Source organism: Lissotriton helveticus, chromosome 4_1 (assembly GCF_964261635.1).
Source record: "Lissotriton helveticus chromosome 4_1, aLisHel1.1, whole genome shotgun sequence".
Lineage (NCBI taxonomy): Eukaryota > Metazoa > Chordata > Amphibia > Caudata > Salamandridae > Lissotriton > Lissotriton helveticus.
Genome location: NC_136063.1, coordinates 606,268,015 through 606,340,103, shown reverse-complemented (window position 1 = coordinate 606,340,103; position 72,089 = coordinate 606,268,015).

Here is a 72,089-nt window from a genome sequence, read left to right as displayed (position 1 = left end):
TTTTCCAGTGCATACGAGTTTCATATGTGTACGCCGCGATTTTACATTTTTTTAAAAACAAATTTGACGACCCCCTGAGCAAGCCTACAGGGTCAGAATGTTTCCACCCTGCCCCCTTTCCTTATTCCTCAACCTTTTTTTACTGTATTCTTGTGACTCGGTTCTTGCGACGAACAAGATGGCTGCCATCACTTCCTGGTTTGGAGTGTTGACAGACAGTTGACAGCAATCAGCATGCAGCTCGTGCTCGTAATTGTGTGAATTTCCGTACGCGTGCAGAACTCCGTCTCTAGATATCGCTATGATTTTACTTCTAATTTTCTCAAATACTACTAAATGGAATTATACCATTTAACAAAAAGCACAATCTGCAAACCGAACTCTACCTCTCTGCCAAATTTGCTGTAATTCCATTCAGCCGTTCGGGCTGTACCCCTGGCTAAATGTCCCTATAGAAAATTGCATGAGGAAAACACGTTTTGGGACCCAACTTTTTTTTCGGCCCCCACTTGACGAATCAACCCCAATCTTTCAGGGAAGGAGCAGAACCGAGCAGGCAATTTTCTTGGAGAAATTCACGAAGATTCATCCATCAATGCCTAAGTTATTCCAAATAGAATGTTGTGGACTTCCTATGGAAACTAGGTCCTAACTATAACTACCTACTGGCGCCCGCCAGTAGGTAAAAAAAAAATAAAAAAAATATATATATATATATATATATATATATATATATATATATATATATATATACATTTGAGACTGCGTCTGTCGAAACGTGTCATGCTGGGGCACTGGCCAGGACTGACTGGATGCCATTAAATAAAAAGAAGCACTGAGAAACCTTATTGGAGTCCCTCGTGTGGTTCGTACCTGTATTCACTGCGCTGAAGGATGTTGGTGTACTGCAGGTTTTTGCGTTTTATATATATATATATATATAATTTTCAAAACTAAATATTTGCTGATATCAGCTCCTTGTTAAAAGTTTGGGGGTGATTCGTTAAGGGGGGGCCAAGAAAAAAGGGGGGTCCCAAAACGTGTTTCCTCCATGTTAATTTCCATAGGAAACTTTAGACAAGGCTACAGGTCGAATGGGTGAACAGAATTACCCCAAATTTGGCAGGGAGAAGGGTATTGGTCTAAAAAGCACGCTTTTGTTTATTTGGTGTAAATTTGTTCAGTAGTTTTTTGAGAAATATCTAAATTTACAGATATCGATATTTGAGAATTCTGCCATCAGATTGGCTGAGGTGTTACGAGCACCAGCTTGCTGCTGATTGGCTGCGAGCGATATGAGCAGTTGCAACTAGGAAGTGTCGGCCACCAATTTGTGATTCTGTTGAAGTGCGTGAGGAAAAAAAACTGGAAAATAGGAGGGTAGGAGCACTGTAACCTTTGTGGGGTGTTTAGGGTGTGCTGTAGAGGTGGTGCGAAGCGAAGTATTCACCCCTACCAGTGTGTAAGTGGTGAGCTTCAGAAATTAAGTGAGGTATTGCTTAGAGTCTGATGCAGGTAAGGTGAGCTGGTGCGGGACTCAGGGATTAAAGCATGAGCCCAAATTGTGAGTCTTATGCTGTGAAGTCATTTGCCGTGGCCGCTGCACTACAGTTGTGGAAGTAGTGTCAGCATGTGTTTATAACTACTAGGACAAACTAATGACCTGTACTTTTCTGAAAGTCCTTAGGTACAGAATATATGTGAGGTATTGTCCAGAGTCTCATGCTGCTAAGCTGAGCTGCTGTCGGAGTCGGGGATTAAAGCGTGAGCCCAAAGTGTGTGTCATATGCTGTAAAATCATGTGCTCTAGCCGCTGTGCCACATCTCTGCAAGTAGTGTCAGCATGGAGTTATAGCTACTTGGATAAACTTTTGTTCAGAACATTGTAGCTTGAGTATGGTGCTTAGGTAGTGTTGTATAGAGAGTGCAAAGGTAAATCAATACTGTAATTTGTTAAGCGCCAACTACTCATCCCTATGGGTGAGTAGAGCTGGGGATCAAAGCGAGAGGTCTGTGCTGCAAAATGAGATGGTCTGGCCGCTGCGCCACAGCTGTGTGGAGAATACATTTTGGCAAGGGGGCTGGAGTTGCCGTTATATGGCCCAAAATAGCAGGCCTAAGTTGTAAGTTTTAAGGTGGCTCTAAAAAGAGCCCTTGTGTTCATTAGTTGGAGCTACATATAAGTTCATTTGCACAGCTTCAAGTTATTCAGGAAAACTCGGTTTCCCTGATCTATAAAGTGTACTCCATCACTTCTGTATATATCTGCCATATCAAAACGTATGTTGTTGTTGTAGATGGAGCCCATTTTGTGGTATCTGAGGTATGCAGATACAGCTTTGTAGACTTTTTTCCGAGATTTTTCAATCTGAGGACAAAATTGTTTGGACCATTTCCACTCCTGTCTTTGGCATATATTGGAATTTACAAAGACAGTTTGAGGCAAAAGTAACATCATTTGTCCAAAGGTGCCCTTCATAAGCATTTCCAAACCTATCCAAGTCAAAGTGCCTAGGTCGTTTTCCACCACAGTGGACAATCATGAGGTCAGGGTGTTGGAGATGCAAACAGGTTTTAACCAAAGGCAACCGTTGGTGCCACTTCAATTCTCTCTGTCCAAACCATTTAATGTCCACATTTTGTAAACCTAGGTCAAAGTCAATACGTCTCTGTTCTGCATACCTCTTGCACCAGAAAATATAGCTATGTCCTACGACCCACACTAGCATTTTGAAGGTATGGCTAGAAGGTGTGGAAAGATGTCTGTAGCTCATGCAGTTCCTTTATAGAATAAGAGATATGTTTAAAGATGGGAAACAACTTTCTTTTCGCATACAAAACGGTACCTGAGATGAAAAGTATTGTTTTTAAAAGAAGGGTGCACATTTGTTTTGTAGAAAAGTATCTTGGTGATTGGTTAAGAAAAAGCAGTTTGCACGTGGAGTACATATTATAGGATAACATTTTCTCAACTCAACCACACCTGCCATTTGCATCTGGAAGGCACTTTTCAAACTTAAAACAATCGTGAACTTTTAACCTGCACGTGCCGTTAAATGTTTGAGAAAATGTTGCAAAAAATATCGTTAGGTTTAAAAAAATTGATGTACTTTTAACCTCCACATTTTGTAGAATGTTCTAGAAAGTATGTTGATGAATACGTTGCATTTCTGACTTCGATGTGTACTTGATTATTAAAAAAAACTGTTAAATGGAAAAGTTGAAAGACAGTAATAGAGAGAAGTTTTGAAAGCTAAAAGAATCAAGGAACTATTGTAATTTGTTCTTGATTACCTACTGGCGGTCGCATGGTGCTGATTTGATACGGTGCTACACTCGGGTATGAAACCAAGAGTCTACACCGTGAGGTCATTGCTGTAAACTGATGCGGTCTAGTGTTTGTAGCATACGTGTGCAAGTAGTGGTAGTAGGCGTATATGCCATAGAGGGAGTGGGAAGCGAACCACTGACCGCTACAGTGCGTTGATAGTATAACGGAAGCGGGAAGTGAAGTAGTTACGCCTACCGGTGTGAAGACTTGGGGATGAAACTGAGCTGATTGCTGGAAAGTGATGGGCTCTGGGCGCTGTAGGATACTAGCCACTGTAGTATAAGTGTGTAAGTAGTGTTAGAATGTGTTTACAATATATAGGGAGTGGGAAGCAAGCCACTCACCCCTACTGGTGTGAAGACTTGGGGATTAAATGGTTAGCCCAAATTGTGAGCTCATTGCTGTAAATTGATATGCTCTGGGCGCTGTAGCATACCTGTGGAAGAAGTGTTAGTTTACGTTTATACAATATAGGGAGTGGGAAGCGAAATACTTACCCCTATGGGTCTCATGACTCATGGATGAAACCATGAGCTCATTGCTGTAAAGTCACGTGCTCTGTGTAATATTCCAATTTAAGTCATAGTAGAATGTTAGTATGCAATTCTACTAGAATCTAAGTATGTAATGTTAGAATGTAGGGCTGTCATGAGGGGAACCTTGAGGAGTTTGTACACGGTGCTGGATTAGATGGTTGCTTTGCTGGCTGCTCCTGTTGGTGGTTATTTCAGGTGTCTTGTTTTAAATCTACTTATTGTATGCACTGCTGTCTGCCTTTTCACTACATAAATTTGGTGACGAGCGGGAGAAGGTAAAAAGAAGGCACCACTCACCAATATTTCAAAATTGCTTTTGTTATGCTGAAGACCCGTTTACTTCGTGTAGCTGTTTCTATTCATGCCAGGGTCGTCGGCTCATTGAACAATGTCATCTGACTTCTGGTAGGATTTATATTTTTAGATTTTGCGCTTCCTCTACTTCTTCACTATATTCTGGTTGCTGTACTACACGTGTGTAAGTAGTGTTAGTATGCGTTTATACTAACAAATGCATCATGGTCCTAGGGAGGGCGACCTCTCAGGCGCAGCTCATACAATGTCCCGGGGTGTGCATTCGCGGGACATTAGACGTTAGAGGGTGGTGCATGGCTTCCACCCTGTGATAGCAAATACTTGTTCGACTACTTGAAGAAAGAGGAGGATAACCTCTTATCGGTTTAATAGAGGGGATGCGGATGGTAAAAATGGTGAGAAAAGAACAAAAAAAAAGCGGGGTCTCACCTGTTCTTTTAAATGAGGCCCCTGGTGGGTAATGTTCCGTGGCCAATCCAATTATTATATTGTGGGGTCTCTGTAGGACTGGGGATCCTAATGTGACATGTAAATTAGGCGCAGAAGGGCACAGAGATGTTTTGCAGCCTAGGGGAGCACCACCTTCCCGGGTATTGTTTACTAATTGTTCGGGGGGTTCGAGGCCAACTGAAGTCCGGGGTTCGCCACACTCAAGGTCTTTGTTTAATTATGCAGGGTGGGCCTCAGCAGTCCTTGATGCCTCGGTGGTTCTAGGCAGTGCCTTATTCGTTCTGTATTCACACGGCCAATACTTATGGTGTTATAAAGTGATACACTCATAGAACTCTTGCAGTTGTACAATTACCTAGGCTTCATTTATCTAATAGTCGGTTAGATTATGTTTGGTAGGTGCACTCTAATATTAAAAAATTTTGTTCTTGATATCTCCTATAAACAGATGATTTTCACAATAAATAATAGACAAGTGTTGTCAGAAAAAGAAGACCTATACACTCAGTTATTTATTTGAAAAACAAGAGTGATGTCATCAGAGATGTCCTTTGAGATGTCATCAGTTATATCATCAGTGATGTCACCGACCATGTCATGAGTGATGTAATATGTGACAACATCAGCTGTGCATTGCGGGCGCGCGAGTTATTGTTAGCTCAACTAACTATACCAGGCAAATTTCTCTGGTTTTATATGAGTCAAATGTTCAACAAACTATAACGTCCCTGAAACCTATGTTTTTTAGGGAATTTCAAAGGTTTTTAAATGCTAATTCCTAACTATAACGTCTGTAAAACCTATGTTTTTTTCAGTGTATATAAATATATATATATATAAATATATATATATTCTCTCCAACAAACCTCCTGATAAGGACGAAACTCGGACACCCAGGGTAACTTACAAGTAAATTTATTAGGCAAATAAAAAAACGATGCATTTCGCAATTACGGCTTGCTCACGCTCACCAAACATTTAAAATCGCCATCTTAAATACACAAACATGTAGAGTCACCACAGTGCAAAAAGTAACATATTGGCGGACATATTGGCATGGACCCATGGCACTGATAGTTCTATTACAAAATACAATCGCCACATCTAAAATGCATGTAATTATATATTCATTCATAATTATCGATGCGGCTGAATTGTAGATTCACAAAAAATATCAAAACGATGTAAACCTTGAAAATTCATATTTAAATTCAAAACAACATGTTAAAATGCCAATTAGATTCCAGCCAAACTAGATTGGATGCTAAGTAACTGGTGTGTCATCATATTGGATTAACTACCTCCAAGTTACCATTTACCAGTTCCGTGTCACGTGGTAATGCACAGTTTAAGAGCTAAGCCTTCATTGGTTACACACCTAGACGCACTGGTTCCGGCTTTTTCATTTGTTACAAAGGCTCGGTTGCTAGGAGATCACATAGCATTCGACTGCTTGCCACCGCAGCCGTGATCCTACCCTCAATAACGGGAAAACACCAATAGCCCAAAACATCCTTTACTTCCATGCCCAAGTGGGCATTAGCAGACCTAATAGTGGTAAGTGTCTGTTTTGGCACACTGCTCATACATCCTCGCCCCAGTGGGCATTCATGAATTTCCGATCCAAAATTACACAACATCAAAATTGCATTGTTCGTCAGAGATACAAGTAGAAGTGCCCCCATCCACTCTTTGCATTTAAAAAGAATTGCAGCATTGCCAATCAATTGGTGAGGGCTGCCCTTCCACAAGAAAAAAACATGAACCTACGTACCATGCTACGTCTACCGCCGATTCAAGGACACCACAGATGTGGCACATGTTCTTGTTGTGATACAACAAAAGAAGGAACAGTATTTATTTACATACAAACAAGCAAGTTGGAAACCTGAGGCATTCTCAAACTGTAAATCCCGGTACGTAGTTTACGGAATCATATGCCCATGTAACCTAGTGTACATCGGAAAAACTAATCAAGAAGTGCGCCTACGGATACAACAACATAAATCCAGAATTAAAAACAATGTAGTGACAGCACCCCTTATTAATCATTGGCACAAAGACACTGACTTAGTATGGACAGTAATTTCGAAAGTGGAAAATGATGCTAGAGGTGGGGACTTGGAAGCGAAACTCACAAGAAGGGAAGCCATGTTAATAGTAAAATTTGACACAGCAATACATGGATTGAATGAGTTGACAGAAATATTCAAATTATGACACTAATGTACCGGAAGAATCCCTGAGAAACACTTCGTTGACGCTTACACACAAGCCAGCACTACAGCCACTGGCTAGACCACCATGCTACTTCCTCAGACAACATGGCACTAATTGGCTCCCACCATTTCAATGACACACACAAGAACTACACTCCCAAGTTCAGGTAGCATAGAGCGAGGGCAAGCACCTGCATCACGGAGTCAGCGACAATCGCAATGCACGCATTATAAAATTTGAAATTCAAGGCTCCACCAGTATATTATACTGACGGTGAGGACACATTTCTCGCCACCATGTAATCAACGGTGCCAAAGGGACATTTTACATGTATAAGCGTCCTACAATTAATCGCACATACAACACGGGACCCAGCCGGGTTACTTTAAGTGCATTACGCTCACTGGACCACATTTCCCGTGTTCCTTTGCGGACCCGGAAGTCAGCGCGATTCAGACGCGGCGTTATTCACTAACAAGGAGACCTGTTGATGCCCCGTGCCCCGATCCCCTAAGGTATGGACTCCCCAAGAAGTGGTACCATTAATCTTTCTTCTAAGAAACCAGAGAGGGGCTAGATTACACAAAAAAATCGATTCGTTGTTGGTTCTTGCAGGCGGAGGCGCACAAGGTGTACACATAGACGCCTGAGCCCCCTGTTTAAGGTAAGAACCTCAAGTTCATCATCTATGTGAGATCAAAAAACACCCCCATTAAGTCGTTACTTATCAGTCTCTCTCCCTTCCTCCAGTGGGATGTGAGCCAGGCAGTTGAAAGAGTAAGCAGGACACTGGCAATTTTAACGAAGTAAGTGATGCAAGCATGGTTGCTTCAGAAGTGCATTTGAGACTAAGTCTGAAGAGAAATGTGACTTTGTGATTTTCTCCCACACTAGATTTGTGTTTACGTCGGGCATAATTCACCTTCCCTTGTACTCTGATGAGAGAGAGGTAAGACAAGGAGGCTTGTAGTAATGGTGTAGGCAGCACCTGTTTGGTAGCAATTCATGTTCTAAAGAAATCTTTCTTTCTTTCTTTTATTACAGACTATGGTCCTGATGAGAACTCCCAAATAATGCGAGTTCGAAACGCATAGACTGTTTAAAAGCCCAAAATAGAGAAATGTCACAGAAATTGGAACAAACAGGCATTTTTTTCAGATTAATAATTGTTTAGGGCTTTGTTGTGAATAATTTTATTCCAGCACTCTATTTTTTTCGTTTGTAATGGTATGAGAGAGGGATGATTGACAGTTTGAATGACGAACTTTGAAATGTATTATTGTTATTGTAAATAGGAATGTTGTGGTTCTTTTTTTTGTTGTGTACATAAGGTCTTAACAAATGCAACTTTGAAAAATTGCAATATCAAATAGAAGATCATTGAACAAAACATTGAAGTAAATAAAATAATCAAAACTAAAAACACAAAACATAGCGTTTTATTCGGATGTTTTGAAAAAAGAATTCCAGGACAATTGAGTAGCGGCACGTGCACCTCCTTTTGCCTTCTATGTACGCCACCCTTGTACATAGGGGCCAGTGTCGAAATGAATGGGTGTTGCAGTGGAACGGCCACCGCAACATCCACTGCCCACCCATTTCAAACTAACCATAGCCTTAAAGGGGGCCTTATGTACAAGGCAGCATTAAACCATGTTACGTGGCTTAACACTGCCTTGTACATAAGGAGCAGCCCCTATCGCCACCACACCGTCATTATAGATGATGTTGTGGTGGTGATAGGGGCTTGTACATATGCCCCTCAGTGTCCGTTTACCTGATAAAATTCACAGTTTCTATTCAATTAAGAGCAGGCAGCGCTTCCCTCTGGAACAGTCTGGGACAGTTGTGATGTACTCCTTGGCTGGCTCGACCAAACATGTTGCAGGATGAAAGAAAAAAGACAAGACAACTTCTGTTGCTAATATAGTACAGCGTTTATATTAATACCATAGACAGTTACTTTTATATTCTTGTAACTATGAATACGTCATACATTTGAATACTAAATGAACATCTGCTAAAGCACAACATTGTTATCAAACGGTTATACTTCTGCAAAAACAGTTAATCATGTGGTCACTAAACGCGACTCAGGGGCATTTGTTAGCATTATTTATGCTTCCACACCTCCCTATCATGAACAGTGTGATTGGCTTGTCTCATACTTGAAGCTTAGCAAAGCTCTACTGCCTACCCATCTGCGGCTTGGCAAAGCCTAAACTCCCACCTATTCTGCGCCTCTGTGCTTCCTGCCCAGAAATAGTCCCGACATGAATGAGTCATTCCAGATTTGCATGCAAGAGGTTGGTGCCTGGATGGATGTATACTGCCTTATATGTTGAACTCTGCAAAAACAAAGGTTATCCTCTTTGGTAATAACACCACTTCCTTTTGGAATCAGTCCTGATAGCCGGAGGAACAGCGTTCACTTCCAATTCTTGCAAAAAGGGTGAAAAATCTGGGGATCCTGGTAGACGTCAGACTTACTTACAAAAAACAAGTTAATAAAGTAATTTCTACATGCTTCCTAATACTGCGCATTATTAGGAAAATAGCACAATTTCTTCTGACTAATTTACACAATACAGTGGTCCTCTTCCTTGTAATCTCCTGGATTTACTACTGTACTGGTCTTTTTGTCAACGTATACAAGGCCCATCTAAAAGAAAAAGCAGATTCTACAAAACACAGCAGCAAGATTGCTGATGAAAATCCCGAGGTTCCAGTCGGCCTCACAGGCTTTGGTAAGACTGCATTGGCTCCCTGTTCGTCAAAGGATTCTCTTCAAAGCGCTATGCATAACCTATAAAGTGCTTCAGGGACAAGGTCCAACCTTCTTAGAAGGTATGTGCAAAACAGGAACCTCAGGTCCAGCTCAACGATTAATGTGATGATGCATTCCTATAAGCTCTCTTCTTGGGAAGGAAGGAGCTTTCTGATCGGTACAACTCAAAACTATGAACAGGCTTCCTCTAGCAATGAAATCAGCCCCCTCTGTGTGGAATGTCAGCAAACGCTTAAAAACATGGCTTTTTGCTTAACTCCATTGTCTATGTTCCTCAACCTTTTAGAGCCAAGACACCTCTGAGTATTTGTTTGCACTCTACAAAAGTCAAATCAATTCAAATCTTACCTACCTATTTTCTCAGATACGTCTTCTTGCAATGCAAGTCTGTGACCATCCTTTTCTACTATGCTGAATTATATTTCTTCATTCTACTGAAGCTGTTTTCTCCTTCTCTCCCCCTGGGGTATCTGACTCCATCTGAGCTCTTTTTTTTATTCTGCTACCAAAGACAGCTTAGGCCTGTATTTCTCCTTTATCAAGCCTATCTGTCCACGTCTTTCTGCTGGTATTTTCATTGACATGAGTAGGCCTTCTTCCTTTTCTACATCCATTATAACATTAGTTCTCAAAGAACAAACCTGGAGTTTATTGATTCCCATATAATCTGGGACAACAAGTAAGACCCACAGTCTGGTTTTGACAGTATAGTAGTATAAACCATCAATTCCTATCCTAGTGAGAAATGTGTGCCTGGTAATAGTTAAATTCCTTTACCCTACATTGTCTGTAGTCACCGGACTGTGTTTGCACGCAAGTAAAACCTAATGCGTTATCAATTTCTTTACATGATACAAGTCCCCCAATTTGGGACTAATCCTTTTTTGATTATTATGGTCTTGAGTATTCCAATGCATGCAAATAGGTTTTTCAAAAATGTATTCTCTCCAGGGAAAAAGGCGGAAGGCGTTGACTACGCCCATGGTTACTGTAGCCCGCCCCCATGACACATGATGGCACAGCCTCACGTAAGGGGGCTGTGTCACTGTACACCACACCTGTCTGGCATTCTCTGTGTCTGACACAAGATGCAGGACATCGAGGTTGCAGTAGGTAAACTGGCAGGGCTAGCATCCTTGACGACGTAAGTGACATGCACTCATGGGGATGGATAAAAAAAACTAAACATTTTTGCTAAACGATGAAACCCTTGCTAAGAACTTGATTTGATACCACCTCCGCAGATTGTGACTACAGGGTCTACCCTCCTATATTCTGCCCCATTGGGCGCTCATGAGCCCTGTATCCAGGTACTCATTTTTCACTTAATTAACACGCTAAAATGCCAGCCTTTTACTTTGCATGAGTGTGTTATTCACCAAGTCACTATATATGTAAAGCTTAGTCTAGCCTGTGAGGCTGGCACAAATAAGTTTCTCCATGCATGTTGTCTGTTTCCACGTCTGTTCATTTACCATCACGTAACTTTGAAATGTTCATAGTGTTTTGCAGTGCTCACTACTGGTGGGATGAAAATTCGTTTCCAGGACATTATATCCAGAGAACCGCCGTTGTTACCTTACTTCAATGATTTGTTACAATGCTTTTAGTCATCCCTGCCCATACCGGGCCTTTGTACCAAGGGAATATTTAAGTTAGTAACTTGCATAAGTGAATGGATGCATTTGCATAGACTTCAATTTTCACTTTTACATCACAATTAGTGATCACTGATACACTAAGGGGCCGATTAGGATGGAGGATTTTCCGCCTCCTCCGGGCCGGCGGTGGCTTCCGCCGGCCCGGAGGAGGCAGAAAATCCTCTGCGGAGTCACCAAAGACCCACCGCCGCATTACGATGGCTGGTGGGTCTTGGTTTCTGTCCGCTGCTTTTCCGCCGCGGTCGGATTACAACCGCGGCGGAAACGCTCTCATTTGGCTGGCAGTGTCTATCAGACACCGCCAGCCAAATTAGGATGCATTAGTAAACATGCTTTTCCGCGGCAGTTTTTCCGCCGTGGAAAAGCATGTGTACTTTTGATTTTGGGGGCCCGTTGCGGGCCCCCAGGGTGTAGGTGGGTGGGGGGTGCACATGGGGGGTACCTATGGTACCCCCCAGTATTTACATGCACAAAGCGGCAGCCACCGCGCGGTGCCTGCCGCTTTGTGCATGTAAATGTAAAACATGCACTTTTAACATTTCGGCGGGTGCTGCTTGAAGCAGCACCCGCCGCAATGTTAAATATCCAGGATGTGACCGCCAGGGTGGCGGTCACATCCTAATTTGCACGGAGGGACCGCCGCAGCCCATGGGGACGGTCCCTCCACCTCTGGGATGGCGGACGGACGCAAGTCCGTCCGCCATCCTAATCGGCCCCTAAGTATGGGATATTGTCCCCATACTTAGGAGAACAGAGATCTGCCATAGATAGGTCCTGAGGAAATCCACAAGTCCCGGTTTGGGGTTAGATGGCTGAAACATGTACACTGGGATTGTTTGTAGATGTAGGGGATCATTGAATGTCCCCAGTTCACACACCTTTTTGTGTTTAACCTTACTCAAATTCCCAGAAGCAGAATACATCACTTTGGGATATTTTGGTACTTTTACATACACCACATAGATCCCACGGACAGTTTCACTTAGAAGCACTCCCTCCACATAATGATTGAGCAACTCAGTCACACTAGGGATCAAAAGTGTGGACAAGATGATAAAGCATGCCACTAGTGAATTTGAGTGGTTGAGGGTCTCTTAAAAAACCTTAAGAAACTCCTTATTAGGAAAGTTGTTATTGTGACTCCACTTCTTTTACTGTCCATCACAGTGGTCACTGACAGGCAAACCCTGGACGTGAGGGACAAACAATTTAAATAATGCTCCCCCACCAGGGAAGATGACTCCCAATTTGGGATTTTATTTAAATAAAATAAAAAATAAAACTGCTTAGTGTAGGGTTGTACCATGTGACACAACTCTGCACGCAACAGTGAGATGCACTGACAGAAATTGCTTTGACAGCGGTTCCTGTCAGTGCTTTATAAATGACTGCTGGCTTGGCCGTCATTTATGAATCTGGTGGGCAGTTCCTCTACCAGGGCAATGGAATAATATACTACATCGCCCTGGCAGAACAACATACCATCTGCCAAGATATAAATGAGGCCCTAAGTTCTTCATTTCACTGAGTCCTCTAAATCGGATGTTCATCTCACCTATAGAATATTCAATCTTTTTCAAAATATCATTGAGATATTTTTCATTTTCTTGTTGACGCCAACTGCAGTTTGCTTATACTCATGAAACATCAAAGCTAGACGTCGCCATTATCACCCCATAGAGATATAGGACTATCCACCATGATACAGTGGGTAAACAGGAAGAGGAAGGATATATTATGTCTTAATTTCTGTTCTAGAGCCTGTAGTGTACGCATGAAGATGCATGTACATCCCCAGATGAGGCACTCCGTGAAGGGTTCAAAAAATGATTCCAAGGTTAGTAGATAGTTGAAAATAAGTACATTTATTTTTCTATGGTGGTCAAGTGAAAAATTCTCAATGATATTTAAATCATATCAGTGATGATGGTCAAAACATCAATTATCAATTCACACTCCAATGCATTTCGGGCGGATTGCCCTTTATCAAGGAAAGCTGAAAGGAAAGACAAGCCCATATCAGCGAGGCAGGTAATGGATATGCATAATGTATAAAGTTTTACGTGCCGATCAATAGGTGCAAAAACTGGAAAGAAAAACGTGAACGGCGTGATAAAACGAGTAGAGCTTAAAAAAGGGGAGGAGGAGTAAGCTGCCGGGTAGGGAGTGTTGGGACTCTACCGCGGTGAGAAAAAAGTAAAAGAATAGAGGATAGTTGGACGGCTCTGTCGAGAGGCAGAGTACTTACTTAAACGCGAAGGCGGTGAAGACCGTTACTCCGAAGAGTGTGTCCGCGTCTTCTGACTAGGTGCACTCTGGTGTGTGGCGACAGGTAGAAGAACAGGGAAGTGAAGTGAGAAACATAAACGAAGGACTTACTGATGTGAAGAAAAGTGAACTAACGTGGTGGCCATTTTGGAATGGTGAAAGAAGACGGGGGGTGTGAAGAAAACCAGAGGATACGGAGGAGAAAATGGAGAGAGAAAGAACAACAATAATAAAGAGAATAACAATGATAAAGAAGGTAACAATAATAAAGAAGAATAATAAAGAAGAATAATAAAGAGCAATGCTATGTGGGATACATATAAATAGATGTCGAGTGGCATGATTACAGGTGACAACTGTACTCCACACGATCATTGAGTCCGTGAGGCTTGAGTGATTGCAAACGATATATCCATTCGAGTTCTCTTCTCAGTAATGTTTTACGAATGTCAATCCCCTCTTTAGGGGTCATAAGTTCCAAAACTACAAATTGTAGTTGAGCAATGGTATGATGCTGTTCATGAAAGTGCATGGCGACATAAGATTTCTCTTGTTTAGTGCGGATATTAGACTTATGTTCGTTCATACGAATTTTTATTTTCCTCTCAGTCTTGCCCACATACAGTTTTACCGCAAGGACATTTTAGAGCATAGATGAGGGTCATGGAATCACATGTCGCGTTTACTTGAAGTTTGATGGGGTGTCCTTTCATAGGGTGTCTGATGGTGTTTCCCTTTATTATACAGTTACAATTGTTGCAATTAAAACATGGTTGGGTACCTTTGTAAACTATGTTGGGTGATGTAGGTTTAGAAAGAATTTCTTTTAAATTCTTGCTACGCGTGTAAGTGAACAGTGGCGGAGATTTGAAAATGTCCCGAAAATCTGGTTCCATCTGTAGGATCGGCCAATGATTCAAGATGATTCTCTTATATCTGGTGCTAACTGTGGAATGTTTTGATACCAAGACCATGCGTTCTTCTATTTTTTTTTTTTTTTTTTAAAAGACTTTCTTGTCTAGTGATGTTTGCAACTCGAGTGTGTGCTTCCATGAGGATTTGTTCAGGGTAACCTATGTCAAAAAAGCGTTCTTGCATTTCTTGGATTCTGGTGTTGAAAGTTTGTGGTTCTGATACAATACGTCTGACGCGTAACATTTGGGAAAACGGAAGATGCTTCTTGAGTGATCCCAGGTAGAAACTAGTGAAATGTAATGTGTTGTTTCGGTCAGTCGGTTTTCGGTGCAAATTAGTACAGAATCCATTTTCGGTAATTTTGACATTGACATCAAGGAATGAGATCTCTTTGTCGCTGATGGACCAAGTAAGTTTAATACGTTCGTCTTTAGTGTTGAGTTCCACCAAGGCATTGGTCAAAGTGTCTTTGGTGTCGGTCCATATAAGGAACAGATCGTCCATGTATCTCACGTACATTTTGATTTTGTCATAAAGGAGGGTGTTTGCATATATATGCAACTTCACGAAATTTTCCATGTAGATATTAGCATAAGTCGGAGCTGCGCAGTTTCCCATTGCCATTCCGGATAGCTGTAGGCACCATTTATCATCTACTTGAAAATAGCTGTGATATAAGGTGTATGTCATAAGTTCCATGATGAATATTTGCATGGTCGTTTCTATATCACTGTTGAGAAGGGCTTGTTCGATGGCTTCAATACCTCCCTGATGGGGAATGGAGGTGTATAATGAATTAACGTCTGCGGTGCACAGTATGAGTGAATCACCAGAGTTAATTTGAATTTGAGCAAGTTTTTGTAAAAACTCTGTGGTGTCTTTGATGTAGCTTTTGGATTTAATGACCAACGGTTGCAGATATTTATCAATGAATTTGCCCGTAGGTTCATGTATTGATTTCCTGGTGGACACGATGGGTCTGAAAGGTGGGTTATGGAGGTTTTTGTGGATTTTCGGGCTCATGTGTATTGTCGGACTCTTGGGATGCTCTTGTAAAAGGTAATTCAAGGTGCAATCTTCAATGATGCCATCTCGATGTGCTCTCCACACGATGTTTTGTAGATTGCTCAGAAATTCCCGAGTGGGATTATTATCGAGTTGCATGTAAATGGAAGTGTCCTGTATGTGTTCAAGTAAACGTTGGTTGCACATGTTGGAATTAAGAATCACAAGGGCTCCCCCTTTGTCGGCCTTGACACATTTGATGTGTGGGTTGTTTGCCAGAGCCTTAAGAGTGTCTCGATCTTTTTGTGTGATATTTTTATGTTTTGATGCACTTTTGAAATTGATTTTGGACAAGTCACTGCGGACAAGATTTTCAAATAGGTCTATGCACTTATGGCTATTGGGGGCTTGGTAAGTGCTAGTCGGACGTAATCCTTTCAGTTGGTCACTTTTAACAGATGGTTTGGGTGGTACGATATTACCAAAAAGTGTCGTAGTTTAAGTTTTCTGGTGAATTTGAAGGTGCTTACTTCAAGTTCGAGTAGGTTGGTATGTGCTACCAGGATGAACGATGTGCCTTTCTCGAGAAGATCCATTTGATGTTGAGGGATTGTGGTATCAGAGATGTTTATGACAAGCCGGGTTTTTTGGGTTTGGGGTCCTTCTTGGTGTCCTTGCTCCGAGTGATTGGAGGACTCACGTCCTTGTCTTTTCTTTTTGCTCCGCCGGAGTCTTCGGTGGCTTCTGGGTCTAATCCTAAAAAATGAACCGCAGATGGGTCTTCTTGTGCTGATGTAGAGGTTGACGCTTGATCAGCGGTAGCGGATGGCCGAGAGGTAGTGGTTATTGTGGATTTTTGTGCCGGACGATAGGAAGAATCACTGCTAGATGATGAAGTGTCTGTTTGGGCGTTAGATGGTTTGTTTCGGCGGCGTTGGGCATACACTTCGGCCCAAGTGTATACTTCATCTAGCTTGTAATCAAGCGTGTCTCTGCGGAATTTTCTAATTTTTCGTTCATTGATTTTCTTATAATGTTTATCGAGGTTGGTTTTGATGTCATCCAATGTGGCGGTGAGCTCTTCAGATGTCAATAGATTTTTCAATTCACTGTCTACCTCTTTGATCTCTAGTTCAAGTTCTTTCAGGATACCTGAGAGTTCTTCGACGATAAGGAGGATCAGATCCAGACTACATTTATTGAGGATTCCGTTCCATTTGTCTTTAAATGTTTTAGAATTTTTACATAAAGAAGGCTTAAGGGCTATCCGTAATCCTCGTGGGATTCTGAGCGCTCGGTGGTATTTTAGTAAAGTGCTTGCGTGAAGTTTTTGGTTGATATGCCGTTTGGAAAGGTAGAGTAATTGTCTCATGCATTGCTCTTTATTGCGGGTTGTCGTTGAGGGGCTTATGTCTTCTTCAATCAGCGCGTAGATACATTGACGTTCATCCTCGTCATAGGCTAGAGTATGAGCTCTGGACTCAGTACTCTTACTGATTTCGTCAAATTACATTTTTAGTGGCGTGCTACCCTCCCACGGGGCGGATGAAGGAAAATGACACAATTCGATAAATGGATGGTGCACAACTGTTTAAACAAAGTTTTTGAGCAAAGTTTTTTTAGCAAAGTTTTTTCAGGATGGGTGCACTCGAGGGTAGCGTTTCCGTCAAACGCCTGAAATTATAGAGCCTGTAGTGTACGCATGAAGATGCATGTACATCCCCAGATGAGGCACTCCGTGAAGGGTTCAAAAAATGATTCCAAGGTTAGTAGATAGATGAAAATAAGTACATTTATTTTTCTATGGTGGTCAAGTGAAAAATTCTCAATGATATTTAAATCATATCAGTGATGATGGTCAAAACATCAATTATCAATTCACACTCCAATGCATTTCGGGCGGCTTGCCCTTTATCAAGGAAAGCTGAAAGGAAAGACAAGCCCATATCAGCGGGGCAGGTAATGGATATGCATAACGTATAAAGTTTTACGTGCCGATCAATAGGTGCAAAAACTGGAAAGAAAAACGTGAACGGTGTGATAAAACGAGTAGAGCTAAGAAAAAGGGGAGGAGGAGTAAGCTGCCGGGTAAGGAGTGTTGGGACTCTACCGCGGTGAGAAAAAAGTAAAAGAATAGAGGATAGTTGGACGGCTCTGTCAAGAGGCAGAGTACTTACTTAAACGCGAAGGCGGTGAAGACCGTTACTCCGAAGAGTGTGTCCGCGTCTTCTGACTAGGTGCACTCTGGTGTGTGGCGACAGGTAGAAGAACAGGGAAGTGAAGTGAGAAACATAAACGAAGGACTTACTGATGTGAAGAAAAGTGAACTAACGTGGTGGCCATTTTGGAATGGTGAAAGAAGACGGGGGGTGTGAAGAAAACCAGAGGCTACGGAGGAGAAAATGGAGAGAGAAAGAACAACAATAATAAAGAGAATAACAATGATAAAGAAGATAACAATAATAAAGAAGAATAATAAAGAATAATAATAAAGAGCAATGCTATGTGGATTACATATAAATAGATGTCGAGTGGCATGATTACAGGTGACAACTCTACTCCACACGATCATTGAGTCCGTGAGGCTTGAGTGATTGCAAACTATATATCCATTCGAGTTCTCTTCTCAGTAATGTTTTACGAATGTCAATCCCCTCTTTAGGGCTCATAAGTTCCAAAACTACAAATTGTAGTTGAGCAATGGTATGATGCTGTTCATGAAAGTGCATGGCGACATAAGATTTCTCTTGTTTAGTGCGGATATTAGACTTATGTTCGTTCATACAAATTTTTATTTTCCTCTCAGTCTTGCCCACATACATTTTACCGCAAGGACATTTTAGAGCATAGATGAGGTTCATGGAATCACATGTCGCGTTTACTTGAAGTTTGATGGGGTGTCCTTTCATAGGGTGTCTGATGGTGTTTCCCTTTATTATACAGTTACAATTGTTGCAATTAAAACATGGTTGGGTACCTTTGTAAACTATGTTGGGTGATGTAGGTTTAGAAAGAATTTCTTTTAAATTCTTACTACGCATGTAAGCGAACAGTGGCGGAGATTTGAAAATGTTCCGATAATCTGGTTCCATCTGTAGGATCGGCCAATGATTCAAGATGATTCTCTTATATCTGGTGCTAACTGTGGAATGTTTTGATACCAAGACCATGCATTGTTGTTCTTTCTCCCTCCATTTTCTCCTCCGTATCCTCTGGTTTTCTTCACACGCCCCGTCTTCTTTCACCATTCCGAAATGGCCACCACGTTAGTTCACTTTTCTTCATATCAGTAAGTCCTTCGTTTATGTTTCTCACCTCACTTCCCTGTTCTTCTACCTGTCGCCACACACCGGAGTGCACCTAGTCAGAAGACGCGGACACACTCTTCGGAGTAACGGTCTTCACCGCCTTCGCGTTTAAGTAAGTACTCTGCCTCTCGACAGAGCCGTCCAACTATCCTCTATTGTTTTACTTTTTTCTCACTGCGGTAGAGTCCCAACACTCCTTCCTCGGCAGCTTACTCCTCCTCCCCTTTTTTTAGCTCTACTCGTTTTATCACGCCGTTCACATTTTTCTTTCCAGTTATGCACCTATTGATCGGCACGTAAAACTTTCTACGTTATGCATTTCCATTACCTGCCTCGCTGATATGGGCTTGTCTTTCCTTTCAGCTTTCCTTGATAAAGGGCAATCCGCCCGAAATGCATTGGAGTGTGAATTGATAATTGATGTTTTGACCATCATCACTGATATGATTTAAATATCATTGAGAATTTTTCACTTGACCACCATAGAAAAATAAATGTACTTATTTTCAACTATCTACTAACCTTGGAATCATTTTTTGAACCCTTCACGGAGTGCCTCATCTGGGGATGTACATGCATCTTCATGCGTACACTACAGGCTCTATAATTTCAGGCATTTGACGGAAATGCTACCCTCGAGTGCACTCATCCTGAAAAAACTTTGCTAAAAAAACTTTGCTCAAAAACTTTGTTTAAACAGTTGTGCACCACCCATTTATCGAATTGTGTCATTTTCCTTCATCCGCCCCGTGGGAGGGTAGCACGCCACTAAAAATGCAATTTGACGAAATCAGTAAGAGTACTGAGTCCAGAGCTCATACTCTAGCCTATGACGAGGATGAACGTCAACGTATCTACGCACTGATTGAAGAAGACATAAGCCCCTCAACGACAACCCGCAATAAAGAGCAATGCATGAGACAATTACTCTACCTTTCCAAACGGCATATCAACCAAAAACTTCACGCAAGCACTTTACTAAAATACCACCGAGCGCTCAGAATCCCACGAGGATTACGGATAGCCCTTAAGCCTTCTTTATGTAAAAATTCTAAAACATTTAAAGACAAATGGAACGGAATCCTCAATAAATGTAGTCTGGATCTGATCCTCCTTATCGTCGAAGAACTCTCAGGTATCCTGAAAGAACTTGAACTAGAGATCAAAGAGGTAAACAGTGAATTGAAAAATCTATTGACATCTGAAGAGCTCACCGCCACATTGGATGACATCAAAACCAACCTCGATAAACATTATAAGGAAATCAATGAATGAAAAATTAGAAAATTCCGCAGAGACACGCTTGATTACAAGCTAGATGAAGTATACACTTGGGCTGAAGTGTATGCCCAACGCCGCCGAAACAAACCATCTAACGCCCAAACAGACACTTCATCATCTGGCAGTGATTCTTCCTATCGTCCGGCACAAAAATCCACAATAACCACTACCTCTCGGCCATCCGCTACCGCTGATCAAGCGTCAACCTCTACATCAGCACAAGAAGACCCATCTGCGGTTCATTTTTTAGGATTAGACCCAGAAGCCACCGAAGACTCCGGGCGGAGCAAAAAGAAAAGACAAGGACGTGAGTCCTCCAATCACTCGGAGCAAGGACACCAAGAAGGACCCCAAACCCAAAAAACCCGACTTGTCATAAACATCTCTGATACCACAATCCCTCAACATCAAATGGATCTTCTCGAGAAAGGCACATCGTTCATCCCGGTAGCACAAACCAACCTACTAGAACTTGAAGTAAGCACCTTCAAATTCACCAGAAAACTTAAACTACGACACTTTTTTGATAATATCGTACCACCCAAACCATCTGTTAAAAGTGACCAACTGAAAGGATTACGTCCGACTAGCACTTACCAAGCCCCCAATAGCCATAAGTGCATAGACCTATTTGAAAATCTTGTCCGCAGTGACTTGTCCAAAATCAATTTCAAAAGTGCATCAAAACATAAAAATATCACACAAAAAGATCGAGACACTCTTAAGGCTCTGGCAAACAACCCACACATCAAATGTGTCAAGGCCGACAAAGGGGGAGCCCTTGTGATTCTTAATTCCAACATGTACAACCAACGTTTACTTGAACACATACAGGACACTTCCATTTACATGCAACTCGATAATAATCCCACTCGGGAATTTCTGAGCATTCTACAAAACATCGTGTGGAGAGCACATCGAGATGGCATCATTGAAGATTGCACCTTGAATTACCTTTTACAAGAGCATCCCAAGAGTCCGACAATACACATGAGCCCGAAAATCCACAAAAACCTCCATAACCCACCTTTCAGACCCATCGTGTCCATCAGGAAATCAATACATGAACCTACGGGCAAATTCATTGATAAACATCTGCAACCGTTGGTCATTAAATCCAAAAGCTACATCAAAGACATCACAGAGTTTTTACAAAAACTTGCTCAAATTCAAATTAACTCTGGTGATTCACTCATACTGTGCACCGCAGACGTTAATTCATTATACACCTCCATTCCCCATCAGGGAGGTATTGAAGCCATTGAACAAGCCCTTCTCAACAGTGATATAGAAACGACCATGCAAACATTCATCATGGAACTTATGACATACACCTTATATCACAGCTATTTTCAAGTAGATGATAAATGGTACCTACAGCTATCCGGAATGGCAATGGGAAACTGCGCAGCTCCGACTTATGCTGATATCTACATGGAAAATTTCGAGAAGTTGCATATATATGCAAACACCCTCCTTTATGACAAAATCAAAATGTACGTGAGATACAACGACGATTTGTTCCTTATATGGACCTACACCAAAGACACTTTGACCAATGCCTTTGTGGAACTCAACACTAAAGACGAACGTATTAAACTTACTTGGTCCATCAGCGACAAAGAGATCTCATTCCTTGATGTCAATGTCAAAATTACCGAAAATGGATTCTGTACTGATTTACACCGAAAACCGACTGACCGAAACAACATATTACATTTCACTAGTTTCCACCAGGGATCACTCAAGAAGCATCTTCCGTTTTCCCAAATGTTACGCGTCAGACGTATTGTATCAGAAGCACAAACTTTCAACACCAGAATCCAAGAAATGCAAGAACGCTTTCTTGACAGAGGTTACCCTGAACAAATCCTCATGGAAGCACACACTCGAGTTGCAAACATCACTAGACAAGATAGTCTTTAAAAAAAAAAAAAAAATAGAAGAACGCATGGTCTTGGTATCAAAACATTCCACAGTTAGCACCAGATATAAGAGAATCATCTTGAATCATTGGCCGATCCTACAGATGGAACCAGATTTTTGGGACATTTTCAAATCTCTGCCACTGTTCGCTTACACGCGTAGCAAGAATTTAAAAGAAATTCTTTCTAAACCTACATCACCCAACATAGTTTACAAAGGTACCCAACCATGTTTTAATTGCAACAATTGTAACTGTATAATAAAGGGAAACACCATCAGACACCCTATGAAAGGACACCCCATCAAACTTCAAGTAAACGCGACATGTGATTCCATGAACCTCATCTATGCCCTAAAATGTCCTTGCGGTAAAATGTATGTGGGCAAGACTGAGAGGAAAATAAAAATTTGTATGAACGAACATAAGTCTAATATCCGCACTAAACAAGAGAAATCTTATGTCGCCATGCACTTTCATGAACAGCATCATACCATTGCTCAACTACAATTTGTAGTTTTGGAACTTATGACCCCTAAAGAGGGGATTGACATTCGTAAAACATTACTGAGAAGAGAACTCGAATGGATATATCGTTTGCAATCACTCAACCCTCACGTACTCAATGATCGTGTGGAGTACAGTTGTCACCTGTAATCATGCCACTCGACATCTATTTATATGTATCCCACATAGCATTGCTCTTTATTATTCTTCTTTATTATTGTTATCTTCTTTATCATTGTTATTCTCTTTATTATTGTTGTTCTTTCTCTCTCCATTTTCTCCTCCGTATCCTCTGGTTTTCTTCACACCCCCGTCTTCTTTCACATTCCAAAATGGCCACCACGTTAGTTCACTTTTCTTCACATCAGTAAGTCCTTCGTTTATGTTTCTCACTTCACTTCCCTGTTCTTCTACCTGTCGCCACACACCGGAGTGCACCTAGTCAGAAGACGCGGACACACTCTTCGGAGTAACGGTCTTCACCGCCTTCGCGTTTAAGTAAGTACTCTGCCTCTCGACAGAGCCGTCCAACTATCCTCTATTCTTTTACTTTTTTCTCACCGCGGTAGAGTCCCAACACTCCTTACCCGGCAGCTTACTCCTCCTCCCCTTTTCTTAGCTCTACTCGTTTTATCACGCCGTTCACGTTTTTCTTTCCAGTTTTTGCACCTATTGATCGGCACGTAAAACTTTATACGTTATGCATATCCATTACCTGCCTCGCTGATATGGGCTTGTCTTTCCTTTCAGCTTTCCTTGATAAAGGGCAATCCGCCCGAAATGCATTGGAGTGTGAATTGATAATTGATGTTTTGACCATCATCACTGATATGATTTAAATATCATTGAGAATTTTTCACTTGACCACCATAGAAAAATAAATGTACTTATTTTCAACTATCTACTAACCTTGGAATCATTTTTTGAACCCTTCACGGAGTGCCTCATCTGGGGATGTACATGCATCTTCATGCGTACACTACAGGCTCTATAATTTCAGGCGTTTGACGGAAACGCTACCCTCGAGTGCACCCATCCTGAAAAAACTTTGCTAAAAAAACTTTGTTTAAACAGTTGTGCACCACCCATTTATCGAATTGTGTTAATTTCTGTTCTGCCATTACTAGGTAGCTCCAGAAAAGACTATAGGTTTGTGGTCATTTACCAACAACCAGAATCCTTCGAAGAGTTTCTGACCAGATATTTCCTAAATCTGTCTTTGTTGGGGAATGTAATCTCCGCATTCAGAATCATAATGATTTATTTAATCTGGTGGCCCTCTATTATTATGCTTTTGTTGGATTTCAAATCAATTTTGGATTTTATTCCAAAAGTTCATTCTTTTTTGAAGGGATGCTAATGACTGTGTAGGATCTTAAAGCCGATAAACACGAATGCATGTCCTACTAGAGGACTCCTGGAGAACAGAGATCTTGGAATTTTGTTGGTGAAACATTTATCACATGTTAGTGAACCAGCTGATACTTTCTTCTTGTTTTTCTTCAGTTGTACTCTTGCCCTGTTCTAGAGCCAACTGAATTTAAACACTTGCAGCTCAATTTTCCTCTGATATCCCTCATCCTCCTTAAATATTTAGTCATTTGCAATAAAATCTTTCTGATTTCTAAAGTGCTGTGGAGGTTAGAAAGACTGTCTCTCTGAGAACATCTTAACATCTGCTTAAAATTCAATATTTCATTGAAGTCAAATATACCAGTTACAGGCTCTCTGGCCCTCTCAGTATAGTAAACTTCAGCAAAAAAGATATCTGCAGTTATGGAGAACATTGCCTCTACTAACATTTTCTGTAGTGAAAGCTATTTGTGATCAGTGAAAGTCATTATGAACTTCTGAAAGCTAAAAAGCTTGCACATAGTTACTAGAAACCCCCACGCCGACCTTCATTGACTTTAAGCCGAATGTACAAAGAGCCAAATACTATTGTGTGAACAAAAATCTTTGACTAGGGGCACTATGAGAGGGCTGCAATGTGTATCAGTGTGGTCCGAGGAATGTTGATTTGAAGACGCCCGGACTTATACTGAGTTATCAGTCATCTGGAGCCAAGGAATCTTCCAGACAACCTTCACCTTGTTTTTATCTTCATATATCAATCATCTTTACAGTGGGCCTCGCTCATTCTGATGATGAAAGGCATAAGTTTTGGATTAGTGCTGTAAATCCCTCAGCCCTTTTGGACAAGGGTGGACATCCTCTGTTTAAAGGATATTGCATTTTATCTGCTGTGGCTTTTCCTGAAGAAGGCACTGCTGCGCCGAAACACGTGTAGGATACTATCCTGGGTTGCAGCCACTCAGTGATATAGACACCAATTTAACATTGATCCAATAGCCTGAATCCATGTTTTTTTTTGTTGCAATAAATGTCTAAATCATAAATCATCAAAATGGCAATACATCCATGAATATGAAAGATCTATAGATATCTGTTCTATGTGCTTTTTGCCTTTGATGTATATATTATGATTGTTGAGTATAAACGATGACATGAATGTGGTGTGTTTGTGGATTGTTTTAGATTTGTTTTGTACACATATTTATTGTTAAGTCTTTATTAAAAATCTTTTTTGTTTTTTTCAATATACACATTTTGTCTTTGTCTCTCCTCATGTCAGAGAAGTATTATAGTCATGTATTGTATTAAGCTTGAGTTGCCCTAGGAATTTACATTATGTGTGTGAGTAGTTCAAGTTCAAAAGCTTTATTCGATTTGTGAAAAACAAACCATACAAGCAGAACACAAACATAAATGGCATATAAACTTACACAACAAAGTGACAAAACTAGAAAGCGCCTGTCTAATAAAGGTAAAAAGGCATCAAGGGCACGACAATTAAAAATGATCGAGAGGAAGTCATAGCATACATGGTGATCTGAAGGAAGTCATAGCATACATAGTGGGATGGGAATCCTTAAAAAGCATGGGTTGACCAATATGAAAATTCAGCAATACAAAGCTATAAATTAAAAAGGCCAAGTTCATTTATAATACATGGACACGACAATTAAAAATGATCGAGAGGAAGTCATAGCATACATGGTGATCGAAAGGAAGTCATAGCATACATAGTGGGATGGGAATTCTTAAAAAGCATGGGTTGACCAATATGAGAATTCAGCAATACAAAGCTATAAAGTAGAAAGGTCAAGTTCATTAATAATACATGGTAAATGCTTAAAACATACAATGTATGGCACAAAAGCTAGTAAATAAACTTGCTAAACTAAACTAATGTACAGGCAGGAAACCAAAGTACGGGAAGCGAAACGCAAACCAGGGTGACATAACTAAGGTTATCCTGGCAGCTGTGCATGATTAAAATGTACAGACAGGAAGCCACGGTAAAAACGGAACACTATCTCAATTATCAAAAACCATGGCTCTCCTGGCAACTGTACATTTTAATATAAATGTAGCGACGAAGAAGCAGATATTCATATCTTCTAAGGAACTAAGTAGCCGTAAAGCGTTCCTCGTTGAACGAACCTTATGATTTAGAAAGATGGGCTTCAAATATGTTACCCTGAAGAAATGATAAAATTTACAAAACAAAAGGAAATGACAGCAGCTTTGGCGGGAAACATTATCACAAGGGCATGCTATATCCGATCTGTGGTTCATCGTAGGAAATGCAACAAGATGATGAACGATACCCAATCGTAATCGTGTTAGGACAAACCGGTGGGAATTACGGGTGACACCCGAGAGATAAGGTTGAAAGCCAGTAAAAAGATTAAAGTCCCGGTAAGTCATCACGGTTTGCAGCTTTCCTGACACCTTTGCTCGGCCTTCTTTCTTGTAATTCAAAAACTTTTTTTAATGTCTTTTTTTGGGATCGAAACCACAGAGCTAGGGTCAAGAAAAATGTCAAACTGAAACAGGAGATAAAACCAATAATGTATATACTAAAGCCAGGTGATACGTGTGGAGTAATCCAGCCTAAGACAGTCAAGAATAATCTCCTGGGTAAATTGAGTTTCGGACTTGGACCAAATTGAGCGCCAAAGCAGCAAGGGGCGCAGTGCCGCTAGGTCCGAAATAAAATCGATGCCCACTTCTTCATGAATGTGTGTGAGTAAATCCATGGTCTTTGGAGATGTATTAACATGTGTGTATGAATGAGTTAAATTTCTATGACTCGCTGAGAACATGAGTTCCAGGGTAGGAAGAAAGAAAGAAGCATGACACAGATTATTATCAGGTTTGTATAGTGATTTCACCATAGGGAATCTGTTACTTTACGGCCAGACCCTTTTCAAGGAGCCACAGGTCACTAAGGAACTGCTGGGCCACATCTGTGCAGGGTGAGATAATTTGCCTCTGATGTCTCAAGGTCTATCCTATTATGCCTCTGTGGTAATGTCTGGTTGTTTGAGCTCAGCACTCAGCAAGCACTCATTAACATAACAAATAATCATAAGACAATGACTGACTATCTACAGCCAGATCCTACTTTATGATCCCTGGGTCTATATATCTACCCTGATTAGGTTCAGGTGCTGTTTACCATGTACTCTTTTTTATTATACACAGCTTTTCTTCTTTCAGTTCACTATTTCACACTTGAGTCTCTGATTGGTCAGTGCTCTCGCGTGGCCACCCTGTTCTTCCTCTGCTCTGCCTCTATTGGGTTAGGCATGAGCCATCAGTGCCTCTTGGCCTCCTTGATGTTTATGTTGGTGATGATGAGGTGGCTCTGGCTGTCAGGGTAGGCTGCTCGGGAGAGTGTTGGATCTCTCACGGCTGAGCCAGAGGGTGGCTGATAAAGCCTTGTTTCCACTGATCTGATCTGAACACTTTTTTGAATTTATAAATTAATGTAACATTAATTTTCACTAAAATGTAATTACATTGATTTTAATTAATTCTATACATTACTTTTAATAACTAATAACGCAGGATAAAAAATTACTTTGGTTGACTTTTTTTGTCTACATTTATAATAAATATATAAAAAAGATTTACATGAATATCTAATATTAAAAACATTTTTACTAGTTTATTTAAAAGCCTAATAAACTGTTTCAATTTTCCCTATACTTTACCATCGGGAGATCTTTACCCCGACTGTGGAGTCTTTCTATGATAAATGATATGGAAAAATACATAAGTTAAGCTTGAAAACAATTAGTAAAGATATGGTTATATTAAATATGAATGTAAATTTATTGTATTGATTTATTTTAAATGTAAAACACAATTAATAAACTGTCAAAGCAAAATTATTTTAATTTTGAATTAACTCTTCAATGAAGTTAATTATGTTTAATTAAATAGAAATATTTTTTCTGAAGTTTAAATTCAAATACAAATTGGCACATAAAAAGAAAAGAAATGTGTTTTAATATGCTTTATTAATTATTAAAGCCGAAATATAAAGGTAATTATAAGTAATTTAATGTTACTTTATTAACGTATTAAAATGTTATTTAGCTTCTTAAATTATAAATTCTCATAATATTGTTCAAATGTATGATAATTAAATAATTTATATGTTTTATTTCTAGATTTTTTGTTTCCTCATCTGGCGACTTTAAGGAAATCCTTTCGGTTTGTGTTTGCACTGTGCTTTTTAGCTATCAATCTGTATCATTTACCCATCTTCACATCTCGCTCTGGTGGGCTCGTATCTGGACTTTGACATATGCGATAGCTTGGGCTCCAGGGCAAGTACATAAGATCAAACAGACTTATTTACATTGCCTGAACCTTTTCCCCTCAATCACATCCAAGGCTAACAAGGCTAACATAGGACTGATTTCACAATTATCAGTAAGCTAGATGCAAACCGAAAGATGTGAATTATCAATATCCAATGCACCATAAATCAGCTGCCTATTTGGGTCATGCTTGTCTGGCCATGAATGCACTTATTTTATAAGAGTTGATGGACATGTAACTTTTTCACCTCATATGACTTTCACAACTAAACCTGTAATGAAATAAAATCCCTATTCACGGTAACTTTGGAAGTCGACAGCTACAGACGTCTCTTTTAGAAATATAGGGACTGGCGACTATAATTCTTAAATGTGAATACATCTTAACTGAAAATGTTTACGGAGCTACATTTGTCATATTTTATCTAAGAACCATGTAACCGTGGTTGTTGAAAACAAACATAATTCTTCGTCCGAGCTGGCGAGGCTTGGTTTGTGAACTGTGACTTAGAAAACTGAAAACCTTGAGGTCAATTAATTTGAAATGTTTTCTCTGAAACAGAACCAACAAGCTGGGTCTGAAGCGTATGCCTCCTAGCCTTCTTGTCAAAGCTTTACTTATACATAGCTGAAAAGTAGCAAACTGATTCATCAAAGCACAAAGGGATTTTATAGTTCAAAACACGGTCTGCATAACATAATCCTATCCAGACGCGATTGGATTCCACATCCACGCCTGACCAGTCGCGGTCGGCATGACTCGCGTGTTGGGGGAGGGGGGGCAGGGGTCAGAGCGGGTAGGGGGGTTAATAAAAAAAAATACTATTTACCTTCACCTCCGGTGCTGCATCGCATCTCCTTTGCTCTCCGTTCCGAGTCCCAGGAAGCAGGCAACCTCCCTCTCCTCCCCTAAGCCAGTCACAAAGCTGCAATGGCAGCGTTGTGATTGGCTGGGACGCCGACCACACAGGCGTCTACGGGGAGGCTGTTTTCTCCTAGCAGGCTGCATACAGCCTACATAGAGAAAACGGGAGTGTGTGTATGACTGATTTGGTCGGCCCCAGGGCCGACCAAACAGTCAGTGCCCACAACAGTGGGCTAGCCACTCATCCTCTGCACTGCAGCAGGACCGCCCACCCACCCGTCCCCAACCAAACCCTTCTTCTGCTTTCTCGCAGTGCAAGAAGCAGAAACAATAAATGGTATGCAAAATACCATTTTATGTTTCTGCTTTTTGCACTGCGAGAAAGTAGTGAGGCGATGCTCCTCCGCCCACATGGAGGAGCCGCCCCTGTGCCTGACCAGGGTATTGTCTTTAAAAAAAAATCAATTGCTGAAACAAACTTTTGGCAAATCTAGGACCAAACAGTAATAACAAAACATCTGCTTAAAAAGATACATGTGTCTAAAACTGGTCAGAAGTAATACCATGAAAACAGATTAATTGGATGTGAATTTTTATATCGTATATGAAATTATTGTTGAGTTGTTCTATTAGACTGTTTGGTAGTAATTTAACATGGGGGGTGTTATTAGATAAAAAATATTTACTTCCCATTTTATCACCTATTTGAATTTGTGATGGCTACTGTTATGGTAACTGCTGAGCAACAAACTTGAAAAGAAGATAGAACCAAACCCAGAATATATGCATTATTTGGTGTGATGTAAAGCTGCTCCATCGTTTTGAGGGATTTAAATCACGGAGAGATGCGATTTCAATGGATTAATCTTTAGAATTTATCCACTGTTAAGGAACCAATTTCTTGTGTTTTTTAACAGTTTTACTATGCATTTTCAGGAAAGGAACATGACACACAGTACATTTCCAAAGTAAAGTAGTGTGAAGAACATAAAATGGAAAGCACTGGCAGCGGCCCACGCCCAAGGCAATAGTACCAATGAATTATAACTTTGTTCGAAGCATACATAGAAAATCACCATTCCCCCTGATCCCAGTAGATCCTGGTCAACCATTTGGAAGGTCAGTCCCCGATGAACGCCCCCCACCGGTGTCTGATGGGGACATGATTTGCATGTCAAACACCTTTAAAGTTCTAGACATTGTCATGTGGAGCCCTCCTGCTCATATTAGACATTGTATGCAAGTAGTAAAGGGGCGCCATATGGTGTTGAACTTGGTCACGCGATCAAGTATAGTGGCAGTTACATTTTCCATGGCGTAATGTGACCAAATCTTTCCCCACCATATGTTCAAAGAGAGGGGTTGAAACTGTTTCTACACTGGGCCACACACAGTTGAGCATCTAAGAGTAGATGAGCAAACAGGTAGCCCTGCCCAGTTGTTAAAGGAAAGAGCCTATCTGGCCCTGGGTCCCCTAGGAGGAACATGAGTGGATCAAGCAGTAACAAGACATTTGTGATGGTCTGTATTGTGTTTTGGACCTCTACTCAAAAAGTACCGATCAGACAGCAGGACCAGCAAGTGTGCAAAAGCGTGTCTCATTCCCCACTTCTAGCATAGGTCCGAGCCCCTGAACATCCTTGCAAATCTGACAGACTTGAGGTACCAATGGGTTAGTATCTTATAAGCGTTCTCTTTATAACAGATCAAGGACTCAGCTGCTCTCTGCCATATGGCCCCCCATGTGTCATCTGAAATCTCCGGGGCCGATTAACAGAACTAATCTGAGACACAATCCTAAACTTACTACTTTTGGTATTCACAGAAGGCATTTAGTAGTAGTAAAGGTAGTATTTTGTCTTAAATTGGTATTTTGTCTTAAGTTAGGATTTTGTCAAGTTAGGATTTTGTCTTAAGATAGTATTTTGTCTTAAAATAGTATTTTGTCTTAAATTAGGATTTTGTCCTAAGTTAGGATTTTGTCTTAGGTTAGGATTTTGTCTTATGTTAGTATTTTGTCTCAAATTAGTATTTTTCCTAAAGTTAGGATCTTGTCTTAGTTAGTATTTTGTCTTAAGTTAACATTTGCGTCCTAGAAGTGGCGCAGTGAAACCTTGTAGATTTCACTGCGGCACTTCTAAGCCCCTTTCTTGTGTCGGAATGCCCCCCCACCAGCATACATTATACCTGACGAAGGTATAATGTGGCGTAGGGGTTTGCAAAGTGACTCATCTACCTAGATGCGTCACTTTGTAAATATGGCACAACAAGGAGCCTTTTTTACACTGCTGTGCGTCACAAAAAGTAAAGCAACGGAAGTACAAAAGTGGCACAAGGGCTCATAAATAAGCCCCATGGCTTTTTGTATTTATACCATTTACTTTTTTTCTAACTCTGCTATTTAATGTTTGTTGTCCCTGCATTTCACTGTGTTTTCTATATTTTCTGTTTCCACAGCTGACATTGTCCTGTCTGTAGCTTCCTTCTGTCCTCTTTTTAGTAAGTTTACCTCACCCCTCTTTTACATATCTGTGGAGTACTGTTAAGGGACATATTTTTTTGTAATGTAAAGAGGATCTCTGGCTCAAGTTTTCACCAAACGTGTTGGTTGAGAAGGCTTCTTTGATCACACAGTCAAAAGGTACCAGGAAAGAAATAGAGTGCTCTTGGTCATGGAACCCCAATATTGTCTTATACTAGCTGTTTCTATGACAGTGCAGCATGGCAGGAATGAGATACTGTTACCAATCAATACCATATGTCCTTCATTCCGTTACACCACTTCTTTGCATTTCACTCTTTACCTTCATAGCCTTATCCTTCCATTACTTGAAAAAAGTTTTTGGTTTACTTGTTCTTCAAAATGTTGTCGACCAATAAACCTCCCAAAGTGATACTTTCGATAGAAAATACTGACAGATACCTAACCTAACTGTAGTGAAGTATTGCTGTTGTCCCTTGTGCAAAACAAATAATTACCTAGGTGGCTAATCTGGTATCTAAAATTGGTGCATTATGTTTTTCTCTAGGTAGACAGACCGCCAGTTCGGCCACCAGTGCCAGTCATCCAGGTATGTCGGAGATCTCCCAGTCAGTCGAGCGAGGTGGAGCAGTACCAAAGATGTGAGGGACAAGTGGTAAGTCACCATACTTTCGTATTGACGATACTGTATTTGGTAGGCAAGGCAGATATCACGCCTAGTACCTCCCTGCCAACTGCAGTTCGCCACCAAAAACTGCTGCACAGTTTTAATTCTGTGCTGCAGTGTAGTGGGTGAAATGTGCATCTGCTTCTGGTAACAGTGCAGCACAACAAAGTCTGCAATGCAGACAAATCAAAGACAAATTGTGTTTCCTAGTGCCCACTTAGAAATCTACTAGTACTTCACTTCATCATTCTTTCTTTCTGTGACATATAAAATATAATATGTTCCCTGTACTACACTGCATCGTTTCTGATCTATGCAGTGTCTACTGCAATATAACGGATGGGATATCCGTTAACTGCTACAAGGAGTATCCTATCTGACAGATGTTATCATCCCATAAGTTTTGACTCAGGATAGAATTGAAGAGGGAGTTTTAGAAGAGCAGAGCCATTTGAATTAATTGCATAAGTTAATACCACAACATGCCATTAGATTTGCCATAAAAAACAAGCTGCAGAGTAGCAGGCCTGCCAGAATGGCTACATTAATGTTGCACATATAGTCAAGTATTCATTGTGCAGCATGTATACGCCTTACTCATTAATGGGTGTTAACTCATTTATTAGTGCACATAACGTGTCTGATCACTATGAAATCCTTCAAAAATAAAATCACTTTTTGATTATATTAGTGTTCTGGCTTAATTCTTTGCAGTCAGTGCTATTGCATTATGTGATGCATGTCCTGGAAAAAACTTGACCCTCTGACTAATCATCACAGCCACATTAAATTCCAATGGCCTTAGGGGACCAGCAATGTTCTGCTGCTCTGCCACAATAGACAATATCACTGAGTGTTTGCACTGAGCATCACATTTCACGTTTGTTTTAACTTTTTTGATATAGCAACTCCTGCTGCTGGAGCGGACCCGCAACCTTCCCGACTGTAGATAGCTGGCCAGCTGCATTACCAAACGGTGGGGTCCAAAGAAGCAGAATACTACTACTTGGTTGCCTTGGAGAAGTAAGGAGAGAAGGCAAGGGCTTCCAGTTTCTTGGGCCACCAGTCCCCAACCCGGCCATGCTAATGCCGGTGCTACCTGCAGCTTGCATCTACTGCTGACTGGAACACCACCCGCCCCCTCCTTATCATCATCCAATCGCCTCCTCTACTGTGTCCTACACAAACTGGTGCTGCTCAGGTGTGGGCTGAACGATAATAGTGGTTTTGTCGGGGAACACAATCAATTTGAAACACTGTACTTAATACATATTACTAGATATCTCCCTTGGGAAAATATATGAAGACACACACTACTGTATATAATTCTGGAGGTCAATCTTTAGTAGAAACCTTGTAATGAGTCAATAAACAAATTATATGTTGCTGTCCAAAGCCAGGGGACATATAAACTCTATGGACATTTAGTGATTTGTCGTGACTGGTGACAAAGTGCTGTGCAAAGGATAAAACAAAAGACATGTATTCATACACTTAGACAAAACAATAGGTACAAGATGTCCACTTTAGAATACAATAGTCACAACTGGATTAAGTATTTTCTTGTTCTGGTTGCAACTTCGTGTAGACTGATCTACGTAAAGCACGTATAGAAAGCCATCTAACACAGAAAATGGACATGATTTATAATAAAGTCACTTCAACGAAGTGGCACTTCTTAATGGCTACCACATACAAAAACTAGACAGACTGCACAGGGCAGGAGAAGGAACAGCCATAAATTACAAAGACCCTATCACATTCTCCATCCTAGACCAAATATGCAATGACCAGCTGAAAATATTGATTTTTAAAATGGACTTACACCAAAGTCTTAGCTGGAAAGGAGCTTTAGTTTATCGCCCCCTGGAACCACTATCCAACAGCACTAGTCAGCTTATGGAACTCATTGCTCTGCATGCTATATCAGCCAGGAATTTTTTTACTTCTTGGAGACTTTAACATACACAGCAAAAACCCAGATAATCCAGAGGCAACGTCCATTCTGACAAACTGTCCTCACTCAATCTAACTAAAATAAATAAAGACCCTACTGATCAGGCAGGTCATACTTTGGATATAATATTAACACACTCCCCAATATATCCTATGTTGCAACGCACCCCCTGACTTGGTCAGATCATTCGATGGTCGAGTTCCGTGTTATCAGCATCAAGGCACAGACTGTCGCCAAGTACTACCCTAAAACAATCTACAGACATTGACATAAACGTACGCCTTCACATTTTCAAGCTGCTTTTTGTCCACCCCAATACTCTGAAACTGACAATATAGAGGAACGCTTAGCCTCCTTCAATTCCAGCCTATTATCCACTATGGACAGCTTAGCTCATTTGAGACAGTGCCCCATGAACATAAAACAACGCCAGACACCGTGGTACTCTACCACCCTGCGGCTCGAAAAAAGGCAATGTAAAAAACTTGAACACCAGTGGCGGCGCTCACATGACTAACACAATACCATAATAATATTAAAAAACGAGCACAAAACTCAAATTGCAAACACACTTGAACAAGCAGGGAGCTCTCTGAAAATAATCTACCAGATCCTAAAAACATTCATCAACCCTAAGGCCTGTGACATTGAGTATGCCCCATTTCAAGCATTGTGCGACAGTATAGAAAGCCATCTAACACAGAAAATGGACATGATTTATAATAAAGTCACTTCATCGAAGGGCCCTCAGACTGACCCTGAGTATGATATCCAACCGGCCATGACCATTTCCATGCTGGAGAACTTCCCGTTACTCACTACAGAGGAAGCTCTATTAAGTAGCACAAAAACGGGGTCCCCATTGGATCTCATTCCTTCCAAAATAGCCGCCCCTCTGTCCAAACAACTAGCCGGCCCCATCTGCTCTATCTGAAACTGCTCCATGAAGGAAGGCATCCTCCCTCTGGATTGGAAAGCTCCGCAGGTTCTCCCAATTAGAAAAAATCCTAAAATCTCAACGGAAGACATAATCAACTACCGTCCCATTTCCCTACTTTCCATACATACCAAAATCTTGGAAAAACACATTAATAAACACCTATCAGATTTCGCTGAAACCACAAACTGCCTGGACTCTCAATTGGGATTCCGTCCCAGATATAGCACAGAGTCCACGCTGGTGGCAGTCACGGACAACATCAGGATGTTGCTGGATAACAGTCAGGCAGTGTTCTTGGTGCTGCTTGACCTAATCGCTGCATTTGATACCATCTCACACCAGACTTTACTTAGGAGATTAAGAGACATAGGCCTCACACGGAATGCATTGAAATGGTTGTCCAACTTTCTGGCTGACAGAACTCAGACCAATAACCTAGGACCATTCCACTCACAGACCACCAGGGTGACCAAGGGAGAACCACAGGGCTCATGTTTAAGCCCCACCTTGTTTAACATTTATGTTACTCCCTTGGCGAGACTTTTGAGGAAGTTGGGATTCATCCCCATATCCTACGCTGATGACACCCAACTGCTCCTCTCATTTGACAAATCCAATTCCTATAGATCGCTATACTTAAAACACAATCAGAGACTCATATTGTTTGTACCTTTTATAGAGACTTATATTGTTTGTATTTTTTATACATTGGTTTGGTTAAGACTCGTAAGATGCTAAGATATATCCTTTCATTGACAGGAAAGCTCCCAGAAGAAGGCCATTACGGCCGAAATGCATTGGAGCATTGTGTAAAGATTCAATGTATGACCACAAATAGACATATGTGAAAATGGAATGAAAGAGAATTCTAAACTTCACAAATGAATAAAATAAACGATACTTATGTTTGAAAACAAATAACTGGAGGAGTCTTGTTTTCTAAGAACCAAAGGAGTGCCTCAACAAGGGATGCTTCCAGTGTTTGGAAGCACGTTTTCAGTTCAATGCATTGGCGTATAGTACGGATACGCCACCTTGAGTGCACCCTATCGCTCAAAAACATTGGAACAAATCCGACAGCATAACTCAAGGAAATCATCTTTGCAACTCACAGGCTGTGCACCTGCCACATCGATATGAATTCACAAATCCAATTCTAACATTCAAAACACCTTTGCAGAAGGAATGAAGGCCATAGCGGAGTGGATGAAAGTTACTTTTCTCCATCTCAATTCAGCTACGTCAGAGATTATGCTATTTGGTGAAGCCACTGTGAAATGGTCCCCTATGCTGGTGGCCAGAGGAATTAGGTCCTACCCCATGTCCCAAATATGTGGTAAAAAACCTTGGAGTTTGGTTGGTTGTTTCCACAGCCTTAGCTTACTCAGAAGTTTCCCTTTCCTGCTACTATCAACCAGGAAAACCTTGATCCAGGCACTAGTCCTAAGCCGCTTCGACTATTGCAACGCGCTGCTGATCTCAGCCAATGAAAGCTCCTTAAATAAAGTCCAGGTGGTCCAAAACACCACGACCCGACTGGTGACCAATGCCCCCCCCCCGCGGACTGCATCACTCCCTCTTCTTCAAAAACTACACCGGTTACCAATACGGAAGAGGATTACATTTAAGATGTGCTGCATGGCACACAAAGCATTAAACAACCTATGCCCCAGCTACCTAGTTACTTACTGCCCTTGTCCTATGCTCTGTAACTCTTAACCATTAATGGGGTCTGCCAAAAACATACACAAAAATCTCAATCTTGTCTGTCTCTCATTCCCAAGAACAATTTAAGTACTGAGTTCTTAACTAGTTCAATTCTGATGCCTGCAAGGTGAACTCCAACTGTAGGATTATTCAGAAATATTATCCATCACAGTCAAATAGACTGGTAGAAAACACAGATTTAGTGGGTAATCCAATACTGAGACCACCATGACAAAGAGCCAAACAACTAGCAATAGTAACTTCTAAGTAATATGGGGAGCTAACAACTATTTACTTTATTTTAAAAATGTAAACTAAATTTACAAAAACCTTGAGTGAAGAGTCAGGACTCAAGAGAAGCTTACCCCATGTTGCATACATTCTGTAAACAGCACAAGGCCTCATTCACATAGGTAAAGTAAGTTAACTTTTGCTGGTACTTTACAGTTGCAGTGCAAGTTTATGACTAGCAACTTTTCCATCAAAAACCTTAATTTACGAGCAACAGCACTATTTAATTTTTACTTGGAAAGCTACTACTCAGAAAGTTACTGGGAACATATGTACACTTCAAGAGTAACTTTACTCCAAAAGTGTAACTTTATCTTTGTGAATCAGGCCATAGTGCACACTAGTACTACTGTACTACCTATCCTGGGGCAGAGATTGTTCTAATTAAGACTCTGCACTTTGATGATGATGTCCCTATCATGTCTCGGTGGGTGGTAGGACCAGCGTGGCTTCTTCTCAGGGGGAGGATGGGACACCACTGCTTGGTTCCTTGGGGAATTACTTTCGGGCCCTTTCTTGAACTCCCTCGGCTTACCCTTGTCCCCCCCACTTCTCTGCTGGGGAGCCTGCCCACCTCTGGTAAAGTCTCCCACAAAACCTTTGCGGACCCGGGTGCTCACCCAGTGGTTGCCTCCTCAGCAATATTCCTAGGGTTAGTCAGCTTGCTATCAATCAAGTGCTGGCGTAGGTCTGCAAAACAGTTACTAGAAAAATGCTCCCATGCTAACAAATCTTATAACTGCTCCAAAGTCTCCACTTTGCAACCTTTCACCCAGCGATCCATTGCTCTGCAGAAATAAGACACATATTCAACCCATTTGGTATCCTCTAACTTCTTACAGGTCCTAAACCTCTGCCTGTATATTTCTGGGGTCAAACCATAACGGGTCATCAAAGCTTCCTTCACATGGGCATACACCATCCTGCTCTCCTCAGGCAGGTCCACCAGGGTATTCCTACCATCACTCACGAAGGGCCCCCACAACCCCGCTCCCCAATCCTTCTCAGGAATCCGGAGGGACACCTTTGCTATCTCATATGCGGCAAACCATTGCCCAATATCCTCACTCTTGTGAAAATCCTTAATGACATCTTTAGGAATATAAACTCTACTCTCAGGAGTTACTGAAGGTATGCTACCAGAGGGGGAGACCGGGACACTCCGCTCTATCTCCCTCAACATTCTCTCATGCTCCATTTTCATTTTCTCAAGTTCAATTGACAATCAATTCTTCTCAATGTCTAACTTCTTACTCTCAAGGACCTTCTGACCTTCCAATTTAGTCATCTCCAAACTATGCCTCCTATCTCTCTCCCTGTCTCCAGCTCTTCTGGGGTCAGGCTCCTTTGGGATACACTAGCACCTGGATTGGTGGGTATTCTATCCCCACCCCCCTCTACTGCATCATCCGGCTGCACTCCAACGTTCTCTTCCTCATCCCCTGCAGACTCTATCGCTTCTGATCCAGCGCTCTCACCAAAATATTACACAAATGACACTATCTACTACCACAAAACTTACACTATAACACTAGGCCCATAACAACAATAGAGCGCTTGAATCATGAGGCGATAAGATCTAAATATAGTTGTTTAAACCATCTGCAATAATCAAGACCAGCTTGTCATTTTAGAAAGTTTATTTTAACACATCTAGGAAAACTTAGGTTTTGGTATTTTATTAAACAAGCATTAGAAAATGTCATAAAGAAAGATTTATTCAGTATTAATAAAAAGAGCATAAATCAAGAATTATTATTCATTAGCAGGAATAAGTAAAATTAAGCATTTTCCAAAATCCTAACTATATCTCTGTCTCTACCCTCATCACCTAGTAATAAAGTAATTAATAAAAACTCCTGTCCTCACGTGTAAAGTCCATCAGCATAACATCGTCCTCCAGATTTTCTCGAGCGTAAGCCAACTATGTGTTCTCTGAACCTATTCTTATACCCTAATTTTAGCTGAGCTAACTATTTTTCACATTCCAGCAGACGAATTCTAGTTCTCCATTGGCTGAGCCACCTCGTACCACAGTAAACTGTGACACCTCTTTCTTGCATGCCCGGGCAAATTCACTAGTCCATTGTTCATTTAGAAGTCTTGGCAGTTCTCCTTAGACTGCTACATTTTGTAGCGACAGCTTCCTTTTTAACCTTGAGCTTAGTCAGCTCTGAACTCCCGTGGCACGTTAGCAAACGTTAGCAGATTTCTCCAAAAAGTCATCTTTTTAGCAGTTCATTCCAAAACCTTTCAAAATAAAAGCTCAGAGGCCTTTTCCATCCTTCTTGGAATTATTTTCACTTGAGCCATTTTCATCATTAGGCCTCTTTCAGAAAGCGTCAATTTTCTGCGCCACCTTCCCTGCGTCACTTTTAAAAGGGTACTATTTTCCTGCAGCCATCTCTAAGCTTCACTTGTAAAACTATTATATAAACAAACACAAAGAATAATTAATGCAAGAAATACAGTTTGTTCTGTTGCCTCCCATCATTGCTAATAATTAACCCATTAGTCTAAATTACCTAGCAGTAAAGCACAAATAAAGCAGCATTTTATATCTACCTGTCTTCATGAATCCATAAAACCTTATGTGCACCTAGAATAGTAGAAATGACATCACATAGACAAGGGAAGCAAAATAAGCACATGCCTTTATTTTAAAAACAGCTGCTATTAGTTATGACATGACAATAGACAAGATTAATTTATTATTTTCCACATACATAAGAATGCAACATAATGCACATTTATGAGCACACATGTTAGTTTCCCACGTGTTCTGTAATGTAATGTAACTTTAAACTAGGTTGAATTAGCATACACACAGCACAAATTGTTAACATTATTAATTTATTTATGGAAGTGTGACTTCACGGGTTTAAACAGATTTCTGTTTTCTATCCCGCTCCATCAACTCCCTCATCTGGTGATTAACAAATCACCACACCAGCACCCAAAAATTTAGCAAAGATTTTATCTAAGATGAACATGATTCAATTTCACCTGTGTTAGTATTTCTAAAGACTTATCTCATCAGTTTATCTACAATTCTCATATATATATTTAAGAAACCCCTCTAGTTCTATTTCTTTCTCTTGTGTAACATACAACTAAGCTTCAATAAATGTGTTGCAAAAACTATAACTAATATAATGTCAGTATCTTGCTTGTCATATTAACCTAAAACTTCTCCTAGTTAATCTCTAAAAGAACAATAACCTAAATTAACCAAAGCAGAATTATATTTTCATTAAGCTTGCAAAGAAAAATAAAACAAAAATTTTAAAAATTTTACCTAAATTTTCTAAAAATTTCTAACATCACCCCCCTTTTTCAAATTTTTTTTTTTTTTTTTTTTTTTTTATATACTCTTTAAACCTTCTAACAGTTTTTCTTCGACCTAATGTCACAAATTAATTTTTCAGCTAACAGAATTTCTTCGACCTTGTGTCACCTAACAAGATTTCTTCAGCCTTATGCCAAAAAAAACAGAAAACCTAAAATTTAACAAGTATGTACTTCAACCATTGTCACTATTCTCTTCAATCTTTTCCTGACTGTAATCCATTACAGGTATCACTTCCATTTTCTTTCCTGCCTCACTTTTCTTTTCAGAATCTTTTTGACTTGATATCTCATCAATCTGCTCCTTTGATCTGTATCTCAATTTGAATTTTAGGCCTTCATTTTCTCCTTGCCAGTTATCACTTTTTCTTAGTAATTTCTTCTTTTGCTTGGTCACTTTACATTCTGTTCTCCAAGCTCCTTTTCTGAATTTTCTTATTTCAGAATCTTCGTCATTTTCATCAGTTTCAGTGTCAGATATTTTCATTCTGGACTCAGGTACTTCTTTACTCAGCAACTTCACTCCGTTAGGAACATCATCTTTGCAGCTGGTACTTGGCAATTCATTTTCTTCTTGAATTACCTTCAACTTCCCAGTTTCAGAATTCCTGTTCCTGCTTTCAGAGCTACTTTTCTGCTTTTCAATACTCTCCTGGTCTTGAATCACAATCTGATCACATTTTTCTTCTGCTTCTTTTTCTGGCAGATTTCCATCATTTTCTGAGTCTTCAGTCACAACTTTCAAGTCTTCTTCAATCAAGGCTTGTTTTCTTTTTATATTCTCCAGATGTCGACCAACTTGTCGATCTTCAAGATCTGAATTCTTTTCAGGCTCTTCTTCAGAATCTGAATCATCAATAGTGACACTATCCTTATCAGGATTTTCAGGTGTAGATACACGAAAAGTATGGCCAGTGTCAATCCACCTCTTCAGTCTTTTGCACTTCTCTGCATTTGCTGTGACAAGACTGACTAGCCTCCTTTTCTGCCACCTTGGCACTAGAGAATTTCTTTTTAGACGAACCTTTTTCCTGATTCTTTTTCCTGGTAACAATTCAAATACTTGCTCTTTTTCTCTTGTTTGCACTTCAGTTTCATTTTCATCAAACACAGAAATCATTTCATCTGATAAATTCCTGCAGTTCTCCAAATTGATGCCATCATTGATAGTCATCATTCTCTTCTCTGGTATGAATGTTTGTCTCATGACCTTGTCCATCATAATCTCACGTGGATTTAAATCTGTCTTTTTATCAGTAGTGTTTCTCAGAAACATCAAAACAAGTGGAAGGACATCTGTCCACTTTGTACCTGCAACTAGGCACATTTTTACATTTCTGTCTTTTATAGTACCGTTCTCTTGCTCCTCAACATCTGAAATTTCTATTCTATCTGTACAATAGAGCAATCTGTTTTCAATATGTTTTCTGTTATCTGATAACTTTGCAACAGTAATTTTATCATCATGTCGCATCTGAGATGTTTCAATCCATTTTGTAATCAAACAGTAAATCACAAAAATGTAGCACAGTTTATCATACAGTGACATCTCACAGAAATCCATTTGTAATCTGTTCAATGAACCACTCTCCTGTAATTCTGTTCTCAAACTCACAACTGTTCTCTTAATTTTGTTCACTTGCTGATATGTCAGACACCTCTGGTGAAGAAATTCTGCAATTTTATGGTACATTCTGTCTATGACAATAATCATGCTATTTAGCAAAACTACTCTGTCATTTTTGTGTATCCAAATCTCATTCTCATCTCGCTGTCTAAAATCTGTACTCAACCATGTGTTTCTCAACCATGTGTTTTTCTCCTCATGAGTTGCATTATCTTGTAAATCTTTGACTACCTGCCATGTTTCAACTGCTGTTAGTATTAGTGAACTCAAAGCATGTTCATCATTCATTTTGTATGCTGCACATATCACGACAGCAAACCTTTCTGCCAATTGAATATCATCAATCAATCTTTTAATTAAATTTGCATTTCTGAAAAGTGAACCTGCAGAAGTCAATGTTTCAATCTGTTGATCAATTGCATCCTTTACTTTGATGTCTTCACTCAAAAGAACATCAATTTTATACCAATATTCTGGAAGTGCATTTAATCTTTTTGGACTATTTTCTTGATCTTTAATTAATCCTGTATCTGTTTTGTCTATCTGTTCATTAACAACATTTTGTAATGGCAATGAAGCCATGTCATTCTCTTGAGTCATTACCTGTCGCTGTATTTGTAACTGTTCATTCAGCTCATTTATTTCAGTTTCCTTTTTAATTGACCAGAATTTTGATTCGTCAGGCTGTATCAATTTAATCAGATCAGTATCAGACTTCTCACTTACCAGAACTGAAGTCATTTCTGTTTCTTGCTGAGTTGCAATCCCTACTAATTCAATTTCAAGTACAATAGAATAAACTTTTTCAATTAATGGGACCTTTAAAACTGCGGAATTAATTTCATCTTTTCCCAGCACAGGGACTGTCTCTGTTTCCATAATTTTCATGGACTCCTTTAAATCATTTGATGAATTTACATGATCAGGAATATTAATTCCAGAAGTACCAATCATTTCATCATGTTTTTCAATTGCATTAATTTTAAAAGAAGTTTGAGCTGGCACTTTATCAGTTTGATCCGACACTTTTGGCGTTGTATTAACCTGTTCTGGGGGTCTTCTTGAATTTCTGTTCTGATCCATATTTACAACATCAATTTTACACTGATCAACATTTTCTACTCTGACACTTTTATTATTTATTTTCGCTAATTTGTGAATCTTTAATTTACTCTCGCATTTGGCAACAACCTTTTTCATTTTCTTATACAAGGAAGACATTTTCTTTAAATAATTTGGTAAATGTACTCTATAAATTTGCCTTGCAGCGTTTGCTAATCAATTAATTAATTAATTTAATTTAACACTATCAGGTGTAGAAAACCTTATAATTTGGTCAATTTAATTTTTCTCTTAATTTACCTGTATCACTAATTATAATAAACCTGGAAAGAAAAATTATCAATTTGCAAAAACAGCAACGCAAATTTTTTTATTTATAACAATAATACCAACATATAATCACATGTGTTTTAATTGTACTTATTTTTCACTTACACACCTTCTGCAACATATACCTGTGGAAAGAGAAAACCCAATCTATTTGCTAATATCCACTGTAAAAGCTACCATTAGGGAGTGTGAGAAAGAACATTACGCGCATGCACTTTACTGACAGGGCATCTGGTAACACAACACGCAGTCCCTCAGCCAATCATAACACAGCGCTTCAGAACGCAGCTTTCGCTAGCACAGCCAATCACAACACAGCTGTAGCTATAATGTTATGCCGTTGCTGTAGTCTCTCTCCCCCTCCCGCGCTTAGCGTCTCAATACTTTAATATGAGGAACACTATGGCTCATAACATCATGCTATTATTCTAAAACAGCACGCAACACTGTTGTCAGCTAAACACAATTCAGCTGTGATACGCAATGAACCAGCCGTGACACACTTTCTTTTCTTTAAACTAAAAGCACTGTTGCAGTGGGGACACTTACAAGTGTAAATAATTAATACCAGAGCTCTTATTCCAAAGAAAAACAAAGCCAAAACACTCAGAGCGCATTAGCTCATAATCATGTGCTATTACTTTAATTAAAATGCGCAATACTCACTAATTATTCTAAAGCAAAATCATATATCAGCAATAATACTTTTTCCCACTCTATAACAGCAGCGCGGCGATGAAAGGCATTAATATACAATTATCGCGCTTTAACCAATCACAGCACTGTTGACAAGTCTTCAGCCTATCAGAACACTGCTTTTGCAAGCACAACCAATTAGAACACATCAAGCCTCTTCTTGAGGAATTTATTTATTTATTTGTGCATTTTTATATAGCGCAGACATTACCCAAAAGATGTCAGAGCGCTCAAATCAAGGCAGCAACTCTTCAAAGTGTAGCACTATTTTACTATTAGCGCTCACCAGTACTCCCTCAAAAAGAAGAAGAGGAAGTCTAACCACACGGAGCTCTGACCAATCAGGTCGCGGCTCCTCTCCTGTGACAGCAGACGTCACAACTAACCGGTCAGCGCTTTCCTAATTCAAGCCTAGACAACCTCGAGGCTTACGAAGCCTCAACCAATGAGGTCGCGGCCTTTGTGTGACGCTACGCGTCAATAGCTAATGGGTGCGCGACCTGGCAAGGCCTCAACCAATTACAGCTCAGCCCCCTCGCTAATGTTCCAACATCGAGAGAGGCGAGCAGGCTAAAGAAATACAGCGCTCCAGACAACACAATCAATTGGAGCACAGCTTTACCCTAACACTCCGGTGCTTCAACAAATCAGAGCGCGGTCGCTCTGACAAACACTGCCACCGCAGTTCCAAGATCCCTGCGCTCTGCCTCTCTTCTAGGAATTCCAACCTGAACACAGCGCGTAGTCGCCTTCAATTCACTTTGCCTTATGTTAATTTCAATCCCGTGTCAACTCGCTCGCTCAACCACAACAACCATTACAATTAATCAAAAACGGGGACAATTGAAAATGACATGGCAGCTCCAACCAATCAGAGAGCTGCTTTTTGATGACGCTCCGTTACTTCACCCAATTAGAGCGCGGCGGTCTCCATACACACGAGCGCTGCAGCTCCAGCTCACTCCTCTCGTGCCTTAAAAATTTCTCTTCTTAAAAACACTCTAAGACTCAAACACAATGTCTAGCGCTCTCCATACACACTAGTTGCAATGCCCTTTCCCTTCTAATCAATAGCGCCTATTAAGGAAGAAATCAAAGCGGGATTTTATTTTTATTTTAGATGAGCTAGCCGACAACACTTATTTACTATTCTTTAACTCATCCTCAAACCTTGGGACAAATATTATTTGACAGGCAATCGTTTTTAATAAAAAACGCTGTTAACCAATTACAGCGCTGCCATTTTATGACACGGCGGCATCCTAACCAATCAGGACACAGCCTTGTCTTGAAGCTACGATATTTTAACCAATGAGAGCGCGGCGGCTGACGTAGACAGCCGCTGCAGCTCGCAGCTCTCCCACTCGCTCCCTACTCACTCCTCAACAGCCCCCCTCCTTCACAAAATGTACTACAATTACATAGGACAGCGCTATTTCATTGGAAAGGAAAGCTAATGATTTAATACACTGGGGACACTTACAGAATACAAGATACTAACAATGTGCTTAAGCTAATTTTAGCACCACGCTCTAGCTAATTAGCGCACTGTCCCTGTAAGCTCAGCCAATTACTACACGGCTGCAGCTAATTTTATCACTGTTGCTACTGTAGTCTCTCCTCGCGCTGCAAGCAACACAACGCTCACAACATGCTAAATGCAGCGCGATCGGAAAACATTCACAAAGGCTAGGAACCAATTTAAATTAATACTCGCTCCTCAGCCAATGAGAACGTTACTTTGCTCTGACAGTTCAGGGCACGACAACCAATCAGAGCGCGGCAAGCTCTGACGTATGCAGCTGCTGCAGCTGCAGGCTCTCTCCCCACACGTTCTCACTCCTAAAACCAGCCCCTCCCTTACAATTTTCGATCGGGGCACATTTTAATGGTTTTAAACTACGGAGAACAATATAATACTATATTTAAAACGTGGAATGTTTATAAAATCAATACTAATCGCTTTTTACTTATTTAAAAATGTTTAACAACGTGGAATACCTTAATTATAGCCTAATTAACACAGAACATTCTAAAATGCTCCTGAATGTTTTAAATTAGCACAGTTCACCTTTTTATACTTTTCAACTATGCTGAACACTTTTGAATTGAATTTTATTAGCGTGCAGAACTTTTAAATGTATTTAAACACTGCACATCATCATAAAAGTCTTAGAATGGTACAGACTTTATCCTGAACTTTCCTAAGTACCTTAGAATTACTTTTGGTACATTTTAGTGAATACATAAAACGAACTCATCTGTTTGTTTCACTATTTAGGATAGTTTTACATGCATTCAAGTATTCTCATTCTCGGAATATAAGGCGCTATTCCCATAGAATATTTTTCATTTGCCAGTAGAGTAACTCTTACCCTACCCTTCTAACACGTAAAATATGAACTCATTTTCCTCTGAACCCACCGCGAAGTGAAAGTTCTAAGAGTTCCACTTGAACATACCTTACAAAACAATCACGCACTTTCACACTGAAAATTCCCTAACTTCAGTCACACATGAAATCCGTACAGGACTCTCACCTGTTTATAGAAATCATGCACCGTTAGCAAAATAACACCGTTATCCGTACAGGGCTCTCACCTGTTTATAGATATAAAACATGTACCCGTACAGGACTCTCACCTGTTTATAGATAATCATGCACCGACATTACCCTGCCCTTCACTCAAGCTTGAATATAACTAATACTCTTATCACAGTGAGTTTTATGGAAGGCGCTTTGTCCCTATTCTCATGCTGCTCTAATTTCTTAGAAAACCCTCACTATTCAACATTCACACCTAGCCCTAAAACTGTGCTGCTCGGCGACAACACTATGGTACACGGCGATACCTCTTGTGATACTCGGCGATATCACTACAAACAGAACAGATGTCTTGTGTGACTGCCTTCTCATCACACAAACAGTACCGGTACAACTCACATATACCACAAAACAAACAAACTTAACATGTGTTAAAATTTAATCCTATGAATTTACCTACATATATGTATCATGCATGTAACATGTATGTCAAAAACAACATATATAAACCGTCCGATGGCTACCAGAAATTGATCCAGCGCTCTCACCAAAATATTACACAAATGACACTATCTACTACCACAAAACTTACACTATAACACTAGGCCCATAACAACAATAGAGCGCTTGAATCATGAGGCGATAAGATCTAAATATAGTTGTTTAAACCATCTGCAATAATCAAGACCAGCTTGTCATTTTAGAAAGTTTATTTTAACACATCTAGGAAAACTTAGGTTTTGGTATTTTATTAAACAAGCATTAGAAAATGTCATAAAGAAAGATTTATTCAGTATTAATAAAAAGAGCATAAATCAAGAATTATTATTCATTAGCAGGAATAAGTAAAATTAAGCATTTTCCAAAATCCTAACTATATCTCTGTCTCTACCCTCATCACCTAGTAATAAAGTAATTAATAAAAACTCCTGTCCTCACGTGTAAAGTCCATCAGCATAACATCGTCCTCCAGATTTTCTCGAGCGTAAGCCAACTATGTGTTCTCTGAACCTATTCTTATACCCTAATTTTAGCTGAGCTAACTATTTTTCACATTCCAGCAGACGAATTCTAGTTCTCCATTGGCTGAGCCACCTCGTACCACAGTAAACTGTGACACCTCTTTCTTGCATGCCCGGGCAAATTCACTAGTCCATTGTTCATTTAGAAGTCTTGGCAGTTCTCCTTAGACTGCTACATTTTGTAGCGACAGCTTCCTTTTTAACCTTGAGCTTAGTCAGCTCTGAACTCCCGTGGCACGTTAGCAAACGTTAGCAGATTTCTCCAAAAAGTCATCTTTTTAGCAGTTCATTCCAAAACCTTTCAAAATAAAAGCTCAGAGGCCTTTTCCATCCTTCTTGGAATTATTTTCACTTGAGCCATTTTCATCATTAGGCCTCTTTCAGAAAGCGTCAATTTTCTGCGCCACCTTCCCTGCGTCACTTTTAAAAGGGTACTATTTTCCTGCAGCCATCTCTAAGCTTCACTTGTAAAACTATTATATAAACAAACACAAAGAATAATTAATGCAAGAAATACAGTTTGTTCTGTTGCCTCCCATCATTGCTAATAATTAACCCATTAGTCTAAATTACCTAGCAGTAAAGCACAAATAAAGCAGCATTTTATATCTACCTGTCTTCATGAATCCATAAAACCTTATGTGCACCTAGAATAGTAGAAATGACATCACATAGACAAGGGAAGCAAAATAAGCACATGCCTTTATTTTAAAAACAGCTGCTATTAGTTATGACATGACAATAGACAAGATTAATTTATTATTTTCCACATACATAAGAATGCAACATAATGCACATTTATGAGCACACATGTTAGTTTCCCACGTGTTCTGTAATGTAATGTAACTTTAAACTAGGTTGAATTAGCATACACACAGCACAAATTGTTAACATTATTAATTTATTTATGGAAGTGTGACTTCACGGGTTTAAACAGATTTCTGTTTTCTATCCCGCTCCATCACTTCCCACCCGGTCTTCAGTGCCTTCTGGTACTCCTCCTTCCTAGAGAGGCCTATCACAGGGACTGCCAATTGCTTACACAATGACTTCAGCTGTCTGGTAGTAAAGGTATCTAATCTTTCCTCCTCAAAGCTGAGATCCTACGAAGCATTGGACGTTGGCCTTCCTCTACTAGCAGTACTCATGGCTGCTATCAACAAGTCACTTCTAAGACCACCAACCAAACAATAAAAAAATTAGTGGCTGCGCTTGGTCTACACTCACCAGTGGTGTTTACCAGTTATTGTACGTGGATCATAAAGGCAAGTCCTGATCCTCACCGCTGACAACTAATGTTAGAAATGGGGGTCTCCAGTTGGCCCTGGCTGGCGCCAATGTCCAAATAGGGACCCTTCTGCCAAAGCCAGGGCAAGTGGGCTACCCCTCTGATAACCCCTGCTAAACCCTGTGGTAACGTAGCACAAGAAGTTAGGCCTATCTCAGAGGCAGTGTGTGAAGCATTTATGACCACGTACAATCAGGCAGTAATGACACCACAAAAGGACACAACTCAGGTAGATATAGAAAAATATTATCTTTATCCAACAGTTTAACTCAAAACTCTCAAAGCGTTTCTACAACTGCAATTCACGTCAACCCGTAGGGATTCAAAGAGACAACAACGTATTCCCCCAAAACGTGATACTGACTGAGTTCAGAGCTGGGACCTACATGGCCCATTGCGCACCAGATTCCTGTCGTTGGAAGGGACTACAGCACGCAGCTTCTGAAAGAAGCGGAGAGGGTGACAGGCGAACTCCCATGTACCAGAAGTCTCAGGAGCTGAGGTCCTCAGCATTCACTCACAGTGGTTTGGGCATTCAGGGACAGGCGGGCGCTCAGCGGCAGCAGCGCACGGCTGCAGCTGCGGCTGGTGGTGACGGCTCTCGTCATGCAGCTCCGTGGTGGGCTCATAGCGGCAGCAGCTCTCTCTTAGCTGCGGAGGCCCACAGGGCAAATCCCACGGATGCAAAGTGGTCAAGGGTGCGGGCGCTTAGTGGCCACAGCTCTCTCTTAGCTGCAGCGGCCTGCGGGGCAAATTACGAGGATGCAAAGTTGTCAAGGGTGCGGGAACTCAGCAGCCACAGCTCTCTCTTAGCTGTAGTGGCCCACGGGCAAATTACGAGGATGCCAAGTATCACAGGGTGTGGGCGCTCAGCAGCTACAGCTCTCGTTTGACTGCGACGGCCCACACGACAAATCACGATGATGCACAGTAGTAAAGGGTGTGGGCACACAGCGGCTACAGTTCTTTCTTGGCTGCAGCAACCCACAGGACAAATCACAATGGTGCACAGTGGCAAAGGGTATGGGCACTCAGCGGCTACAGCTCTCCCTTGGCTGCGGCGGCCCACGGGACAAATCATGATGATGCACAGTAGCAACGGGTGTGGGCACCCAGTGGCTAGAACTCTCTCTTGGCTGCGGAGGCCCACAGGACAAATCACAATGATGCACAGTAGCAAAGGGTGTGGACACTCAGCGGCTACAGCTCTCTCTCAGCTGCGGCAGCCCACAGGACAAATCACGGTGACGCAAAATGGCAAAGGGTGCGAACACTCAGCGTCAGCAGCTCTCTCTCAGCTGCGGTGGCCCACGGGACAAATCACGGTGATGCAAATTGGCAAAGTGTGCGGTCACTCAGCAGCAACAGCAGCATCTCTCTCTCAGATGTGGCGGTCTGCACAACAAAGGATGGACACGACCAGGTGTTGTATTCCAAGTTGTACATTGTCACTTTAAGTAGATAGCTCTGCTCAGCTGTCTTTGACTTTATGATGTCATCTGCATCTTAGCCAGACTGGAATGTTATGATTCAACCTTTGGAAACTGCACATCCTGGAAAAGCTGGCAGATGATAAGCTGTGTAGATTTTATCAATTAAACTTCTTTCATTTCATCTAAAATGACTCCTGGATTACTACATATTTTTGGAACAGACACACTATCTTTAACTCTTGGGGATGAGGTGTCTTTGAATTTTGAAGAAAAATTGTTAGAAGTTGTAAAAGACTTATTTTTACTCTTTTTTGAACTTCCAACAAAATTGATGCTATCTACTGGTTTGTCTTCTAACTCCTTAAGGGAAATATGAGAAGTTTCAATACTTTTAGCAATTTTGATGGTTTCATCAAGAGTAGGGTTATCCATTGTGAGTAACTTTTGTCTAGTCTGTTTGTCTTTACAATGACTAACAAATTGATCACGAATTAATTGTTCAGTAAAGTTTTCAAAAAGACAGACAGAAGCTAATTTCCTAAGAGTGGAAAAATAGGAATCAACATCTTCACATTCAGATTGTTTCCTCATAAAGAATTTGTGTCTAAGTACAATCAAATTTGGCTTCTTATCGAACCTCATTTTAAGTTTAGTGATAGTAGTATGATATTCATCAATAATTTCATAATCTGTAGGAGGATCAGGTAAGTGTTTGAAAATAGATCTACCTTCAAAACCAAGTGAGTGTAATAAAAGACATTTCTTCCTTTCAGGGCGATATCTTGAAGCACCTATAGCACCTAAATACGTTTCAAATGCATCAAACCAAATATCCCATTTTACTGGGGGATCTCCTGGTGTGACCATCAAATAGAACTTCACCCTGAATCACGATCTCTAACCGCTTTTGTGTCACCACTTGGTACCTTCCGTTACAAAAGGATGCCTTTTGGATTAGCCTCAGCAGCCTCTGTTTTTCAGAGAGTGATGCAAAATCTATTAAGAGATGTCAAAGGTGTTCTTGTGTTTCAAGATGATGTTTTAATCTATGCCAAAGATGATGAAACTCATGATAACATTGTCAGGGAAGTTTTGGAAATCTTTAAGAAAAGTGGTGTTGTCTTAAAAACAGAGAAATGAAAGTTTAGTTGCAACGAGATTGAGTACCTTGGTCATTTACTTTCAGTTGAAGGGGTCAAGCCAAGACAAGATCTAATTGAAGCCATTATGAAAGCACCTATACCTAAAGACAGGACTGGGGTTAAGTCTTTACTTGGTTTGTTGGAATACTATTCGAGATTTATACCTGATTATGCATCAATAGTAAGACCCATTAGCAATTTACTCAAATTGTCTACAAAGTTTTCATGGACAAGTGACTGTGATCATGCTTTTATGGAAGTAAAAAGTATCTTAAAAAGAGGTGATGCACTTACTCCATTTCAACCAGACTTACCTTGTTACATAACAGTTGATGCGAGCAAAGTAGGTTTGGGAGCCATTCTCACTCAACGTTATGGTGAGAGAGAATTCACAGTTGCTTTTGCCTCCAGAGTTCTTAGGAATTCTGAAATTCAATACTCCGTTATAGAGAAGGAGTTATTAGCCTGTATGTGGGCTATTGACAAATATCGACCTTATGTCTGGGGTAGACGTTTTAATTTGATCACCGACCACAAACCTTTGGTGTCTATATTATCTGCTGGTCCCAGTAAGTGTTGTACACCCAGGATCACTAGAATGGTAACCAAGTTACTTCAATATCAATTTGACATCACACACATTCCTGGTGGTAAAAACACACGTGCAGACTTTTTGTCACGTTATCCTCAGAGTGACGGTATGAGTGAAGGTACAAATTTCCATGATTTGAATGATGAGGATGAAGAAGATTGTTTTGTAGCATCAATAGATGTGCCTGTTCTTGCTGTGGAGTCTGAAGAAGATTGGAGAGAATCTTTATTAAAGGACAACATTTTGCAAGAAGTGTTCAAATTTGTCAAAAATGGGTGGCCCAAGGAGAAATCTTTAGCTTCTGTATTGCAACCGTATTGGAAGGTTGTAGTGTAGAGTCCACACAGTAGAGTAAGGATTAAAAGGATTTATTGTAGGAAAAGCACAGGAGCAAGGTAGGGTACAACCTACACAGGACTTCTTCCCCAGTAACTGTCAGCACAGAGACTGGAGAAGAATCCTGTGACAACAAAGAATGTTACAGGAGTACAATTCTATGGAAAACATTAAAGGGCCAACATTACACATCTTCTTCCTTATAAAACAAAAATTAATTCAATCACAAATAAAATCTTGTAACCAATTAGGTTTAGAACAGACACGTTTTTTCCCAATGACGGTATTCTCAGAACAATTGGAATTCCTAACAATAGTGTTGTTGGAGTTTTGATTTGAAGAACAACCTTCACCTGTAATGTGAGTATCACTTGCATTGTCCATACAACCAGGAATGTCACCATCAGGAACAGATATGTTTTCAATTCCCGAATTAGACTCATTGTTAATGCCATCAGAATTAACAACATTAGAGGTACTAACAGGAGTAGAAATATTTTCAGAAAAAAGAAAACCACCATGATCCCCATTTTGAATAAATTGAGAATCAGGAGTAACATTAGAAAATGTCCCTGAATTACAGGAATTAGTACATAGATCTTTCTTTCCTTTGTAAATAGCAATTCTCTTTAAATTCCATACTTTCCCATCACTAAGAAGAACAGCATTTCGCAAGACTTTCTTTACCATCAAAGGTGTAGAAAATTGAGATTCACCTTTGCGAACCTTCCATCGTAATTTCACTTTCACTAACATGCCAGCTTCAACATTTATAGAACCAGAAGCATATTTATTGTCAAAACTCTTCTTATATTGGAGATGTTTCTCAATTATATTGTCTTTGATTTCACTCATCCGGATGTCAACACAATCTTTCTTATGTAACCAGTCAGGATTGTATTTGGTTCTAGCAACACGACCCCTCATGATCTCGAAGGGTGACATTTTCAAAGCGTCATGGATGTTGGTTCTGTAGGACCAAACAGCTTTGTGTACACAAACCTCCCAATCTTCTTTTTTTAACTTGGCAATTTGGATAGCATTTTTTAGGACTTTGTTAAACCTTTCACATAAACCATTACCACTAGGATTATATAGTGAAGTAGTTCTGTGAGTGATGCCTGTTCTATCAAAATAAGATTTAGCTAATTTAGATAAAAATTGAACACCATTATCACTTATGATTTGGGTGGGTAAGCCTTCCTCCATAAAAACCTTATCAATAAATTCTAAGACAGTGGTTGAGTCAACTTTGTCTACTATGGTAATGCAAGGCCATCTGGAGAAAATATCAATGACAGAAATGATAAATCTGTGATTGTCTCCAACAGGTCCCATAATATCCATAGCAACAGTATGCCAAGGACCATCAGGAACTATAGGTACACACATCTCAGGTTTTAAGGTATTAAGAACTTTATCTGAATTTGAACAAACTATACAATCACGTACCATTCTCTCCGTCATGACATCAATACCAGGCCACCAGTACCAAAGCTTAATATTCTGCTTAGTTTTGACAATTCCACAGTGGTCTTTGTGACATAAACTTAAAATAGAGTCTCTCAAAGATAAAGGAGGAATAGCTTTGTCACCCCGAAAAATAGTATTGTCTAAGACAGTAAGTTAATTCCTAACTTCCCAAAAAGGTTTAAGGTCGGAAGCCAATTTACTTTTCTCTGGCCAACCTCCACGAATAGAGGAAACAACTAAGGTTAACAGTTTGTCTTTCATATATTCTTCCATCCAAACTTTTTTTTCAATACAAAAAGGATTTTCATCATGAATAAGGGCCACTTGAAAGGAATCCCACTCATTTACCGTACACTCTTGTAATTCAGAGGGCATGCGTGACAAGAAATCCGCAATAACATTACTCTTTCCTGGAAAATATTTGATTTTAACAATAAAGTCTTGTAAACGCATAGTCATCCTAGCAATTCTGGCAGTGGCATTGTAAAGACCTTCAGTGGAAAGTAATTTGGTAAGAGGTTTGTGATCAGTTCTAACTACACACCTTTTTCCCCATATAAAACTCCGAAAATGCTCTAATGACCAAACAACAGCTAGAGTTTCCTTCTCAATAACTGAGAATTTACTTTCAGGAACGGAAAGGGCTCTAGACGCAAAAGCAACAATGTGTTCTTTACCAGAATTGTCGATTTGCGAAAGAACGCCTCCTAGACCTTTATTGCTGGCGTCTACAGTAATAACAGAATTAAGGTCCACATCGAAAGGAGATAAAACCGGAGCATTAATGATGTCGGATTTAATCCTATTAAATTCATTCTCGCAAAGAGGAGACCACTCAAATTTGACTTTACTTTTCAAAAGTTGTCTAATGTTAAACACTTTACTGGAGAACCCTTTAACAAATTTAGAATAAAATTCAACCATACCCAGGAATGATCGAACATCATCCTTACTAGTTGGAGAAGGTGCTTCTTTAATAGCATCAACTAGCTTGGGTTTAGTCGATACCCCATCAGAACATAAAACATGACCTAAGTAAGTTACAGATTTCACCCCAAAATGACATTTTGAAAATTCAATAGTTAAACCTTTCTCTTCAAGAATGGTAAGAACCTCTTCAAGAATAGAATTGTGTTCAACTTCATCTTTTCCATAAATTAATATGTCGTCCTGAAAAAATCTAATTTTTGGGTGTTTGCCAAAAAGTTGGTGCATTATACGTTGGAAAATGGCAGCAGCAGAGGCTAAACCAAAAGGCATCCTCTTGAATTGAAAACAACCCATGGGTGTAATAAATGCTGTGAGGTGTTTACTGTCATCGTCTAAGGAAATCTGATGGTAAGCAGCAGAGAGGTCTAAGGTCGAGAAAAAGGAGGCATCTTTAACTGAAGACAGCATTTCAGAAATTTTAGGCAATGGAAATTTATCGACTACTATGTTCTCGTTCAAATGGCGAAGATCTACACATAGCCGAATTTCACCATTAGAACGTCTGGCGATCACTACAGGAGAAATCCATTCAGAAGACTCTATTGCCTCAATTATGTTTTCTCTAACTAATTTCTCTAGTTCCTTTTCAACATTATTTCTCACTAAAATAGGGATGTTTCTAGCTTTAAAAACTTTAGGTTTCGCATCACTCTTCAAGACAATGTGATGAGAAAATCCTTGAAAATTTCCAATCTTGCCACTGAAGACAGTGGGAAATTTTTTTAACATGGAAACACCAATTTTTTCACCATCATTAATTACTAAAACTGGTTCAGGGCTATTTGGATTGAGAATAATGTCTAAATCCCATTGATCTTTCCATCCCAGGACAGAAGGACCCCGTTTGGACACATAGAGCTTCCCTAAAGAATCTCTATCTTTAAATCTAAAATTTAAAGGTTTGAAACCAATAATCTCAATCTTTTCCCCCAAAAATCCTTCAGGAGAAATGTCAGAAGGGTAAAATTCATTCCCTAAATGTTGTGCAAATTCCGATTTCCATACTTTTTCATTAACTATGGTATAGGGAGAGCCGGAATCAGCATAGATATTAATTGGAACACCACCAATTAACATGTTACAAATAGGTTTCTTAAGAACATTCCTCTTAAAGGAGTCATTAATATTGAAAATATAAACTTTCTCAAGTGGTTTCTGAATACACTCATCTTCCATAGAACAATGAGTGACTTTCTTAATGCATTCATCCTCGACAGAACAATGTAGAACTTTTCTAACAATATCCTCGTCTTCACTAGAAGAGGAATTGCAAATCACCTTTACTTTTTTATTCTTAGACCTATGACAGGCTCTAGAATAATGTCCAATTAGACCACAATTGGAACATTTTTCTTTAATAGCCGGACATAATTTAAAGTTAGCCAAGTGTGAACTACTACCACATCTGAAGCATTTGAGCTTCTCAGAACTTTTGACCTCACTAGGTTTCGTTTTAACTTGGTATTTCTGTTTATAATTAGATTTGCTCTGAACTTTAGAAATAGTATGTTCAGAAACAACATTAGAATCAGTAGATTTATCATTAACTTTGATAGCTTTAGCACTACGGACAGAAAGTTCAGCCTTTCTAACGATAGTTAAAACATCCTTAAGGTCTGAATCGCCATTAATCCAAAGTCTATCTTGGATTGATGGATCAGAAGCGTGCATCACAACTTGATCCCTTATAAACTGCTCTTGAAGGTGATCAAACTTACAGTCATCCGCTATCTTCTTCAGCTCGGAAACATAAACATCTATAGTTTCACCAGGCTGCTGTTTCCTGCGGAAAAACTCATATCTGGTTATACAAATACACACTTTAGGGGAAAAATGACTATCAAAATCCTTCAATACATCATCAAAAACATTGGATTCCCCACCACCAGTACATTTTGACATTTCCTCATAGACTTTTAAACCACCAGCGCCAAGAGAATGTAAGAATAATTTCTTTTTCCTTTCAGGTTTCATTTTCCCTTCTTCGTCGATGGTATCAATGAAATTTAAAAAATAAGCCTTCCATTGGAGCCATTTCATGCAAGGTTCTGTGCCAGAAGGCCAAAAGGCTTGAGGTGATTGAATAGTAAAGTTCTGAGTAGCCATAGTTAAATTATGAGATCCCAAAACAGTCAATGAAGATAATTATCAATTGTCATAAATAGTCAATGTAGGAAGGGAAATGTTACTGACTGTCTCTGAAGAGCTGGAACAGTAAGAAATCCGTGGAAAATGAAGAAATTCAATGAAGGAAAGTGGATTATTAATTAATTATTAAGCGCCGTTGAATTTAGCTCAAATAACATTGCCGATCGATATTTCCAATGATGAACGCCGAGTCGTTAGTAGCGTTACAGTGTGTTGCCATGGAGATTCTTAAAATGGCTGCCGGCGTCTACCGTCATCACGCGACGTGCGTGATGCGTCACGAAGATAGACCGCCACGAAGAAGGAAGTCAGGGCGTTCTCGAGTGAGCAGGAATGAGAATGCTCAATATAGTGAAGAATGGAGGCTCTCGAGGCAGTGGAGGATTCAGAACGAAAGCGCTCGCTCCCTCAAGGTAACCGCTTCCCAAGCCTCTGTCGGTAACCGCCTCCCAAGCCTCTGCCGTTTGAAAGATGCACCAGTTAATCTTTAGTTAAAGTATAGTTAAAGTTAGACCCAGCGCGTAAAAAAAATCTTTAAAGCGATGTGTAGCATAAGGGTCAATTAACCACACCGAAAAAAACCAAAAAAAAAAAACAAGTTCTTTACTCACACGATGTAGTGGGAACTCGTCCTTTTCTTTAACGGTGCTGTCAAAGGGGCAGGGCCAAGGCGGTGTCAAACACGACGTTCTTCAAGAAGGAATTGTAAAAACATCAGAGAAGTCAGTTCCACATTGAGGAGTTACTTCCTTGTAAATAGGTGGAAAATTCAAAAATACTTCAAATTGTAGTCATTAGGGTTCGGGGGTTTCCTGGTGCTTCCTGGACCTCGTCGCCAAAATTGTAGTGTAGAGTCCACACAGTAGAGTAAGGATTAAAAGGATTTATTGTAGGAAAAGCACAGGAGCAAGGTAGGGTACAACCTACACAGGACTTCTTCCCCAGTAACTGTCAGCACAGAGACTGGAGAAGAATCCTGTGACAACAAAGAATGTTACAGGAGTACAATTCTATGGAAAACATTAAAGGGCCAACACGACAAAGGTTGAATCTGAGATTTCGATTGAAGATGGTTTAATAATGAGATGTGACAAACTGATACCGCCTCATAGTCTCAGACCTACCATCATGAAGGAAGATCATGAGGGGCATTCAGGAATTTCTCTTACTATACGTCGAGTACGACAAGATTTTTGGTGGCCAAGCATGGACAATGAGATATGTATTTTTGTTGAGAACTGTCCAGTGTGTTCTATGTCTGAAAAATCACTCAAAGTTGCAGTGCCTCCTCTATCTCCCATTGAGTGTCCCACCAATCCTTGGGTAAAAGTAGGAATTGACATTATGGGCCCCTATGAAATTTTACCTTATGGCATGAAGTTCATTATTGTCCTGATGGATTATACTTAGAAATGGCCTGAGATTAAAATTGTGAAGGAGGTAAATGCCTCTACTATTATCAAATTTCTTAAGGAAACATTTTTGAGAGAAGGGTTTCCTGAATCTATCATTTCAGATAATGGGACTCAGTTTGTTAGTCTTGAGTTCCAATCGTTTCTTAAATCTTGTTGAATCAAACATCTTAGAAGTTCACTCTATTATCCACAAACGAATGGTCTTGTAGAAAGGATGAACCGTGTTGTGGGTGAGTGCATCAGGTGGGCAGTCGAAGGGAGACATGATGTATTTGCGTCCCTTGAAAGTATGATTTGGTCTTATAGAACGACACCACATTCTGCCACGAAAGTTTCCCCTTTTGAAGTGTTAAGAGGAAGAACAGCCAATACCAGTTTTAGACCCAGTTGGATGTCTAAATGGTCTAGTCCCTCAGTTGATATTGAGTCTGTTTTAAAAACAGTCAAGTCTAATTCCACTTTAGCACAAAATAAAGAAAAAATCTGGTTTGATCAAAAGAAAAATGCCAAGATAGTCACACTGTGTAAAGGAGATTTTGTTAAGATAAAGAATCCTACTCACACAAAGAAAGGAAGGAGTAAATACAGTAAACCCATCAAAATTGTGAAAATTGGTGGAAATGCTGTACAAGTTGAGGGAGGACATTGGTGGAATATTTCGAAAGTTGTAAAAGCTAAAGAGAATGTTACTGTTTCTCAAAAATGTGATATACATGTTAACAATATGAATACCGCTTGTAGGAAGAGTACCAGACCTATTAATTTACCTTGTAGGTTACGTGATTGAACATTCACAAAATGTATTTTATATTGAAAATGAACTTTGTACTAATTATTACACTTGTACTAATGAATTGTTAATTTTCTTTGTGTTTTGTTTTCTCCTTCTGGAAGGACAGGAGGTATGTTGTATTCCAAGTTGTACATTGTCACTTTAAGTAGATAGCTCTGCTCAGCTGTCTTTGACTTTATGATGTCATCTGCATCTTAGCCAGACTGGAATGTTATGATTCAACCTTTGGAAACTGCACATCCTGGAAAAGCTGGCAGATGATAAGCTGTGTAGATTTTATCAATTAAACTTCTTTCATTTCATCTAAAATGACTCCTGGATTACTACACCAGGCGGGCACCACGGTGGATGCTTAGTGGCCACAGCTCTCTCTGAACTGCAGCGGTCCACGCAGATTCAGTGGATGGTTAAAAGGTGCAAATTCTGGTGGGGGCTCAGCGGCGGCAGCTCTCTCTCAGCTGCTTCAGTCCACATGGATCCAGCGAAAGGGTTGAAGGTACAGATTTAGGTGGGCTCTCAGTGGCGGCAGTTCTCTCCTTAGCTGCAGCGGCCCACACAGGTTTAGCAAAGAGGTTCAAAGGTTCAGAGTCAGGCGGGCGCTCAGCGGCGGCAGCTCTCTCTTAGCTGCAGTGGCCTGCATAGGTTGAGCAAAAGTTTAGAAAGTCTCAATTTCGATTCAGACGGGCTCTCAGCGGCGGCAGCTCTCTCTTGGCTGCAGCAGCCCATACAGGTTTAGCAAACGTTAAGAAATGCCCAGTCCGCGGCCCTCGCAGTAGAACTAGAGGCTCCGGATTGCTCGACGGACGCCTCGCCTGCAAGCAGAACTCCTCACACAGGAATTCCGGCGGCGGACAAGTAAAGTTTAATGTCCCTGAGACTTCTGCAGGAGGCTCTCTCGATTTTAGGCCCTCGGGTAGTTTCTTCGGCAAGCTTGATGAAAGTTGCCAAGTCCTTTCCTCTGTTCACTCGGACAGAGTTTCGTCTTGACATCCAGAAGGAACAGACTTGGCCAAAGTTCCAGTGCAGCATTTTATACCTAAAAAGGGAAACATCCTTTACGACGCAACTTTTACCACGCAGTGCCTTTACAACAAAGGTTTTTCAACGCAAGTCATTACAACAAATTGCGCTGGGGGGCACTCTAGGATAGGTAATAGTTTAATTTACTATCCAACACCTTCCCTACTATCCAAGGGGACTGGAGTTGGAATAGTAAATTAAACTATTCACTATCCAGCACCCCCCAACGCAAGTCGTTGTAACGACTTTCGTTGAAAAACCTGCGTTGTAAAGGCATGCGTAGTAAAAGCATGCGTTGTAACAACGTACATCCCCTAAAAAGTCTTTGTCCTCTAAGGTTGCAAATCACTGACTCCAGACAGAACCAGTTCAGTGGGGTCGAGGAGCACTTGGTTTATGAGCTGACATCCTGCCCTTTCAGAATGAGGGGACTGGGACACCCAGTGGGAGGTGGAGCCATCATTCACCTTGCCAAGCATCAGCCCTCCTCAGGCTCTGAATACCGATCTCTCTCTCCAGCCAGGTCTGACCCAGCTGGCCCTGCTGCTCCAAAACCAGACGGCCAATACACATATATGCAACAGCCTACAGTAAAGCTTAGGCAAGAAACTACCACGGTTTCAGGAAAGGTATTTCTACACATGTAAGATATAAACGGTCCTTACTAAAAGGTGCCCCTCATAGTCCTGAGCATATACCTACCAAACTCGAGGTTCCTATCGGGTGCCCAGGCCCCGATAGAAGGATAGAAAGCAATCTTTAACCGGCCCATCCTGGCCTATGAGAATGGATCTTTTTGCAGTAGTAACAGTGAAATGGAGGCTAACTCACAATTGAAACAGGCTACGTCGATGTAGGTATTATAGTTATCCTTATTCATACAGTCATTCATATACAGGAATCATTCATGCTGTGTCACTGAGTAGCAGTGGCACGGCGCCCAGAACATCTAATTCCAGCCAATATAAAGGATAGGGAGAGTACAGAGGAAGGGAGACCCACGCCAATGATGCCAGGTCTAACAGAACTGTTGTACAGTCACTGCATGTACTTTGAACTCTATGTCATGTCACATGCAATAGGGATACCATCACATGAGAGACAGTAGTGAGGGCACACCACTAGTGCTCACACAAGCAAGACCAGTTGCCAGCGTGGGACAATTGTCACCAAGATTTACTGAGAACATGAGATGATTACTCACTTCATTCAGCCAGCTGTCTGCTCAAGATGAGAGAATTGGATGTGCAAAGGACCGTGCTGTCTTCCAGGTTAAAAAAGACAATAGGCACAGCACATCAGCATGCACCTACCACCTCACTTACAATAACAGTTACTCATTTTGCATGCGGCACATGGGCCATCACCAATATGGTTGGTGAAATGCCTGTCTAGAACACATAAAGTTGGCAATATGACATGTATGATTCTTGACAGGACTCACCCCCTTGGTGTCCTCAACTGCCCATCAAGCTCCGGGTAGGCCACTGCCAGTATGCAGGCCATCATGGGGGGTCGGGGTTTAGTGTACGCCCCTTCTATGTTGGCAGGATTTCCCCAGCTGTACCTCCATGAACTTCCAGGTCCTACGCCGCAGGTCCTCCCACCTCTTCCTGCAGTTGTCACTATGCCGGTTATAGACACCCAGGGTCCTAACCTTCCATGCTATGGCTCTCCAAAGGGATGTTTACGATGGATGTTGACCTATATATATATATGACATGTATGATTCTTGACAGGACTCACCCCCTTGGTGTCCTCAACTGCCCATCAAGCTCCGGGTAGGCCACTGCCAGTATGCAGGCCATCATGGGGGGTCGGGGTTTAGTGTACGCCCCTTCTATGTTGGCAGGATTTCCCCAGCTGTACCTCCATGAACTTCCAGGTCCTACGCCGCAGGTCCTCCCACCTCTTCCTGCAGTTGTCACTATGCCGGTTATAGACACCCAGGGTCCTAACCTTCCATGCTATGGCTCTCCAAAGGGATGTTTACGATGGATGTTGACCTATATATATATATGACATGTATGATTCTTGCCAGGACTCACCACCTTGTTGCAGTCAACTGCCCATCAAGCTCCGGGTAGGCCACTGCCAGTATGCAGGCCATCATGGGGGTCAGGGTTCGGTGTGCTTCCCTTCTATGTCAGCAGGACTTCCCCAGCTGGACCTCAATGATCTTCCAGGTCCTGCGCTGCAGGTCCTCCCACCTCTTCCTGCAGTGGTCACTATGCCGGTTATAGACACCCAGGGCCCTAACCTTCCACGCTATGGCTCTCCAAAAGGGATGTTTACGATGGATGTTGACCTATATGGCTGCAATAGATGTAGAACCAGGTTGTAACTGGAAGTTTGAGGAGAACTGTAGGGTTGATACACATTACGGTGACATATAGCACAAGCTGTCATCAAGAGTCAACATATTACATATGTTCCATGTCACATATGAATCACAACTAAAGCATGGATACACACCTTTGTGGTCATCTGATGACTAACCTCAACCCTGCTCATGACCTACACTGACAGAGTCAGTCCACTAACATCATCTAGGCCAGGCCTCTCCTACATGGACTGTGATGAGAGGTACCATGACGCACAACACATGATTTTTACCTTCTTGTAGGGTAAGCTACCTGTGCATTACTGTCCAGACATATTTCCTGCCAGGTCCATTGCATTGACGCATATGGTCCATGCAAGCAAGTACCATAGTATACACAACATCATTAAGACTAAGGTCATAACGTAAGGGCTGCTATGTGTGACACTGAGAGCTATCTCTCTAGGGTTGTGTGGGCATGTGGACTACTTCTTTGAGTATCCTAGTAAGTCAACATAGGTTTGCATTGTTTGTACAGCTATCAGAGGACACCCCTTTTGCCATATGAGGCACTGCAACAGGGATGACAATCAACATATCATTCTATGTGTTGTGTGATAGTGAATATTGTAGCCAATTCAATGATTCACATATCTAAATATCTACAAATGTACCCCATCCTCTACACTGTTCATGTCTCAGATACCAAAAGGACAAAGTTCCGGGCATTCCATATGTAAACATAAGTTTGTGTGGCACTCTGAAGGGATTCTGTGAAGTATAGTTACCTCCCATACAACTGTTTTACAAAATCTGATGTGGGCTGAGTGATCAGTGGGATGGTACAGTCAACTAACACCATCCTCACATGCTTTTAACAGTATACAGACATGGCTTATGGAGTGGATCCCATACATTACAATGCTCATACACGATGATGAGATTTGAAAACTCACTTTAGCTACTATGACCTTAAGCCCTGCATTGAGATATGCATGTAACACAAGCAGAAATCACTCTCATCACACATTCCAATGGTCACCTTCTCTCCCCAAAGTCCAGGGCCCCATAAACCATACACTGTGACACTCAGAGGCACATTGTAGCTAAAAGGACTAGAAGGGAAGCACTGAAAATGAGTTAAATATATATTTGAGAAACATACCCGTTCCTCTGGTGAGCCATAGAGCTGAGGATACTGGGGAAGGGTGTTATTTACAAGGGTGTCCAGCTCCTCTGGAGTGAAGAGACCAGCCCTATCCCTTGTAGTCTGTGACAAGATTGCTCCCAGATGTGGCAAACAGCAGCTAAAATGGAGGAGGTGTTAATAGCAGCAGTGTCAGGAGTCAAATTAGTTTTTTCCCAACCGCTGTATACATGTAAACTACGTACATGGATGGCCATTAGCACTGGCACACACAGCCATTGGCTCACAACCGTTTCACCAGGAGAGCACATTCGGCATGTCCTATTAATGAGGTCAGGCATTCTCGAATCGTAGTGGTTGGCAAAACTGTACATAGGCAAAATGTGTGCTGTGCACTGTACACCGTGGTTGGTGGTATTACATGTTTTGCTAACTTCACTACAGTGGCAATTAAACATATCTGAATTGACGATGTGCACAGTTCTTTTACAGACCTTTAAAAGCCACCTTGGGGTACTGCTTCATAAAGCATTGATGTTCAGACACGTGACTTGTCCCTTACTCTTTGCATATGTTACTCTGCACACTTTCACTAAAATACATTTTTTGTGTTACTACTTACCTGGGTACCCTGGGAGAGGGAGGACAGGCCAGCCTCCTGTGTACCACCCATTTCCAGGCTTACACACCATGAATGAATGAAATAAAATCATAAAGCTCCATTTAAATAGGCAAACTATCGTGGATCTATGTCATCAGTTGGAGCCTGACATCATACATCACTTCAATAATCCTACAACAATACGCCCATTAGGGAAACTCATGTCAGTTTTTGCCAAAGGCTCACTGCAATTCAATGCTGCTATTTCAGGTGCAATGTCACACCCTATGTTCAGTCAGGTACTCACAGAGGTCCTAGCAGCACTTTTGAGACACTTGGACAGCCACATCCAGTTCCACAAATGTGAGAATTTAGCCACTTTGAAGGTGTATTTCTATGGATTTGGTCACATTCCACATGTATTATGATCTATTCATAATTGAAAATAGCAAGGACCCCCTGGTAAATACAATTCCTAGGGCAGGGTAAAACACAATAAAAAGTAACTTACTAGGCAATCCTCAAGATAAAAAAATGTACTAAGTATATGTGTCTTGTCAATGTAACTATAGGTAACAACAACAGCTGATTTGCAAAATACCAAAAGTATTTTTCATTTAATTATTTTTTTTATTCTTTACATATGAGTTACGCAAAATATATAAAACAGTGTTCTTCTATATATACATGCAGTAAAATCATCACAGTTTGCAGAAAATATTGTTAAAATAATATTCTTAAAAAAGCAAACAATTCTGTGGCAAGATTGTTTACTTTTTGACGCGCGTTTCGGCGTAAGTTACGCCTTCGTCAGGAAAAAGCATATAGACGCATCGCCACTTTTTTTTCTACATTGTAGCTGTATGAGAGAGTCTGCTGTAACCAGTGATTCCTGCTCACTCAGTCTTAAGAAAAGTACAGACGAACGCATTGTCTATTTTAAACACATACAGCAATGCGTGAATTTTATTAAACCGCAGTATAGGACAAACTATTCCTGCAATAAATACCACAATACCTGTCAGTTGTCTTTAGCAGTGTCTCGCTCAATAATATGGTTAGCAAATAGAATTGAGCGATACCAAAGGGGATGATGGACGGAGCGTTTGAGCAAATCAAACACTCACCCCAAGCCAACTGATATGGGTTTAATCCATCATCATTCTTTAGCTCACTCCACCACCCCAGTTCAGACATGGCAATATGCAAATCAGTCTGACCCTGTGCCTCATGGGAACAGTCCAGCCCGAACTGCCAAGCCATGTCTTCCCTGGACCCGAGACAAGCATCCTGGGACCGGTTTCGGGTTCATAACCCTTATCAGCCAGGCTATCTTGAATCTAGTGACAAAGTGAGCAAGGGACCCATGTCTGGGCATACCCTGCCAACTTGAGTGAGCTAAAGATTGATGATGGATTAAACCCAGATCAGTTGACTGGGGGTGCGTGTTTGATTTGCTCAAACGCTCTGTCCACCATCCCCTTTGGTATCGCTTTAACAAATAGAATTTAACATCAGAATTAGCGAGGTTTTAAACAATACCAATATATGAGACTTTATATATGTATATTTGAGCCCCTCACTTTTTAATATCTATATGGCCCCTCTGGCGGTGGTAGCGGAGACTTTTGGGGCCCAGATCATATCATACGCTGATGACACCCAGCTCCTGTTCACCTGCAGGAAAGGAGAGGTCTTTGACGGCGACAGGATCAAAGACTGTTTGAGTGCGATGTTTGCATGGTTCCAGCGGCACAGTTTGAAGTGCAACTCGGATAAGTCCGAGCTGCTTTTCTTTGGCTGTGCCCCTGATCCCGGCTGGAAATCGTGGTGGCCCCAGGACATGTTCCCCCCTGAGAAGGTGTCCTCCCAAGCCAAAAATCTTGGGGTAGTGTGCGACGACAACCTTTCTTTTCGACCCCATATCATGGGGCTGGCAGGGAAATGCTTTGGCATCTTAAAGATGCTCAGAAAGTTTCTTCCATTTCTTTCCCTGCAGTATAGAAAGACTGTCGTCCAGGCGCTGGTAGGGTCTCGCTTAGACTATGCCAATGCGCTATATGCAGGACTGCCTAAGTACTTATTGACCAGACAGCAAATCGTACAAAATTCGGCAGCTAGAGCCATATTTGGCCTACCAAGGAGAGCCAGTGCTTCAGAGCTTCTACATAGGTTGCATTGGCTCCCTATCTCTAGAAGAATTACGTTCAAAATCCTCACACTGGCTTTCAAAGCCCTTCACTCCGTGGGTCCTAATTATATCAGGAAGCGCATGACTTTTTATGCGCCACGGAGGATGTTGCGTTCAGCTGCACTGGCTAAGATGGAGGTACCGTCTATTAGACGTGCCCGGATGGGAGGACGGTCTTTCCAGTATGTGGCCGCTTGCCGCTGGAATGAACTCCCTCTTACTCTTCGGAAAGCCAACAGCCTCTTAGCCTTCAGGAAGGAGCTGAAGACCATGCTCTTTACTGCTTAAATCCTGTGACCGTAGCGTTTCCGCAGCCTTTGTGTTTCTTGGTTTCCAGGCCTCTTTTTCAAAGCGCCGGGACACCCCTTTGGGTAGCCGTGCGCTCTAAAAGTAAGGCCTAACATAACATAACACGTATAGTCTTATGTTAATAATATGTTTAATAAATAGAATTGAACATGAGTATTGGCGAGGGGACAAATAGTACTAATATATTAGACCATGTATAGTTTTGTATAAACAAGTGATCTAAAAATATATATAGATGAATTAGAGCGCTATGTTATACATCAAATAAGCCCTTTTAGGTTCCATCCTTCTCTTTTGTTTATTACGAAAAATCACGTCCGTAATATGTCCGCCAACCGTGCGAGACATACCAATTGGATCTATCCTTGGACGAGTTTCTCTCATCATATAGAGGTAATAGAGCACAATCTTAAATTGACCATATTTGCCTATATCAACCAATAAACATAAAATAATATATGTTTTCCTATTCCTAGATCGTATTTTCTGATCTGGAAATTGACAAATGCATTGTGTTAGAATCCCTAATTGACTATCCGTACTGGTTAATAATCACCGGTTACATCAAGTGCTCCTGTGTACCCGTTGGTTAGTAGCACGCCGCGCTCCGTAGAGGGGTGCAAAGACCCCTATGATGAAGCATGACACCAAGGGTCCTTTTGGTGTGTGAGGGGTATTTAAAGAACACAATGTGCTTCCTAGCAATGTAGGAAACACATATATCTTGTTTCACCTATTCCTTGTGGGTGGATTCCATTTGTTTGATCATTATAGTCAGAGGATGTTACTGCTACATACTAGGAATATAGGGTCTGGAGATATCTGGGGAACGGTGTTTGTATTGTAAGTATAGCTTTGTTCAGCTGTAAATGTTGTTTTGGACTGTGTTCTCTAGAAGTTGACAATGTGTTGTGTGTCATATGTATGTTTTCTTAGCTAATCTCTCTGTTTTGGTCTGTTTTAGGTATCTTCACTAGGCTTGGGTGGTAAAACTGCTCTCTATTTGTGAAGTTTTCCACACTCCATGGAGCACGTGGTTCTGAACAACTCCGCTCCACAATGTGAAGCAGAGGTTTTTCGTTGCTTGCGCTTGCCAACATTAAGTTGGCAAGTGTGAGCAAGGAAACTCCAACGTTAAACTTCTTCCTGGCGAGACTTCTCAACGTGGGCAGTAATGGATGGTCCCAACCGTTAGCGTTGAGAAATCATCCGTTCATGTTGAGGAAGCTGCTGCATAGGTAGAAAATCTACTTGAGTAGGAGATAGAAGCAGCGCCCTCTCACACTGCGCATGATGCAGTTTGGGCTGGCACAAATATCCGGTGCAAAATATCAGAGAGAATGGCGTGACCTAACGCATTCTGCCACTTGAGGAACTCCACGTGCCAACTGAGGGGCATATTTTCAAGAATGTATGATAATTACTGCAATACTAGCTTAACTCAACTCTTCACATCGGAGTCTATCACGGGAAAATAACGGCGTGTTAAATTTGTATTCTCAACATGACGGTACCATGCAATAGGCACACGATATTGCGTCAAATGTCCACAATAAAGTCAACGTGACGTCACAAAAATGCGAAACACGAACGTTAAAAAAGTTGCGATGAGGCCAATCGCGATACAAAAATCAGTGAAAACCAGTGACATGCCTGCAATTCCCACACGTCAAGCGGGAAAAGGCACCATAAAAGCTGAACAAAAACAAAGGGAAAAAAAAATAAACTGCTTAGCAACATGGATGCACCCATACAGTGTGCAGAGGTCAGCGCGAACCCCACAAGACCCACAGACCACCAGCAAGGAACCTCGGGGAAGGCCAAGGAGAAGAGGAAGAGGAAGACGGGGCGCAGTCTGCAGGAAAACCGTATCAGCATCATGGAGGTGACAGAACACTACCATCAACTGAACTTTAATTTGAGAAACGTGAATGCAGTCGGAGTGTCGAGGAGGTCAATGGAGGGGACCAAGAGGCGCTGGCATGATGTGAAAAGACAAACCAAGCACAAACCTGCTGCCAACAGGAAGGCAGCCTCGGCGACTGGATTTGAGAGTCTTACTCCATAGGAGGAGCTGGAGGAAAAAGAGGCCACAGTCATCAGTGTGGGGACGGTGCAAGGAGTTGGGAGCATGGACTCAGCTCGATAGGACCTGACACAACATCAACAGGATGAGTAACGTCCAGGGACTGGGGGGACAGGGAGAGATGGGCACAATGGCACACATGCACAACGATACGTAGCACACTCACAATGACCCAGGATCATGTCCCTGATCCCCGTGGCACACTGCAGCACACATACAAACACGAAGTAGGCCCCCGTCCACCATGCGCCCAAAGGGGTCCCACCCCACATATCAAAAGTCCCACAACCAACACATGCACACGTGGGAAACCCTGCACAGATCCGTATTTGTGAGCCACACTGACAATGCAAGTGACACTACATGACGATCAGCATGGCTACAGTACAATCATCATGATATTGTGCACACCACAACACTGAGGTGGCTGAGTGTGGATCACATCCGGAAAGGAGCAGGTCACATCCACATGCACAAACAACTCCTGATATCAACAAAACATCTGCAGACAAACAATGTACAAGAGTACAATAACCATCCAAGAGCACAAATGACCCAAGTCCCCAACATTTCAGCACCGGAAAAGCCCAACAGTCAAAGGAACACCGCCGCAAAGGGATAAGGGGCAGCAATATCACAGCTGCAGGGGTGACTCTCCCACAATGCTGCACACACACACACATAGCAATAACAGCACATCCACATTGATGACAACATGGTACAAAGTGCAACAATTACACTGCAGAACAGAGGACACAAATGGGTCCGCTCATGCGTAGAAACTGGACAAACACATCTGACATAGCAGGAAACTGTGAGATGAAAAAGTATGTGTACAACCTTACGTCCGTCATGTGGTCCAAATGTCCACTGTCCCGCATCAAATATTCAGCGCCTTCCAAATAGTCACAATGTACATTGCCATACAGTCTGCATGTAAACATGAACAATGCACCAACATACATGTCAACACAATGTCAAAATGCATCTCCACTTGACATTGCACAGGGACAAACAACACCTCCAGCAGGGCAGACCAGACAACTCATCAGTGATTCTGGAGGGGACCTCCACACCTTCGACACTGGTGCCCTACAACAGCTCATGGACATCTTAGTCAACCCACCTCCAGGAGCAGGGAAGCCCAGCTACATAGAGGGAGCCCCAGCCCTGCACAGACCACACAGCAGGACGCACCCGCCACCACAGCTGGCTCCCAACACTTCACCGAAGCACACATCGGATTCCAATGTCAGGTGTTAGACTGCCAAAAGGAGGTGACCGTACAGGTGCGGGTAGGATCCGACCTCATGGAAGCCTCATGGAAGCCGAACTAGATAATATACATGAGTGTCTAAATCCCATCAGGGACCACCTACACTCCACAACGGAGACCCACACTGCAACAGAGAAACTTGCATTTGCACATTTCCTGTACTGACCCACGCCCAGAGCCCCGGAATAATCATTCACACCCCCACGCTGGACCTGCGTACGATGGCCCAGTCCACTCCTCCTACGTATTAAATCGGTGACGACACAGCTACATGTCCAAGGTATTACACGCTGCCTGCTGTAACATGGTTGCGTCCGCAGTACACAGCACAATGTAATGTTGTAGGGCCCGGGGCCCTCATGCATACATTATGACCACACGGACACACTCAGATAGTATGCGGAACTGGCTATGGGCATGTGTGCCCGGCAACTTTATTGGCAGGGTCACATGTACAGTGACACCTGTGCTGGATGTGTGTGGGGTCAGTGTGAGCCAGCCCTCACAAAGTGGTTGGTGCTGGCAACAACTTGAACAGTGATCACTATTAAAACTGAAACAGGAAACACCAGCATGCCAGAAATAACTGCGAAGCATCATGGCGGTAGCCGGAGCAAGTACAGAGAGCACCCAATATGTAAACAGAAGTGTCCGTGAGTTGCAGTGCACTGAGGTTGGGGCACTAGAACTGAGGGTGCTCATGAGAATGTATTGTCTAGGAGTGTGTCCCTTCGGCATATTCCTGATGCAGCTGTAGTGGGGTGTGTATCACCTGCATCATCTTCTTCATCATCGTCCCAGGTCTCCCACACTGCCTGAGGTGACATTGCTGTGTGAGCTCTCCACAGCACAACACTCAATCAGAAATGGTCCTTGAGTTGCAGTGCACTGAGTTAGTGGCACCTGAAGAGCTAAGCAGGGAATTAAGCCGATGAAGGCACCCATGACAGGTGTGAGCAACTCTGATGGTCTGGCAGTAAGACTCTTCCGACTCTGGCACTTGTTGTTTGGAGGAGGTACTGGCTGTGGTGGCATGTGCATCCTGCGGTGATGCAACATCTGGGCAGGTCAGGACTCAATTTGATGTGTGAGCCTAGGTGGACCGCAGTTGAGGCCGGAGGCCGAAGGCAGTGGACAGCGTAAGGCCACAGACTTATGACATTGATGACCCCCAGTTCATCGACCCAGAGGCCAACCAATGTTTAATCCGACAGGGTCCATGACTTGAGCTGCACAGAGTTAGTGGACCGGGATGCACAGTGGCCGGCTCAGGCACACCGCCATGGGACCGTGACTTGCGGTGCAGTGAGGTAGGGCCACGCAGGCTGAGCGGGTCCTCATCGATGTCGAAGGTGAATGTAGCAGAGGGTTGCTGGGGACAGTGAAAGGTGTCCTCTAGGGCGTGATGCAGAGGGCAGAAGCCGTCCGGAAGCGGCAAAAAGAGGAGTGAAAGGCTTCAGCCTTGTTTTTGACACCAAGTCAGTATCACCTACATGATGATGAAGACAACCCCCATTCACAGACTCAGACGCCACCAAAGTTCAACCAGAAAGTGTCCATGAATGTTGGGACACAGACTTAGTGGCACCAGGCCTGGAAATGGGATGCAGTGTACGATGCGTCCGGTACAATGATATAAACTCTGTCATAAATAAATCAAGACTCAGTTCCAAAAGTATGGCCTACTTGACCGCAGTGTAGGCCGGAGGCAGCGGTCAGCAGGGGCCCACAGCCACGTGTCGTTGGCTTGCTGTGCACAGAGTTAGTGACACCAGAGCAGTTGTTGTTAGTGTTCGA